The 72,089-nt window shown below is 38.4% G+C and overlaps 1 pseudogene; it reads right to left on the bottom strand.

The window, feature by feature from the left end:
* Positions 1-15,754: 15,754 nt before the first annotated feature.
* LOC123583607 lies at positions 15,755-55,119 on the bottom strand (annotated as a pseudogene).
* Between the last annotated feature and the right edge of the window lie 16,970 nt (positions 55,120-72,089).

Here is a 72,089-nt window from a genome sequence, read left to right as displayed (position 1 = left end):
CCCAAGGCATTTAACAGTGATGACCTGGGATCAAATAAATCATGCAGTCACATGGAATGGACCTTTGTCTTCTATATGCAGAGGCAGCCCAATCTGGGGCCTCAAGTTGTTTAACTGGCTTGACTCAACCCAGTCCTGCAGATTCTGCACACAATCAAGGGTATATTATTCATTTGTGGATCACCCAATCATTAGCTTCAAATGGGCTGTTCTTCAGCTGGAAATTTTATGTTCACAATTTTTGTTCATGTGTGCATTGATAATGTCCAGTTTCTTGGACAATGTACTTTGGGTCTAATGAGTCCCAGGAGAATTACCATATGCAATCATACTAATCTTTTCAATGGGAAAAAAAGCCCTAGGACTGATCCAGGCTGGCATTGGATTGGCTTTTGGATTAGCCATGACTTGGGGAAGTTTCATATATCATAAAGTTACTCTAAGGAATCTAATACACTAGGGCCATTAGATAAAAATATAGGCAACACCCTCAAATACTTAAACATTTCTTTGGATTCCTTAGAATCCAGTGGTAGACAATAGATTGACCCTAGACTACTTATTAGCATATGGAAGTGGGAAACCATATTATATTATAATTATATATATATATATATATTTATATAATATATATAATTATATATAATTTATCATTATATATTTATATATAATATATTATATATTATATACTATATATTATAAACTATATAACATTATAACTATATTATATAGATATTTTTATATATATATATATATATATATATACACACACACCTCATGCTATACCTATATTAATACTTCAAGTAAAGTATAGATAAATATATAAAAAATATTCTGGACAAGGAAACTTGGCTACATACTTTTAACCAAAAGAGATAATTCCCTGGTGAGGTTCTGCAGGCTATAAAACAGCACTATCCAGTATTACATGGTTTCTTTCCTTTCTGGGGTCACTACTAATCCTACTACTTTTATTAACTATTTGGACCTTGCATACTCAAGTGTATGGTACAATTTGTGCATACTGCATAGAGGCCATAAAATTACAGATGGTAGTAGAAAAAGGGTATGAACACCTTGGGGTTAAACTCGGTGACCCACAAACATATCTAAAACTAGCTGAGAAAAAAATTCTGCTCTTCTATCAATCCTATGACTATATCCATGTTCAGCAGGAAGTAGCTACAGACGACTTTCACCTGATGCCCCTCACTAATGAGGAGCAAAATAAAACTAGGGGAGGGATTTTGTTACCAGAAAGACCTCCACTGAACCCTCTTCTTCTTCACAGGAGTGTTTGGCCTTATCTTTTAGCGGTAAACAACAGGAAGAACTCCAACCAGCCTAGGCCAATTTGAGCTTGAACAATTCATGCCTGTACAGATGGACCATGAAGTGACCAACAGTTAACCTCTACCTCATTAAAATGTCAAAACCTCTGTCCAGAGAAGAGCACAAACCTCAGTAATATAACATGTAATGTATGTATAGACATGTTTCCTTAATACATATGTACAACTTTGTGCCCACCACGACATATGATGATAAAACTCCCCTTTCTGAATATTTATCCTAACCCTAAATAAAAGAAACTCACTCAACCCTACTTGAGCTGTCACAGCTTTGGAAGTTGCTTTCTGTGATTTCCTTATTTGCTGCAAATAAAGTTTCCTTTGTGTGACAACTCCACTTGATGTAGTCTCTATCTGTAATTCACCAAAGAGTGAACTCACATTAGTTAAGTTATAGTTTGGCTACTGGTTTTCTTGATAGCAGTGGTTTTGGCAGAAATATCAGCGAGATGGTTCCCTTCAGCCTCCAGAGAGTTGAGTCTGGAATGCCCAGGAAACTTAATAATAATGAGACCTGTCAGCAAATGCATGCTATCTAATGCATTTTGGACACCGAAGACTTTTTAAATTTTATTTTCATCTGAGTAAGGAAACTGCATTGTTTTCACAACATTATGAATTTATGAGCTATCCCAAATGCATACAGACTATTGGTATAAATTTTTGTGGTGTTATTCATGGCTAAGATACAAGTACCTAAGTTTCAATTAAGGGTTTATGACTCAGCTTGCCCTGCCAAATCAGCCACATATATAAAATGATGCTTTGATGACTTAATAAGCAATTGCAATTGCTTGTCCAATGTAATACTTACCATTTTCATCCTTTAAATAAGAATCATCATCATTCCATGAAAAATCACCATAGATTATAGGATTTCATGTAGATTTCTTAGAAAGTCAAAAGGTGATCTGTCAACAGTAAGCCTTTGTGAGGGATCTTGTTCTGGATCTAAATATGTTTTTTTTTTTTTTTTATTCTGAGATCAGATACCCTAATTACTGAACCTGAGTTGAAGCAAACTGCAATTTTTTCTTTGGAGATTTTAAGTTCCTGTAGGGCCTTAAAGGAACAAGGTTGTAACAGGTGGATATTATCTTCCTGTGAAGAGGTTTGAGAAGAGAAGCAGAAAAGCAAACAATCCATGTATTGAACAAAGTGGAGCCCACCGAAAGCTTTATAGTATTCAAATTAGCTTTTAATATTTCTGAAAAATAAGGAATCTCGGCGATACCCTGGGGCATTACTGTCCACAATGTATTTCTGTTCTTCCCAACCAAAAGCAAAAAGATATTGTCTATGATTATCAAATGTAAAACTGAAAAAGGCACTGCATAGATCAATTATAGTAAAAAAAAGTTGCTTTCAGTGGGAATGAATGTCAGTATCTGATGGGTATTAGGAACAAGAGGGTGCCAATTATAATAAATGTTATTTATTGCTCAAACGTCCTGGAAAGATTTCCATTTTCAGCAATTGGGTTTTCTCACAGGTAAAATACAGGTATTACAGGGACTAGTGCAGAGGATAATGAGGCCTTGAGCCTTGTAATTTTCTGTTATGTGTTTGATGCCTTGAAAGTCTTCTTTATAGGGTATTAATTCTGGGGAGAAGTTTTGAAAGATCTATTTGAATCTTTGTGGGAGGTGCACTGTAGATTCTACCAATAACACTTAAAAGTTTCACCCCTAAAGAGAGCAGAAACTTATCCAATAGGGTCAAATAATCAGTGTCTCCAGACTCAGCTATAGTACTATCAGAGATGAAACAAATAAAAGGTGTTCTAGGGTCATTTAATTTAACTGGTTAGCTCTTTTGATTACTACTGTAAAAACTCTAGAAGCATGTCTCCATTTTGGAAGAAGTGATGCTTTTCTAAAAATTTCATCTCAATAAATGAATACGGGTGTGAAAATTAAGGAAAAAAGTGTTGGTAGATCTCAAAGGGCCAAAATAAAAAGGGGGGATAGGTTCAGAGACAGGTACATGTTAAGTTTTATTTAATATCCCCAGTATTTGAACTGTTTTAGTATTCTATAGCAGTGGCTTCTTTATAGCAGTGGGGTAGAGCACCAAAGAATATATCTCCCATGTCAATAAGGAGATATTTATTCCCAATCTGGAGAGTGGTTTCTTTGTGCTGATTAAAAAAGTATTGGAAAGAACCCTTGTATTTCCTCAGAGCCCCATCACTGGGAATTAGGAGGACATTGGAGAGACTGGCCAGAGGGCTTAAGCACCTGAATTCCTTAATTTGCTAATAATTTTTTCTTTTTTAAAAAAATTGTTTAACATTTACTTATTATTGAGAGACAGAGAGAGACAGAGCATGAGCAGGGGAGGGGCTGAGAGATGGGGAGACACAGAATCTGAAGCAGGCTCCAGGCTCCGAGCTGTCAGCACAGAGCCTGACGAGGGGCTCAAACTCACAAACCACGAGATCATGACCTGAGCCGAAGGTCGGACGCTTAACCGACTAGCCACCCAGGCGCTCCCCCTTTTTTTTTATAATCATTGAGAAATTTTGTTTATGCTAATATTACGTACTTGAACATAAAAATTCATACAGAAAAGCTATTTAAATATGATTTTTTAAAAATAATTCGTTGTCAAATTGGTGAAAAAAGAGTGTGTAAAATGTGCTCTTGTTTTTTGGGGTAGATTCCCCTGGTTCATTGCTTATATACAACATCCAGTGCTCATCCCAACAAGTACCCTCCTCAGTGTCCATCACCCATTTTCCCCTCTCCCCCTACGCCCCCATCCACCCTCAGTATGTTCTCTGTATTTAAGAGTCTCTTATGGTTTGCCACTTCCCCTCTCTGTTTGTAACTATTTTTACCCTTCTCTTCCCCCATCCACGTTGCTGCAAATGGCCTGATTTCATTCTTCCTCATTGCCAAGTAGTATTCCATTGTATATATAAACCACATCTTCTTTTTTTTTTTTTTTTTTTTTCAACGTTTATTTATTTTTGGGACAGAGAGAGACAGAGTATGAACGGGGGAGGGGCAGAGAGAGAGGGAGACACAGAATCGGAAACAGGCTCCAGGCTCTGAGCCATCAGCCCAGAGCCCTACGCGGGGCTCGAACTCACGGACCGCGAGATCGTGACCTGGCTGAAGTCGGACGCTTAACCGACTGCGCCACCCAGGCGCCCCAAACCACATCTTCTTTATCCATTCATCAGTTGATGGATATTTAGGCACTTTCCATAATTTGGCTATTGTTGAAAATGCTGCTATAAACATTGGGGTACATGTGCCCCTATGAATCAGTATTCCTGTATCCCTTGGATAAATTCTTAGTAGTGCTATTGCTGAGTTGTAGGGTAATTTTATTTACAATTGTTTGAGGAAACTCCACACTGTTTTCCAGAGTGGCTGCACCAGTTTGCATTCCGAACAACAGTGAAGAGAGTTTTTGTTTGTTTGTTTGTTTGTTTGTTGTGTTTTTGGGTTTTGTTTTTTTTTTTTTTTTTTGGTTTTTGTGCTTTTGTTTTTTTCCTAATGTCCTGGTTCTTGACAATAGTATCAGAAACAGTGAGGTACTTGATTTATTTATGGGACTTTATTTTCCAGAGTTGAAAATAAAGAACTTTAGAAGTCTTTCTTTTAAGTGACTCATCTAGGGTGCAAGAGAACTGGTTTGTCAATTTCATGAAATCTGGACTGAACATAGTTTCCCATTTCATCCTGGTCCCTTTACTTAAAAGAGAAAGATTCTTATCAGTCCATTAACAGAGTTGAATGCTACCTGGTGAATTAAACATTTAAAGGAAGACCAGAATTTTCTGTAAAGACAATTTACAGTACATTATAATAGTCATGAGTAGGTTTATGAGGCTTATGTGTGAGGGTGTGATTCTCTTTTCAATTATTAGGCTTAAGAAAAGCTACAAATCACTCAGTAGAGACTTCCAACAATATTCTGGCATCTTGCTAAACTTTAGGGGTTAGTTTTCTTAAATCCTTTTTAGGATGTTACCATTGGGTTAGTTTCATTAAATGTTTGCCCTGGACCTCAGTAGCAAGCATGTGGAATAATTGATAAAAATCTGAAAAACCAGATTGGCAAATTTGACTACAGTAAATGCTTCAGCAAACCTATGGGAGTTCCAGTTACTTTAACAAACTCTAACTATAGCTCACCATTTGGCCTTAGTCAATGGAAAATAAGAAGTTTGGCAGGGGGTTGTTTTGTTTCATTTTTTTTTTTGTTTTTAGATCTTCAGAAGTCTTAACTTTAAAGGTGCAGATTTTAATAAGTTCACGGGAGGAGGACGTAAAAGAGTTTCCAAGGAAAAGAGAAGTTCAGCAAAAGGATTATTATTAAGGAGTAGGGGGTATAAAGTACATGGGGAATGATACAAAGCCAAGATAAAGAAATGACACCAGAGGTGGGGCTTGAGCACAACATGGTTACTACCAAGAAAATGTGGGGTGTGGGGTTCAGAAACTGTGTTTACTTCTCTCAAAAATTTGTTTGCCTCAGTTATTTTGGAAATAGTATTTTGAAAAAAAGCAAATTTAAAATACTAAAACCATTTGGGGCACCTGGTTGGCTTAGTTGATTGAGCATCCATCTTTGGTTTAAGTCATGATGTTGCAGTTTGTGAGCTCAAGCCCCGTGTTGGGCTCTGTGCTGACAGTCTGGATCCTGCTTCATATTCTGTGTCCCTCTCTCTCTGCCACTCCCTCTCTCAAAAATAAATAAACATTAAAAAATAATCCTAAAAACATTTGTCAGCCTCTAGGTACAAATTAAATTGGTCTCCCATTCAGTTTTAAAAAATTGGGAGAGCTGTAGCTTTTTATTATTTTTTAAAGAAAAAATAGAGAAATAATTTACCTTTATTTATGTTCTCTGATGTTCTTCCTTACTTTATGTGTGTGTGTATATATATATATATATATATATATATATATATATTTCTGATTTACATTATTTTCTTTCTCTATAGAACTTCTTTTTTTAATTTTATTTATTTTATTATTTTTTAATTTGCATCCAAATTAGTTAGCATATAGTGCAACAATGATTTCAGGAGTAGATCCCTTAGTGCCCCATATCCATTTAGCCCATCCCCCCTCCCACAACCCCTCCAATAGCCCTCAGTTTGTTCTCCATATTTATGAGTCTCTTCTGTTTTGTCCCCCTCCCTGTTTTTATGTTATTTTTGCTTCCCTTACCTTATGTTCATCTGTTTTATCTCTTAAAGTCCTCATATGAGTGAAGTTATATGATTTTTGTCTTTCTCTGACTGACCAATTTCACTTAGCATAATACCCTCCAGTTCCATCCACATAGTTGCAAATGGCAAGATTTCATTCTTTTTGATGGCCGAGTAATACTCCATTGTATATATATACTACATCTTCTTTATCCATTCATCCATCGATGGACATTTGGGCTCTTTCCATACTTTAGCTATAGTTGATAGTAAATACAGCTTTAAATCTTAATCTAAGTGATATTCCACTGATAAATTTCTCAAAATAAAAGAATTTGGCCTTAAGATTAATATTTTTTAGGATTTTTTAAATATGAAATTTATTGTCAAATTAGTTTCCATACAACACCCAGTGCTCATCCCAACAGGTGCCCTCCTCAATAACCATCACCAACCCCCCCCCCTTCCTCTCACTTGCCGTCAACCCTCAGTTTGTTCTCAGTTTTTAAGAGTCTCCTATGTTTTGGCTGTAGCTTTTTAATTTAATTTTGAGAAAACAAGTTTGAGGAGATTGAACATTCTCCATAATGGCTACTGAGGTTATAAATTACTTTTGGTAGTCAATCCACTTTGTTAAAAATGTGAAAAAGGAGGATTACTGTTTTAAAACACAAGACTAGCCAGGGTCCTAGAAGGTGATAGCACCCTCCAACCTTTTGATGACTAGGAGCCCATTTCTTAGAGGTTTTTCTCTAGAGAAAAAAAAAATAACAGCACAGTTTCAACAGGAACAACCCACTTCCAAAAGAAATTGGACCAGGGCCAACCCAGGTCCAACAGGCAAAGTTCCAATAAGAACAGGTTAGTTCCAAAAAGGAGTCACACTAAAGGCCAAAGAGTACTCTCAGAAGGTACAAAGCTTAAAACAAATTACAAATAAAACCTAGAGAGCTCAAGGTACAAAGGGACTGGAGATAAAAATCCAGGAGAGACTTATCTTAAACTCCAGAACTGCAAGAAAGCAATGTATTCAGTGGACTATGTGGGTACCTGCACCTGTTTGCTCACGTATCAGCCTAAAAGTTGTTGGGTGGCCCCACATGATCCCACTTCCCTGTCACGAAATCATTTTAACCTTAAAAATAAAACTGTCAATTATTTTACCAGCAATGATGGGTTTACAACAAAAGAGGACAGTTGCAATTTGGGACATGGAAGATAAGACAAAACCACAGGCAAGCCTGGAGACAAAAAGGAAAAGTATGTTCTTTTATAGAAGAAAGGAGAGATTTGAGAGGGCTGTTATAAAAAAAAAAAGTCCATAAGAATAAACTGGGAGTTCAAATAGTAGTGGCTTCTCATTGAGTAGGTTGTGATGGTCTCTCACTGGCTGGGTTGTTGCCGAGCAAAGAGAAAAGTTTTCATCTAGAAAATTATAGGCTTCTTCTTGTCACATCTACAAAGGGCTAATAAGCAGTGATATAGCATGAGATCTCCCCACTGGCCATTCCACTCCATTTTAGTGAGGTTTCTCTTTATTAATTTTCACCGATAGTGAACTTGGTGAAAATCCCCGGTGGAGACTAAGACTGTCCTGGAATAATTGACTAAAATATACCAAATGTACCCATTGAACTATTTTTTTTGTTCAAATACTGGAGCTTGGCTGCTGACCCTAAACTATACCATAAGGACTTTCAGAGAGTACATCGCCTGCTGAATGTAGGGAAGTATATCTTATTCTTCTATTCTGGAAAAATGTGCATTCAGAAGCAGACAACTTCCTGCCTACAAATACTCCCCATTTAGACTGTTTGCCCATACCTGTGAGAGAGAGTGGGAACTGAACTTAGGTCCCCTAAATCCTAATTTTGAAATCCAGCATTCCTTGATAGCTAAAACCCTGTGCCATTTGAGTACCATATCTTGCAGAATTGAGGAAAGAGGATACTTACCAAAGGAGGACTCTGTTACCAAGACTTGTGTGAAGACAAGACCAAACTAGTCTGTGCCATGGTGGGCCCCAGTGCTGATCTTTCATTGATTTTTGCTTGCTTTTAATATTAAAATCACACCCGTGGAGGATATTTAACATGTTAATGATACATGTGATGCATGATGAAGCATGTTCTGTCTTCTATGGCTGCATACCCAACTTTTCCCCTGTCTTCCCACCTCTATGTGCTTAGATGTCACTCTTTTCCTCCCTTATCCTCTTTAAAAACTTTCCCCAGTCTTTGTTTGTGGAGTCAGACTGAAGGTACCTTCCCTCTGTTCTGTCTCCCTTGTGCTTGGGCATAGGACACAATAAAAGTCTTCTCTAGAATTCACCCTCCCTCCTCTCCCTCCCACCCCCTATCAACTCTCAGATTGTTCTCAGTTATTAAGAGTCTTTTATGGTTTGGCTCTTTCCTTCTCTAGATATTTTTTTTTCCTTCACCTCCCACATAGTCTTCTGTTAAGTTTCTCAGGATTCACATAAGAGTGAAAACATATGGTATCTGTCTTTCTATGTATGATTTATTTCACTTAGCATAACACTCTCCAGTTCCATCCACGTTGCTACAAAAGGCCAGATTTCATTCTTTCCCATTGCCATATAGTATTCCATTGTGTATGTAAGCCACAATTTCTTTATCCATTCATCAGTTGATGGACATTTAGGCTCTTTCCATCAATTTGGCTATTGGTGAAAGCACTGCTATAAACATTGGGGTACAAATGTCCCTATGCATCGGCACTCCTGTATCCCTTGGGTAAATTCCTAGCAGTGCTATTGCTGGATCATAGGTAGATCTATTTTTGAGTTTTTTGAGGAACCTCCACACTGTTTTCTAGAGCAGCTGCACCAGTTTGCGTTCCCACCAACAGTGCAAGAGGGCTCCAGTTTCTCCATATCCTCTCCAGCATCTATAGTCTCTTGACTTGTTCATTTTAGCCACTCTGGCATGAAGTGGTATCTGAATGTGGTTTTGATTTGTATTTCCCTTATGAGGAGGGACATTGAGCATTTTTTCATGTGTCTGTTGGCCATCTGGATGTCTTCTTTAGAGAAGTGTCTATTCATGTTTTCTGCCCATTTCTTCATGGGATTATTTGTTTTTTGTGTGTGGAGTTTGTCGAGTTCTTTATAGGTTTTAGATACTAGCCCTTTGTTCGATATGTCATTTGCAAATATCTTATCCCATTCTGTCAGTTGCCTTTTAGTTTTGTTGGTTGTTTCCTTTGCTGTGCAGATTTTTATCTTCATGAAGCCCCAGTAGTTCATTTTTGCTTTTAATTCCCTTGCCTTTGGGAATGTGTCAAGTAAGAAATTGCTATGACTGAGGTCTGAGAGGTCTTTTCCTGCTTTCTCCTCTAGGGTTTTGATGGTTTCCTGTCTCACATTCAGGTCCTTTATCCATTTTGACTTTATCTTTGTGAGTGGTGTAAGAAAGTGGTCTAGTTTCACCCTTCTGCATGTTGCTGTCCAGTTCTCCCAGCACCATTCGTTAAAGAGACTGTCTTTTTTTCCATTGGATATTCTTTCCTGATTTGTCAAAGATTAGTTGGCCATATTTTTGTGGGTCTAATTCTGGGGTTTCTATTCTGTTCCATTGGTCTGTGTCTGTTTTCATGCCAATACCATTCTGTCTTGATGATTACAGCTTTGTAGTAGAGGCCAAAGTCTGGGATTGTGATGCCTCCCACTTTGGTCTTCTTCTTTAAAATTGCTTTGGCTATTCGGGGTCTTTTGTGGTTCCAAACAAATTTTAGAATTGCTTGTTCTAGCTTCAAGAAGAATGCTGGTGCAATTTGATTGGGATTGCATTGAATGTGTAGATTGCTTTGAGTAGTATTGACATTTTAACAGTATTTATTATTCCAATCCATGAGCACAGAATGTTTTTCCATTTCTTTATATCTTCTTCAATTTCCTTCATAAGCTTTCTATAGTTTTCAGCATACAGATCTTTTGGTTAGGTTTATTCCTAGGTATTTTATGCTTCTTGGTGCAATTGTGAATGGGATCAGTTTCTTTATTTGTCTTTCTGTTCCTTCACTATTAGTGTATAAGAATGCAACTGATTTCTGTACATTGATTTTGTATCCTGCGAATTTGCTGAATTCATGTTTCAGTTCTAGCAGATTTTTGGTGGAGTCTATCGGGTTTTCCATGTATAATATCATGTCATCTGCAAAAAGTGAAATCTTAACTTCATCTTTGCCAATTTTGATGCCTTTGATTTCTTTTTGTTGTCTGATTGCTGATGCTAGCACTATCCAACACTATGTTAAATGACAGCGGTGAGAGTGGACATCCCTGTCGTGTTCCTGATCTCAGGAGGAAAGGTCTCAGTTTTTCCCCATTGAGGATGATGGGCTGTGGGCTTTTCATAAATGGCTTTTATGATGTTTAAGTATGTTCCTTCTATCCCAACTATCTTGAGTGTTTTTGTTAAGAAATGATGCTGAATTTTGTCAAATGTTTTTTCTGCATCAACTGACAGGATCATATGGTTCTTTTCTTTTCTTTTATTAATGTGATGTATCACATTGATTGATTTGCGAATGTTGAACCAGCCCTGCAGCCCAGGAATGAATCCTACTTGATCATGGTGAATAATTCTTTTTATATGCTGTTGAATTCGATTTGCTAGTATTGTATTGAGAATTTTTGCATCCATATTCATCAGGGATATTGGACTGTAGTTCTCTTTTTTTGCTGGGTCTCTGTCTGGTGTAGGAATCAAAGTAATTCTGGATTCATAGAATGAGTCAGGACGTTTTCCTTCCCTTTCTATATTGGGACAGCTTGAGAAGGATAAGTTTTATCTCTGCTTTAAATGTCTGGTAGAATTCCCCAGGGAAGCCATCTGGTCATTGACTCTTATTTGTTGGGAGATTTTTGATAACTAATTCAATGTCATCGCTGGTTATGGGTCTGTTAAAGTTTTCCATTTCTTCTTGTTTGACTTTTGGAAATGTGTGAGTGCTTAGGAATTTGTCCATTTCTTCCAGGTTGTCCAGTTTGTTGGCATATAATTTTTCATAGTATTCCCTGATAATTGCTTGTATTTCTGAGGGATTGGTTGTAATAATTCCATTTTCATTCATGATTTTATCTATTTGGTACCACTCCCTTTTCTTTTTGATAAGCCTGGCTAGAGGTTTATCAATTTTGTTTATTTTTTTCAAAAAAACAACTCTTGATTTCATTGATCTGCTCTACAGTTTTTTTTTTTTTTAAGATGCTATATTGTTTATTTCTGCTCTGATCTTTATTATTTCTCTTCTTCTGTTGAGTTTGAGGTGTCTTTGCTGTTCTGCTTCTATTTCATTTAGGTGTGCTGTTAGGTTTTGTATTTGGGATTTTTCTTGTTTCTGGAGATAGGCCTGGATTGCAATGTATTTTCCTCTCAGGACTGCCTTCGCTGCATCCCAAAGCGTTTGGATTGTTGTATTTTCATTTTCATTTGTTTCCATATATTTTTTAAATTTCTTCTCTGATTGTCTGGTTGACGCATTCATTCTTTAGTAGGGTGTTCTTTAACCTCCATGCTTTTGGAGGTTTTCCAGATTTTTCCTGTGGTTGATTTCAAGCTTCATAGCATTGTGGTCTGAAAGTGTGCATGGTATGATCTCAATTCTTTTATATTTTCTAAGGCTGTTTTGTGATCTTGGAGAATGTTCCATGTGCACTCGAAAAGAAATTATATTCTGTTGCTTTGGGATGCAGAGTTGTAAATAAATCTCTCAAGTCTATCTGATCCAATATATCATTCAGGGCCCTTGTTTCTTTATTTATTCTCTGTCTAGATGTTCTATCCATTGTTGTAAGTGGAATAATGAAGTCTCCTGCAATTACCACATTCTTATCAATAAGGTCGCTTATGTTTGTGAGTAATTGTTTTATATATTTGGGGGGTCTCATATTCGGTGCATAGCCATTTATAATTGTTATCTCTTCCTGATGGATAGACCCTGTAATTATTATATAATGCCCTTCTTCATCTATTGTTACAGCCTTTAAATGAAAATCTAGTTTGTCTGATATAAGTATGGTTACTCCAGCTTTCTTTTGACTTCCAGTAGCATGATAGATAATTCTCCATTGCCTCACTTTCAACCTGAAGTTGTCCTCAGGTCTAAAATGTGTCTCTTGTTGACAGCAAATAGATGGGTCTTGTTTTTTATCCATTCTGATACCCTATGTCTTTTGGTTGGAGCATTTAGTCTATTTACATTCAGTGTTATTATTGAAAGATATGGGTTTAGAGTCATTGTGATGTCTGTAGGTTTCACGCATGTAGTGATGTCTCTGGTTCTTTGTGGTCCTTCCAACATTTCACTCACAGAATCCCCCTTAGGATCTCTTGTAGGGCTGGTTTAGTGATTAATTCCTTCATTTTTTTTTGGTTTGGGAAGACCTTTATATCTCCTTCTATTCTGAACGACAGACTTGCTGGATAAAGGAATCTTGGCTGCATATATTTTTCTGTTCATTACATTGAAGATTTCCTGCCATTCCTTTCTGGCCTGACAAGTTTCAATAGATAGGTCTGTCACTAGTCTTATGGGTCTGCCTTTATAAGTTAGTGCATGTTTATCCCTAGCTGCTTTCAGAATTTTCTCTTTACCCTTGTATTTTGCCAGTTTCACTATGATATATCATGCAAAACACTGATTCAAGTTACGTCTGAAGGGAGTTCTCTATGCCTCTTGGATTTCAATGCCTTTTTCCTTCCCCAGATCAGGGAAGTTCTCAGCTATGACTTGTTCAAGTACATCTTCAGCCCCTTTCTCTCTCTCTTCCTCTCTGGAATTCCTATGATACGGATATTGTTCCATTTGATTACATCACTTAGTTCTCTAACTCTCCCCTCATACTCCTGGATTTTTTTTATCTCTCTTTTTCTCAGCTTTGTCTTTTTCCATAATTTTATCTTCTAGTTCACCTATTCTCTCCTCTGCCTCTTCAATCCGTGCTGTGGTTGCCTCCATTTATTTTGCACCTCATTTATAACATTTTTAGCTTCTCATGACTATTTCTTAGTCCCTTGATCTCTGTAGCAATAGATTCTCTGCTATCCTCTATACTTTTTTTCAATCTCAGTGATTAATTTTATGACTATTATTCTAAATTCTTGTTCCATCATATTATGTAAATCGTTTTTGATCAATTTGTTATCTGTTGCTACTTCCTGGAGTTTCTTTTGAGGAGAATTCTTCCATTTAATCATTTTGGGGAGTCCCTGGGGTGGCTCCAAACTGCAGGACACTTCCCCTGTACTGTCCAGAGTAACTTGTGTAGGTGGGCGGGGCCACAGTCAGACCCGATGTCTGCCCCCAGCCCACTTCTGGGGCCACAGTCAGTCTGGTGTGTACTTTATCTTCCCCTCTCCCAGGGGTAGGACTCACTGTGGAGTGGTGTGGTCCTTGCCTGGGCTATTTGCACACTGCCAGGCTTGTGGTGTTGCTTCAGTGGCATCTGACTTATTAGCCAGGGTGGATCCACAAGGTGCACAGGGATGGGAGGGGCAGGCTTAGCTTGCTTTGCTGCTGGTGATCTCCTGTGGGAGGGGCCCTGCAGCACCGGGAGGGAGGCAGACCATAGGAAGGATGGATCCACAGAAGCACAGTTTTGGGTGTTTGCGTGGTGCAAGGAAGTTTGGTGATGGGAACTGGTTCCCTTTAAAATTTTGGTTGGGGGATGGGAGAGGGAGATGGCACTTGCCAGCACATTTGTTCCCCTGCTGAGCTGAGCTCTGTCTCCCCAGGCTCAACAATTCTCCCTTCTGTTGTCCTCTTGCCCTCCCCGTTCTCAGAGAGCAGAGATGTTGCCTTTTAACATTCCAGATGTTAAGTCCCACTGGCTGTCAGAACTCATGCAGTCCAGCCCCTCTGCTTTTACAAATCAGACTTGGGGGCTCTACCTTGCTGGGAAGGCTGCCCCTGCACTTCCCCGGTGCCCTTCCACCAGTCTGTGTAGTATGCACTGCCTCTCCACCCTTTCCACCCTCTTCTGTGGGCTTTTGTCTATGCTTGGCTTTGGAGAGTCTGTTCTGCTAGTCTTCTGGTGGTTTTCTGTGTTATTTAGGCAGATGTGAGTGAAATCTAAGCAATCAGCAGGACATGGTGAGCCCAGCAGCTTCTTACACTGCCATCTTCTCTCCAAAACCCCTCATTCTGTTTTGTAAGCTTCCCATGCCATGTTATGCCTGATTATAGCCTGAAAACTCCAATTTTGTTTCCTTCTTTGACACTCCTTGATTCTTCACCCTCTGTCCCCACTTATGAGGAAGGGAAACTGGTAATCTCTTATGTCATCTTGCCAACCATGTCAAGTATCCAGTTCGAGTCTCTTGTCTCTGTGAAGAATATATGGATAACTCCCAGAAATGAGCCTTAAGAAGCCCAGACACTTGTATCTCCTCTTGCACTTCTTCGTTAAACATCTTATTAATTGTTTCTTGATCCAAAAGCAGTTAGATTAAGAAGTAAATGGGACTTTGGCTGAGTAAAGTTGGGGACATCTGGAACCACTTTCAAGCTTATAGTCTCAGGTCATGGGAGCCCCTTGTCATTTCTCTTTCTTCTCCATGATCTGCATGCTAAGAATGCCTGGGACGATATCCAAGAGTGTAATCTAACCAATGTCTGAACCTAGGCACTCCATCCTGGAAATAAGATACATAATAGTAGCTCATAAATAATACAGAAAATGGGGAGCACCCAATGCTTCCCTGAAGACTCTTCCTTTGGTTGCACATTGAATAATCAGGACCATATTACACTAGATGAGCAAAAGAAGTTAGTTTTCTTTTGTGACATCACTTGGCCCCAATAAACTTTGACCAGGAGAAATGGGCACTAAGTGGATCCCTTAACTTTAATATCATTCTACAGGTGGACTTATTTTACAAGCAGTCTTAAAAGTCATTAGGGATTCCTTACATGCAGGGTTTCATGAAACTATACCAGGATTTTAATTTGTTTAATTACTGCCATGCCTGTGTGGACTCTATCTCTGTCTTGGATTACAAAGATTCTGAATAAGACTTACTTTCAGATCCCCTCTTTCAGCATCCACCAAAACCTACATGTCCAAATTCTTTTCAGACTCCTATATCCCCCTTTAACTCCCCAAGAACCTTCCCCTTATCCTAGTCAAGCCTTTAGAGGACAAACAGGGATGGAACCAAGAGTCTCAAAGCTATCTCAGATGAAGTTGCAATCAGACTGTAAGTTAGCCTCCACCTTTACTACACCCACTCCTCAGAGTCACTATCCCCTTGGAGAAGTAGTTGATAATAATGGAGGAGTTTCTAGGATACATGTCCTCTTCTCCATGGGGAACCTAAGAATTTTTAAGGACAAATTTGGTAGATTATCATAAAACCTATAAATTTAGGGATGATTCATCAGCATGAGGCTGACATTTTTGCTGACCTGACAGGATGCTATTGTTATTTTATCTCATTGCTGTACCTTTAATGAGAAGAATCATATTGTAAGAAAAAGTAGAAATTATACAGATAGTCTAGTGACTGTCAACTCTCATCAAGAGATTTAACAAGTGGGTGGTGATGAGGTGCCAGAACAGGATCCCCACTGGAATTATGAGGATAATATTGACCAGACTACATGAGATATTACATAACCTGCTAATCAGAAGGAATAAAATAATGTATGATGAAACCTGTAAATTATAAGATAGAAGAAATCAATCATGGGAAGGATGAAAACCAAGCAGTTTTCCTGAGCTGGGTAACAAGCATTCTGGAAACATACCAACAAAAACACAGAATCTTCAGAGGTTTTTTTCTGTGGTTTTATTATGAGCATATATAAGTGCAATAGATTACTGAACATTGATTTTGTATCCTGTAATTTCACTTATCATTTATCCATTCTAGGAGTTGTTTTTTGTTTTTGTTTTTGTTTTTCTTGCTGGAGTCTTTCAGGTTTTCTATATAGTGTACCATGTCATTTGCAAATAGTGAAAATTTTACTTCTTTCTTACCAATTTGGATGCCTTTTATTCCTCTTTCTTATCTGATTACTATGTTAGGACTTCCTATGTTGAATAAAAAAGTGGTGACAGTGGACATACTTGTCTTCTTCCAGGAATTAGAGAGAAAGCTATCAGTTTTCCCCACTGAGTATGAGGTTCACTGTGCATTTTTTCTTTCTTTTTTGTTGTTTATTTATTTTGAAGTCAGGGGCAGAGAGAGAAGGAGAGAGAAAGAGAGAGAGAGACAGAGAGAGAGAGAGAGAGAGAGAGAGAGAGAGACTCTCAACTGGGCTCCACACTATCAGTTCAGAGTCCAACCCAGGGCTACATCTCATGAATGATGAGATCATGACCTGAACCAAAATCAAGAGTCAGGTTCTCAACTGACTGAGCCACTCAGTGCATCAGCTTCCTGTGCATTTTTCATAGATGGCCTTCAGTATGTTGAGATATACTCCCTCTAAACCTCCTTTGTTCAGGGCTTTTATCATGAATCGATGTTTTACTTTATCATATGTTTTTTTTCTGCATCTATCCAAATGATCATATGTTTTTTATCCTGTTTCTTATATTTGTGATTGATTGATTTGCAAATATTACTACCCTTCCATCCCAGGACTAAATCCCACTTAATGGGGTTAAGTGATATATATATATTTTTTTAGTTTTTAAAATAATTCCAGTTAATTAGCATACAGAGTAATATTACTTTTATGTATACAATATAGTGATTAAAGAGTTCCATAAAACAGCATCACAAGTGCACCTATATACCCATCATGTATATACCCACCTCCTCTCTACTTTTTCCTGTGTTAACCATCAGTTTGTTCTCTGTAGTTAAGAATCTATTTCTTGATTTGCCTCTCTTTTTCCCTGTTGTGCATTTGTTTTCCTTCTTAAATTCCACATATGAGTGAAATCATGTGGTATTTGTCTTTCTCTGGCTGACTTATTTCACTTAGCATTATACTCTCTAGCTCCATCTATGTTATTACAAATAACAAGATTTCACTCTCTTAATAAATGAGTAATATTCTTGCGTGTGTGTGTGTGTGTGTGTACCACAACTTCTCTATCCATTCATTAGTTGATGGACAATTGGGCTATTTCTATAATTTGGCTATCGAAGATAATGCTGCAATAAACATTGCAGTGCCATATCCCTTTGAATTAGTATTTTTGTATTCTTTGGGTAAATATATAGTAGTGCAATTGCTATATCGTACTGTTTTCCAGAGTAGCTGCACCAGTTTGCATTCCCATCAACAATGCAAGAGGGATCCTCTTCTCTACATAATCACCAACACCTGTTGTTTCTTGTGCTGTTGATTTTAGCCATTATGAAAGGTGTGAGCTGATATCTCATTGTAGTTTAGATTTGTATATTCCTAATGATGAGTGATGTTGAGAATCCTTTTATGTGTTTGTTAGCCATCTATTTGTCTTCATTAGAAAAATGTTTATTCATGTCTTATGTACATTTTTAAATTGGATTATTCATTTTCTGGGTGTTCAATTTGATAAATTTTCTATAAATGTTGGATGCTAACCCTTTATCAGAAATTTAATTTGCAAATATCTTCTCCCATTCAATAGGTTGCCATAGCTGTGCAGAAGCCTTTTATTTTGATGAAATCCCAATAATTTAATTTTATATTTTGTTTCCATATAGTAGTGGACTTCCAAAAGTTCAGATTTTGAACTCTGCTGCTTATAATACTTTGCAATACCTCCATAAGCAAGAGATCCCTCCACGCCACCTTACCCACATTTATACCTCCCCAAGTCAACTCCCCGCACCTCCTATCTTACAAAAGGATTGCTCTTCTACTCATAGACTTGCAGTTTTTGTTCTCTCAGACATCCTATTGATTTGTTGAGTGTTAAGAAAGATTTGATAACTATCTAGCTGTGTTCAAGAGACAAAATAAGCTTAGGGTTCTTCTAATCCTCTGCCATCGTAACTCCTCCTAAATTTGAGAATAAAGAGTAAAGCCATGAAATCCTAGGTACCCAACGTTTAGCCACAATAAAAATAGAGTTCCAGGTTCCAGTGATCAATCTCTCTCTCTCTCTCTCAAGTTTTTTTTTCTCTCTTTACATGTAACCCTACTGTGTGGCCCCAGGAGAGCCATGTAATTCCTAGGACTTGCAAGTAATAAACCTTATTTTTTTTGTAAGTTCTCTGATGGTTGTTGCTGAGATAAATCTTGTAATTATAACAAACACAAGGGAGGAGGAGTTAAGGTGGTGGAACAGCATGGAGACCCTGAGCTTGTCTTGTTCCTGAAATGCAGCTAAATCAGAACCATACCACTTTGAACACCTAGGAAATTTATCTTAGGATTAACACAACAATCTGTGTAACTGGAGCCACAGAACTTTGCTTGTACATGGGGGAGAAAAAAGTCTGTAGATGGTACACAGCAGTTTTCATGAAGAGAAGAAAGAGAGAGAAAGTGAAAGGGGGGAGAGTACAGTGCATTGTGATTGTGCAAGAAAATCACTCTCCCAAAAGTTGCTGGAGAGAAAGAGAAAGAATGAAAACACAGGGCACTGAACAAGAAATATGTTCCCTAAAGCCATTGACTTGGAGAAAGGAGAGGGTTTCAATACCACCAGGATTCTATAAACAGTGGAGAACAGAGTCTGTAGTTTTGGAGTGCAGTGCCTGGTGGTGCTCTGGTGAGGAAATTGAGCTAATTCCCAGGAGCAAGCCACACAGTCTGAGGGATCTGTGTACAACATGGGAAGAATCAGATCCCCTGTTTGAAGTGCATTTGGTGCAGGCCATAGGGCCTCCCCATGGGCAAAATTCCCAGCAGACCACAGAGAGTAGCCATGTTTGCTGATATTGGGAAAAAGACTTCAGAGTGCAACAAAACCTTGCACTAGCTGTGTGTTGTGATTTGCCATAATCTCTGAATCTCTGCCACTGAATGATCACATGACATTTTCTGGTGCACTTAGCCATTGCTCAGCAAGAACCTCCATAGAGTGTTGGCATGGGTCTAAACTGCAAGGGTCTCTGAAATGTGGGGCTTTGAAACACAACCCCATCTGAGGTAAAACTCTGGAGGAAGGTGCTGACTAGCAGGCAGACAGCGTTGACACAGACAAGGTAGAGGCAGGGAGTGGATGGAGGCCTTAGACAAAGGAGGAGTGCTTGGTCACCAGTCAGTGAGAACCTGTAGTTCCTGCACAATAGACTGGGGAGCTGGGTGAAGCCATTTCCACCTCTGCCCTCCACATGCATGCATATTAATCCACCCCAGTAAGCTAAGCAGCACCGCCTGGTGGAGAATGGAGCCACTATGTCAAGTCCTGCCCAACTGCGCCTTCTAAGCACATTCCCCCAGAAGACCAGCACAAGTCACTTCACCTGCTTATCATACAGACTATAGAGTGCTTCATACTTTCAGTAATAGGGGAAATAATGTAAATTCCTCTGGGTTACATTTTGCTTGTGAGGTCATTTATTTGTTCATTTTCTTTGCTTGTTTTTGATTAAGTTGTTTTCTTTCTTAATTCTTTCTTTTCTTTCCCTTTCTTGGATACAGAAAGAGAAAATTTTATTACTTTAGTTTTTAATTTTTTTAATGTTTTATTCTGCTTCATTTTTGTTATTTTATCCTATAGGGTTTTTTAAATTTTTCTTACCTTTTTTTTCTTTTCTTTCCCTTTTTCTCTGTTCTATCAAGATTCTTTGAACAAGCAGACTGAAACACACCTAGGATATAGCTTTCTTTATTTGATTTTGTGTTTTGTTTTTAATTCTTTAATTTTTGTTTTTTATTTTGTTAATTTTTTTCTTCCTTCAAAATGACAAAAGGAAGGAATTCACACCAAAAGAAAGAACAGGAAGAAATGACAGCCAGGGACTTAATTAACACAAATGTAAGTGTGATGTCAAATAGAATTTAGAACCTTGGTAAAAAGAGTACTAGCTCGGGTTTAAAAAAAGCATGGAAGACAGGAGAATCCCTTTCTGTGGAGAAAAAAGAAATAAATTCTAATCGGATCAAAATTAAAAATGCTTACAACCAAGATGCAATCTGGAATGTATGTCACGATGGCAAGGATGAGTGAAGCAGAGCAGCGAATAAGCAATATAGAAGATAAAATTATGGAGAAAAATGTGCCAGAAAAAAAAAAGAGGGAAATAAAGTCAAAACGAGTCAAAACCAGTCAAAATCAGTGTACAAGACTTGGAGAACTCAGTGACTTATTAAAAAGGAATACCATACAAATCATAGGAGTCCGAGAAGTTGAAAAGAAACAAAAAGGGGCAGAAGGTTTATGTGAGTGAAGTGGAATGGAAAACTTTCCTATTCTGAGGGAGGACACAAACATCAAAATCCAAGAAGCAAAGAGAACTCCCATTAGATTCAACAAATCTAACAATCATGAAGTCATATCATAGTCAAATCACAGAATACACAGACTAGGGAAAAAATTTATGAAAGCAGCAAGGGAAAAAGTCTGTATTCTATAAGCAAAGAGATTATCCACAGAAACTTGGCAGGATATATTCAACATGCTGAATCAGAAAAATATGCAGTCAATAATTCTTTATCCAGCAAGAATGTCATTCCAAATAGAAGGATACAAAAAGAATTTCCCAAACAAAGCTAAAGGAGGTCGTGATCACTAAACCAGCCCTACAAGAAATTTTAAGGGTGGGTCTTTGAGTGGAGAAAAGACAAAATAAAACGAGAAATACCAAAAGCAAAAAAGACTAGAAAGGACTGGAAAGCATCAACAGAAACACCAACTCTACAGGCAACACAATGGCACTAAATTCCTATCTTTCAGTTCTCACTCTAAATGTAAATGGACTAAATGTTCCAATCGAAAGACACAGGGTATCAGAATGGATTAGAAAACAAGGTCCATCCATATGCTGCTTACAAGAGACACATTTTAGACCTAAAGACACCTGCAGATTGAAAGTAAGTGGATGGAGAACAATCTATCATGCTAATGATCATCAAAGGAAAGCTGGAGTAGCCATACTTATATCAGACAAACTAGATTTTAAAATAAAGACTGTAATAAGAAATGAAGAAGGGCATTATATCATAATTAAGGGTTCTACCTACCAAGAAGAACTAACTACTGTAAATACTTATCTGCCCAACGTGGAAGCACCCAAATATATAAATCAATTAATCACAAACATAAAGAAACTCATTGATAATAATATCATAATAGTAGGAGACTTCAACACCCCACTTACAGCAATGGACAGATCATCTAAACAGAAAATCAACAAGGAAACAATAGCTTTGAATGACACACTGGACCAGATGTACTTAACAGATATATTCAGAAACTTTCATCCTAAAATAGCAGAATAAACGTTCTTTTTGAGTACACATGGTACATTCTCCAGGAAAAAAACACTTACTGGTTCACAAATCAGTCCTCAACAAGTACAGAAAGATCAAGATCATATCTTGCATTTTTTCAGACCACAATGGTATGAAACTCAAAATGAACCACAAGAAAAAATGGAAAAGACCGTGAATAATTGGAGATTAAAGAACATCCTACTGTAGAATGAATAGATTAATCAAGAAATTAAGGAGGAAGTTTAAAAGTACATGGAAGCCATGAAAATTAAAACACAAAAGCACCAAATCTCTGGGATGCTGTAAAGATGGTCGTAAGAGGGAAGTATATAGGAAGGCAGGTCTTCCTAAAGAAGGAAAAAAAAAGCTTCAAATGCACAACCTAACCTTACACTTAAAACATCTGGAAAAAGAACAGGAAATAAAGCCCAAAAACAATAGAAGAAGGAGAATAATAAAAATTAGAGCAGAAATCAGTGTTATAAAAAAATTAAAAAAACAAAAACAATAGCCTACTAGTACAGACCGATGAAACAAGAAGCTCTTCCTTTGATAGAATTAATTGATACGCCCCTAGCTAGACTGGTCAAAAAGAAAAAGGAAAGGATTCAAATAAATAAAATCACTCGTGAAAGAGGAGAGATCATAACCAACACCACAGAAATACAATTATAAGAGAATATTATATGCAAATATAACCCAACAAATTGGGCAATCTGGAGGAAATGGGTAAATTCCTAGAAACATATAAACTACAAAAACTATAACAGGAAGAAATTAGAAAATTTTAACAGACCCAAACCCGGTAAAAAAAAAAAAATGAATCAGTAATCAAAATTCTCCCCAAAAAAACAGAAGTCCAGGGCCAGAAGGCTTACCAGGGAAATTTTATCAAAAATTTAGAGTAGAGTTAACACTGCTTCTTTTGAAGCTGTTCCAAAAAACATAAATGCAAGGAAAACTTACAAATTCATTCTACAAGGTCAGCATTATTTTAATTCCCAAAACCAGACAAAGACAACACTAAAAAAAAGAACGACAGAAAAATTTCCCTGATGAACATGGATGCAAAAATCCTCAACAAGATACTAGCAAACCAGATTGGACAATACTTTAAAAGAATTATTCACCTAGACCAGTGGAATTTATTCCGGGGATGCAGGGCTGGTTCTATATTTGCAAATCAATCAATGCAATACATCGCATTAATAAAAGAAAGGATAAGAACCACATGGTCCTCTCAAGATGCAGAAAAAGCATTTGACAAAATACAGCATCATTTCTTGATAACAATCCTTGAGAAAGTAGGGATTCAAGGAACATATTTCAATCACAAAGTCCATATACAGAATACCCACAGCTAATATCATTCTCAATGGGGAAAACTGAGAGCTTCCTGCTATGATCAGGAACACGACACTCTTACCACTCTCACCACTGTTATTCAACATAGTGTTGGAAGTCTTAGCCTCAGCAATTAGACAACAAAAATAAATAAAAGGCATCCAAATTTGCAAGGGAAAGGTCAAACATTCACTTTTCACAGTTGACATGAAAGTCTACCTGGAAAACCCAAAAGCCTCCACCAAAAAACTGCTAGAACTGATATATGAATTCTGCAGTTGGAGGATATAAAATCAATGTACAAACATCTGTTGCATTTCTATATACCAATAATGAAACAGCGGAAAGAGAAATCAAAGAATCTATCCCATTTATAATTGCACCAAAAATCATAAAATACCAAGGAATAAAGCCAACCAAAGAGTGAAATATCTATACACTGAAAACTATAGAAGGCTATGAAAGAACTGGAAGACGGCACAAAGAAATGGAAAAACATTCCATGCTCATCGATTGAAAGAACAAATATTGTTAAAATGTCAATACTACCCAAAGCAATCTACACATTCAATGTAATCCCAATCAAAATAGCACCAACATTTTTCACAGTTATAACAAACAATTCTGAAATTTGTATGGAACCACAAAACACTGAGAATAGCCAAACTAATGTTGAAAAAGAAAGCTATGGCTGGTGGCATCACAATTCTGGACTTCAAGCTGTATAACAAAGCTGTAATCATCAAGACAGTATGGTACTGGCATAAAAGTGTACACTTAGATCAGTGGAACAGAATATAGAATACATAAATTGACCCACAAACATATGGCATATCAATCTTTGACAAACCAGGAAAGAATATCCAAAGATATTTATCCAAAACAATATCCAAAGGAAGGGGGTTGGACACAGTCTCTTCAGCAAATGGTGTTGGGACAACTGGACAGCGACATGCAGAATAATTAACATGGACCACTTTCTAACACCATACACAAAAACAAACTCGAAATGGATGAAAGATCTGAATGTACTATAGGAAGCCATCAAAATCCTAGAGGAGAAAACAGGCAACAATATGTTTGATCTCGGCCACAGCAACTTCTTACTTGACATGTCTCCAGAGGCAAGGGAAACAAAAGCAAAAATGAACTATTGGGACTTCAACATGATAAAAATCTTCTGCATAGAGGAGACAATAAGCAAAACCAAAATGTAACCAATGAAATGGGAGAAGATATTTGCAAATGACATATCAGATAAAAGGTTAGTATACAAAATCTATAAATAACACCCAAGTCACCTAAAGAACAGATAAATAAACACCCAAAAGAATAATCCAGTGAGGAAATGGGTAGAAAGAATGAATAGACACCTTTCCAAAGAAGACATCCAGATGGATAACAGACACATGAAAAGATGTTAAACATCACTCATCATCAGGAAAACAAAATCAAAACCACAACGAGATACGACCTCACACTTGTCAGAAAGGCTAAAATTAACACTCAGGCAACAACAGATGTTGGTGAGGATGCAGAGAAAGAGGATCTCTTTTTCACTGCTGGTGGGAATGCAAACTGGTGCAGCCATTCTGGAAAACAATATGTAGGGTCCTCAAAAAATTAAAAATAGTGCTACCCTATGACCCAGAAATTTCACTAGTATTTATCCAAAATATACAAAAAATGCTAATTTTTATGAAACAAAACAGATGAACACAGAGTGAGGGAAGCAAAAATAAGCTAAAAGCAGGATGGAGACAAACCATAAGGGACTTTTAAATGCAGAGAACAAACTGAAGGTTTCTGGTGAGGTGTTGGGTTGGGGGAAAGGCTAAAGGGGTGAGGGACATTAAGGAGGACTATTGTTGGGACGAGCACTGAGTGTTATATGTAAGTGATGAATCATTAAATTCTATTTCTTAAATCACTATTACATTATATGTTAACTAACTTGGATTTAAATACAAGAAAAAAAGGCAAAAAAAAAAAAAAAAAAGAACCACTAGTTCTGGTCCAACAACAATGTTGGTTCCATTTGGGGAAATGTTACTGGGAGCTCATAATAGGTAATATGGGCCTAAGAGAGTGTTCTCAGGCATTCCTAGCAGATAGCATCATTATTGATTGGCTGATAATAACACAAAAGAGCACTGCATGGAACATATCAGCCAAAAATATAATAGAAAAATATTTACTCGTTGTCTAGAATCAGTAATTTTAATAATACTGAATATTGGATGTGAGGATGTTACTGGACTGGATCACAGCATTACAGTTGTAATAATCGATTATGAAGTGCCCTTTATTCTTCTCCATTTTTAAAACATGCAACATTGGATTAAAGTCAAGAAGCAATGCATATAATACCTCTTTGTTAACTATGTTTTATAGAGGTCTTAATTCTTGAATGCCCTATTTAATTTACATTCAGGGTCTAGTACATTTTATTAATAAGTTTGTAAATGCCAAAGATATAGCTTAATTTTAATGCATTATTCATTGTATTATAGCATGAGTGCCGACTATGGCATATTTTAGGAAAATGGGTGCTATGACTATGGGAACTTTAACTTCAGTTAAAGTAAGTTATACCTTATATCACAGTTGGTCAGGGGACAATTTTCAATAACAGCAAGGCAAAAAAAAACTGCACAAAGTTTATGTTCAGAATAATACCTTTTGTGGAGGGCCATGGTCCATGAGGCAGATACTCCCATAGTGACCCAATATATGACTCACAACTCAAGAGCATCTCTGAAAATCATTCTCCACCTACTCAGTGGAGTAGGCTTAAATGTGTGGGAAAAGAGCAAAAACTTGGTTTGCTCACTTCCTATCAGTGCTGTCTGCTCAGTGAATCAGAATCATTCTATGGAACTGGAAGGGAATTCATACGTGGCTTCCTCTAAAGGATCCTTTGGAAACCTACCTAGTTTATTAAGAAAACAGGTGTTCCTAAGAGTATTGTTAGAGACAATAGGCAAATAACACATCTCAGACCATAAATAAGGGAGGATTCAGCTTTCAAGTTCCAAATTAATGTTGGGACTTGAAGACCAGCTGGCAAAGGCAGACAGCAGTGGTATCAAGTGCAAGCAAGGCAGCACCTTCCCAGATTGATGTAAGTCTTGGTATTATTCCGGTATGTTGAGGCAAGAAGATCAAGAGAAAACTGCTATTGAAAAGATAGTTTGTTACTCACAGTTTCCATGAGGATGGTGTACACACCACACACGGCCACCTGGGGAACACCTACGTAATTAGAAGGTAGAAGGAATGGGATGAAAGAACGGATAGGACTCTAAGAAAGAATAAGGCTCTATATTGGTAACTTTACATATGAAAATGAGTTGTATATCTTCTCTAGAAGTTGGCTAGTCAGGGGAGGAATGGTCTCCTCAGGGTCAGTAAAACTCCAAATGTCAAAACACCAGAATGAAATACATGCTTAATAGCAATATGTTGCATTACTCTTTATAAACTGGAAAATGCTAGAGTGGGAAAGAGTAAATGCCAACAAGGTCCAGGAAAGTAAGTGAATGAATTGGCTAGTGAAGACTAGAGAAAATACGTCCTAGTTGGAAAGGGGCAGACCTACTCAGTCCTTGCCAGTTGTTGCTCTATGAGAATTTAGGGTCAGGAGGGCCATTTTGGAATTTTCACAAGAAGCTAAAAGATACAATTTTATGTAAAATCTCACATTTTAAAAAGTTGGAAGCTGATATAATTTGTCTTTAATTTTTGTACAGAAAAAATAATACATGACTTTATATTGAATTTGACTTTGATATCCAGTTTTATACCTCTGTTAAAAATAAATATATCATGACCATTAACACTGTAATCATCATTTTGACCATCACCATCATAATTGCTTTCATATTTATTATTAAGTTCCTATGATGTATCAAAATTTATGTCAGTTACATTACATATATTATCTCATTTAATACTCACAATTAGTCCCTGATGTATCATATCATTTCCATTTTATGTGAGAAAACTTATGCTTGTAGCTCTCATGGGACATAGCAAAGTTGAGATTGAAATCTATGTCTGCTGGTGGTTTTATATAGCTCTTATCGTAGGGTTGTGGTTTCACCCAGGAGAAGCCAACCAAGAAGATCTCAGCTGTAGCCTCCTTTCCTCCACTGAGTGCTCACTTGTAGAGTGGTAGCATTTGATGGTTAATTTTATCCATCAACTTGAATGGACCATGGTACCTAGTTGCTGGTCAAACACCAGTGTAGATATTATTGTGAAGGCATTTTTTAGATGTCATTATTATTAAGTCAGTAGACTTTGAGCAAATTAGGTTATCCTTTATAACATGGGTAGGCTTTATATAGTCAGTTGAAGCATTTTAAAAAAAAAGACTAAAATCCACCAGAGAAAAGGAATTTTGTCTCCATATTGCCCTCAGACTTGAGCTGCAGCATTAACTCTTCCTGGGGTCTCTAGCCTACCAATCTGCCCTACAAATTTCTGACTTACTAACGTTCATACTTGCATGAGCCAATTCCTAAAAGTAAAAAGTAAATCTCCCTCTCTCTCTTTCTGTCTCTACACACACACACACACACACACACACACACACACACCCTACTGGTTCATTTTTTTTTAAGAACCCGAAGTACACATATTTTGGTACCAAGTGTAATTCTAGAAGAACAGAATCATAAGGATGCATTTTCTGAATTAGTCCTGACAGCCTCCAAAAGGTAGATATAAAGTATGACTCATGAAAAGTCATTCTAAAAAAAGTACATGACTTTTTCCCAATTTATATTCACAGAAATATGAGGGATATACGTAGGAATGGATAGAAAGCATGTGAGGTAATGGTACAGTGGAAGGAACACAAAGCTGGATGAGGCTGAGTTTATTAGCATGGGTTCACTAAGCAGATATCATAGATTTAATATTGTAACTCTAGGCGTTATAAAGGACTATGGAAGTTTGTTTGATTGGTTGGGTGAAACATAAACTAAGAGTGGGGCACAATAAATTTAGATGCCATAACTGTTTCAATACACTGTATGGGAAGGAATCCAAAGGCTAAGGGTGATTGGAACGTTAGAGAGGATTTATCATGTCAGATCCGCTCAACTACCCTGGGAGATTCAGACAGCACACTTTTCACCACAATTATTGGAAATAAATTTGTGCAGGAAGAGTAGTCATCTTTGAGAAGCTCTTTGGAGAGCTTTCTAACTCTTCTCTGTAGGTCAGAAATTAGAATGAGAACTGCTACCACAAAACTGGGAAACCTAAATGCAATTGGGACAATCAGATTTTTTTGGTGGCAGAGGCCAACTGGAGGCACTTAGTATCCAAGAGCAAGTTGGCATTGTTACCATAATGGACAGCACAGTCCAAGCAGCACTTAGAAGTCTGATTTGTAGACACTTATGCTTTTGGCTAGTTAATCAGGCAGTTCTTAAAAGTAAAGGAGATGGGCTGTCTACTAAATTCTTACATGGTCTGTAGAAGTGGAACAGTTCTAGATCATGTGAGCAAAAGTCTAACTTAAATCATAAAAAACATAGAATCTTGGTTTCTCAATCATTTCCCATAGTTGATCCAGTTTACAGATCCAGAACCCCTTGAATGAAGGGGAGGCCAGATCTTGAAGAACCTCACTGTGCTACCCAAAATGATGCTGTTAATTTTTCTCCCAGCCTTTCAACTATGGAACTATGACCTTTCATTGGGGTGATTGTTCACCAAAAAATAGGAAATAATAAGACCTTTGGGGGATTACTGGACACTGTCTCTGAATTGAAACTAATTCCAAAAGACCCATAATGTCACAGTGGCCCACCAGTGTAGGGGCTAATGGAGGTTGATTGATGGAGTTAGAGCTTAAGTCCATCTCACAGTGGGTGTACAGGTCTGTAAGTTCATCCTATGGTTATTAAACCAGTCTGGAATGTGTAATTGTATTAGACATACTCAGCAACTGGCAGATTCTCCTCGTTGATTCTTATGCTGTGGAGTGAGGGGTATTAGGGGAAAGGAAGTCCTAGTGGAAGTCACTGAAAGTAAGCATGTTTTTCTTTTTCTTTCTTTTCTTCTTTTTTTTAATGATGCTTCAAAATCTTGGGGCCTTGATGACACTGAAAAGGACTGCCCCTCATAGAATTATTTAATTCATAGGAATAGCAAATAACTCCCTGGGAGAAAACCAGTCAGTCCAGAGCCCATCTTCAACCAGTTCTTTTATTGTGCTCTCATAGGGCTCCCACTCACAGGCCCCTATTTATCTGTCTTTACCAACCTATGGCCAGGTACTCAGCAACTGGGGACAGCTTCTATACCTCAGAGCTCACTGACATTGTTCAAACTAGCCAATCCTAAAGCTCCTTACTCTACTTCATTCCTTCCTTTCTGGGGAAGCTATAATAAACTCTTTTGTCCATCTTTTTTCCCAATTAATTCCACTTCATGAGAGATTTCAGTGCTTCCCCATGTGGCCCTGTGTTTCATAGCATGTGCCTGTCTAGTAGGAACTGTGAGTAATGAACTACCATTTCAATGGCAATTATCTCACCACACCTGAATAATAATAAAACCTACACTTTAAAACCAGACTGTCTTTACTAAACCAAAAGCAATACGTATTCCTGTAGGGATTGTGGATAAAAATGCCATGAACAAGGAGTTGAAGGGCGCAGGATTGTTGACTGCCACCATAGTTCCATTAAACTGTAAACTTTAAAACTGCCAACTATTTTACCAGCAAAAAATGGGTTTATTCAGTAATAGCAGAGAATTTCAATTCTTGGGACAAGGTATAGCAAAACTATAGTCAGGTCTGGAGAACCAAAGAGAAGAATGCTCTTTTACAGAGTAAAGGAGGAAGCTGGGAGGGATGCTATAAACAAAAAGTCCACTGGAGTAAACTGGGAGTTCCAAGTGTAGTGGCTTTTTAAATTTTTTAAATGTTTATTTATTTCTGAGACACACACAGAGAACAAGTAGGGGAGGCACAGAGGGAAAGGGAGACACCAGAATCTGAAGCAGGCTCCAGGCTCTAAGCTGTCAGCACGGAACCCCACTTGGGGCTCGAACTCATGAACCACAAGATGAACCAAAAGTTCATCTGGACCTGAACCAAAGTCAGAGGATTAACCGACTGAACTACCCAGGCACCCCTGTAGTGGCCTTTTATTGGCTGAGTTGTGACAGTCTCTCATTGGCTGGGCTGCTGCTGGGGAAGGAGGAAACCTTTCTTATTCCTGCTGGGATTGTAAAGTAGTATCCACTAGCGAGGTAAATCTCTTCCTGTGGGGTCTCCAATTGAGGACTAGTGGCTGGGTATGAGGGCCCCCCTGCTGGCCTCCCAAATTCATTCTAAATGATATTTTCTTTTATTAATTTTCACACATCTTACTAACTTGGCCTGTTCAGGAAACAGGTATATCTTAGAGAATAATGGAAGATTATCACAAGCTTATCTAGATGGCAACTTCTATTGTAACTGCTGTATCAGATATAGTTTCATTGCTTAAGCTGATAAACATATACTTCAGTACCTGGTATGTAGCTATTGATCTTGTAAATGCTCTTTTCTTCTATCTGCTATTAAAGACTATCAGAAGCAGTTGCTTTCAGCTGTCAAAGTAGCAATACACATTCACTATCCTACTTCAGGGGTGTATCAATTTAACTTGTGTCATAATTTAGTTCATTGGGATCTTGCTCGCCTTTGTCTTCTATAAGATATCACACTGGTTGTACCTTGATGACATCATGCTGATTGAACTAGTGAGCAAGAAGTAGCAAGTACTCCAGAGTTATTGGTAAAACATGTGCAAGTCACTGTGTGGGAAATAAATCCAACTGAAATTCAGTGGCCTTCTACCTATAAGTCCAGTGGTATGGGGCATGTCAAGCTATCCCTTCCAGGATGAAGGGTGAATTGTTGCGTTGGCCCCTGCTACAACCAAAGCTGAAACACAACATCCAGTGGGCATCCTTGAATTTTAGAGACAACATATTTGTCATTTGCATGTGTTAATCTAGCCCATCTAACAACTTACCCCCAAAACTTCTAGGTTTGAATGGAGCTCATAATAAGAGAAGGCTCCTCAACAGATCCAAGCAGCCATACAAGCTTCTCTGGAAACTTGGACTATATGACACCACAGATCCAATGATATTTGATGTGTCAGTGACAGATAAAAATGACTTTGGCAGGTCCCTACAGATGAATCACAGCACCCAGGGTTTTCAAAAAAAGCTCTGCCATCCTCTGTTGATAACTACCCTCCTTCTGGGAAACAACTTTTAGTTGCTAGTGGGCCTTAGTAGAGAATGAAAGCCTAACTGTTGGATACTAAATTACCATGTTATGTGTTCATCATGAAATGGATATTGTTTTATTCACCAACCTATAAAGTTGGGTATGCACAGATGCATTCCATCATCAAACAGAAGTGGTAGAGACACTACTGATTGAGAGTCTGCCTAAGATCAGGCTTAAGCAGGCCCAGGAGCACAAGTAATTTGCATGTGGAAGTGACCCAAATGCCCATAATTCTCATTCCTGTTACACTACCTTCTCTCTTCTGGCCAGTACCTGTGGTCTCACAGACGGTTCTCTACAATCAGCTGACAGAGAGAGATAATTCAGGCTCTGTTCACAGATAATTTGCATGTTATGCAGACGCCATGTGAAAATAAACAGCTGCAGCAATTACAAAGACTAAGATGAAGATAAAACATCCCAGTGAGCAGAATTTTGATAAGTATATATTATGGTTCACTCTGCGTGGAAGAAAAAATTACCAGACTTGAGATTATATACTGATTCCTAGGATGTGGCCATTGGTTTGGCTGGTTGGTCAGAGACTGGAAGGAACATTATTGGAAAATTGGTGATAAGGAAGTCTCAGAAAGAGGTATGTGGGTTGACCTTTTTTTTATTTTTCATGTTTTATATATTTATTCAGAAAGTCTTTCAACTATGGAATTATGCATTTTTAGCACTATGAAATCTGATGTTCTGAAATCCCTTTTCCATGTAATTCTGTTTATTACAATGTTATAATCCTAGAGAAATTCTCTTCTGTGAAGTTTTTTTTTTTTTTAAGTTGCATAGAAAAATTTTTTTTTAATATATGAAATTTATTGTCAAATTGGTTTCCATACAACACCCAGTGCTCATCCCAAAAGGTGCCCTCCTCAATGCCCACCACCCACCCTTCCCTCCCTCCCACCCCCCATCAACCCCCAGTTTGTTCTCAGTTTTTAACAGTCTCTTATGCTTTGGCTCTCTCCCACTCTAACCACTTTTTTTTTTTTTTTCTTTTTTCCTCCCCTTCCCCCATGGGTTCCTGTCAAGTTTCTCAGGATCCACATAAGAGTGAAACCATATGGTATCTGTCTTTCTCTGTATGGCTTATTTCACTTAGCATCACACTCTCCAGTTCCATCCACGTTGCTACAAAAGGCCATATTTCATTTTTTTTTCATTGCCACGTAGTATTCCATTGTGTATATAAACCACAATTTCTTTATCCATTCATCAGTTGATGGACATTTAGGCTCTTTCCATAATTTGGCTATTGTTGAGAGTGCTGCTATGAACATTGGGGTACAAGTGCCCCTATGCATCAGTACTCCTGTATCCCTTGGATAAATTCCTAGCAGTGCTATTGCTGGGTCATAGGGTAGGTCTATTTTTAATTTTCTGAGGAACCTCCACACTGCTTTCCAGAGCGGCTGCACCAATTTGCATTCCCACCAACAGTGCAAGAGGGTTCCCGTTTCTCCACATCCTCTCCAGCATCTAGAGTCTCCTGATTTGTTCATTTTGGCCACTCTGACTGGCGTGAGGTGATACCTGAGTGTGGTTATGATTTGTATTTCCCTGATAAGGAGCGACGCTGAACATCTTTTCATGTGCTTGTTGGCCATCAGGATGTCTTCTTTAGAGAAGTGTCTATTCATGTTTTCTGCCCATTTCTTCACTGGGTTGTTTGTTTTTCGGGTGTGGAGTTTGGTGAGCTCTTTATAGATTTTGGATACTAGCCCTTTGTCCGATATGTCATTTGCAAATATCTTTTCCCATTCCGTTGGTTGCCTTTTAGTTTTGTTGGTTGTTTCCTTTGCTGTGCAGAAGCTTTTTATCTTCATAAGGTCCCAGTAATTCACTTTTGCTTTTAATTCCCTTGCCTTTGGTGATGTGTCGAGTAAGAGATTGCTGCGGCTGAGGTCAGAGAGGTCTTTTCCTGCTTTCTCCTCTAAGGTTTTGATGGTTTCCTGTCTCACATTCAGGTCCTTTATCCATTTTGAGTTTATTTTTGTGAATGGTGTGAGAAAGTGGTCTAGTTTCAACCTTCTGCATGTTGCTGTCCAGTTCTCCCAGCACCATTTGTTAAAGAGACTGTCTTTTTTCCATTGGATGTTCTTTCCTGCTTTGTCAAAGATGAGTTGGCCATATGTTTGTGGGTCTAGTTCTGGGGTTTCTATTCTATTCCATTGGTCTATGTGTCTGTTTTTGTGCCAATACCATGCTGTCTTGATGATTACAGCTTTGTAGTAGAGGCTAAAGTCTGGGATTGTGATGCCTCCTGCTTTGGTCTTCTTCTTCAAAATTCCTTTGGCTATTCGGGGCCTTTTGTGGTTCCATATGAATTTTAGGATTGCTTGTTCTAGTTTCGAGAAGAATGCTGGTGCAATTTTGATTGGGATTGCATTGAATGTGTAGATAGCTTTGGGTAGTATTGACATTTTGACAATATTTATTTTTCCAATCCATGAGCAGGGAATGTCTTTCCATTTCTTTAAATCTTCTTCAATTTCCTTCATAAGCTTTCTATAGTTTTCAGCATACAGATCCTTTACATCTTTGGTTAGATTTATTCCTAGGTATTTTATGCTTCTTGGTGCAATTGTGAATGGGATCAGTTTCTTTATTTGTCTTTCTGTTGCTTCATTGTTAGTGTATAAGAATGCAACTGATTTCTGTACATTGATTTTGTATCCTGCAACTTTGCTGAATTCATGTATCAATTCTAGCAGACTTTTGGTGGAGTCTATCGGATTTTCCATGTATAATATCATGTCATCTGCAAAAAGCGAAAGCTTGACTTCATCTTTGCCAATTTTGATGCCTTTGATTTCCTTTTGTTGTCTGATTGCTGATGCTAGAACTTCCAGCACTATGTTAAACAACAGCGGCGAGAGTGGGCATCCCTGTCGTGTTCCTGATCTCAGGGCAAAAGCTCTCAGTTTTTCCCCATTGAGGATGATGTTAGCTGTGGGCTTTTCATAAATGGCTTTTATGATCTTTAAGTATGTTCCTTCTATCCCAACTTTCTCAAGGGTTTTTATTAAGAAAGGGTGCTGGATTTTGTCAAAGGCCTTTTCTGCATCGATTGACAGGATCATATGGTTCTTCTCTTTTTTTTTGTTAATGTGATGTATCACGTTGATTGATTTGCGAATGTTGAACCAGCCCTGCATCCCAGGAATGAATCCCACTTGGTCATGGTGAATAATTCTTTTTATATGCTGTTGAATTCGATTTGCTAGTATCTTATTGAGAATTTTTGCATCCATATTCATCAGGGATATTGGCCTGTAGTTCTCTTTTTTTACTGGGTCTCTGTCTGGTTTAGGAATCAAAGTAATACTGGCTTCATAGAATGAGTCTGGAAGTTTTCCTTCCCTTTCTATTTCTTGGAATAGCTTGAGAAGGATAGGTATTATCTCTGCTTTAAACGTCTGGTAGAACTCCCCTGGGAAGCCATCTGGTCCTGGACTCTTATTTGTTGGGAGATTTTTGATAACCGATTCAATTTCTTTGCTGGTTATGGGTCTGTTCAAGCTTTCTATTTCCTCCTGATTGAGTTTTGGAAGAGTGTGGGTGTTCAGGAATTTGTCCATTTCTTCCAGGTTGTCCAATTTGTTGGCATATAATTTTTCATAGTATTCCCTGATAATCGTTTGTATCTCTGAGGGATTGGTTGTAATAATTCCATTTTCATTCATGATTTTATCTATTTGGGTCATCTCCCTTTTCTTTTTGAGAAGCCTGGCTAGAGGTTTGTCAATTTTGTTTATTTTTTCAAAAAACCAACTCTTGGTTTCATTGATCTGCTCTACGGTTTTTTTAGACTCTATATTGTTTATTTCTGCTCTGATCTTTATTATTTCTCTTCTTCTTCTGGGTTTAGGCTGCCTTTGCTGTTCTGCTTCTATTTCCTTTAGGTGTGCTGTTAGATTTTGTATTTGGGATTTTTCTTGTTTCTTGAGATAGGCCTGGATTGCAATGTATTTTCCTCTCAGGACTGCCTTCGCTGCATCCCAAAGCGTTTGGATTGTTGTATTTTCATTTTCGTTTGTTTCCATATATTTTTTAATTTCTCCTCTAATTGCCTGGTTGACCCACTCATTCGTTAGTAGGGTGTTCTGTAACCTCCATGCTTTTGGAGGTTTTCCAGACTTTTTTCTGTGGTTGATTTCAAGCTTCATAGCATTGTGGTCTGAAAGTATGCATGGTATAATTTCATTTCTTGTAAACTTATGAAGGGCTGTTTTGTGACCCAGTATATGATCTATCTTGGAGAATGTTCCATGTGCACTCGAGAAGAAAGTATATTCTGTTGCTTTGGGATGCAGAGTTCTAAATATATCTGTCAAGTCCATCTGATCCAATGTCTCTTTCAGGGCCCTTCTTTCTTTATTGATCATGTCTCTAGATGATCTATCCATTTCTGTAAGTGGGGTGTTAAAGTCCCCTGCAATTACCACATTCTTATCAATAATGTTGCTTATGTTTATGAGTAATTGTTTTATATATTTGGGGGCTCCAGTATTCGGCGTATAGACATTTATAATTGTTAGCTCTTCCTGATGGATAGACCCTGTAACTATTTATAATGTCCTTCTTCATCTCTTGTTACAGCCTTTAATTTAAAGTCTAGTTTGTCTGATATAAGTATGGCTACTCCAGCTTTCTTTTGGCTTCCAGTAGCATGATAAATAGTTCTCCATCCCCTCACTCTCAATCTAAAGGTGTCCTCAGGTCTAAAATGAGTCTCTTGTAGACAGCAAATAGATGGGTCTTGTTTTTTTATACATTCTGATACCCTATGTCTTTTGGTTGGCGCATTTAATCCATTTACATTCAGTGTTATTATAGAAAGATACGGGTTTAGAGTCATTGTGATGTCTGTATGATTTATGCTTGTAGTGATGTCTCTGGTACTTTGTCTCACAGGGTTCCCCTTAGGATCTCTTGTAGGGCTGGTTTAGTGGTGACAAATTCCTTCAGTTTTTGTTTGTTTGGGAAGACCTTTATCTCTCCTTCTATTCTAAATGACAGACTTGCTGGATAAAGGATTCTCGGCTGCATATTTTTTCTGTCTAGCACACTGAAAATCTCATGCCAATTCTTTCTGGCCTGCCAAGTTTCAAAAGAGAGATCAGTCACGAGTCTTATAGGTCTCCCTTTATATGTGAGGGCACGTTTACCCCCTGCTGCTTTCAGAATTTTCTCTTTATCCTTGTATTTTGCCAGTTTCACTATGATATGTCGTGCAGAAGATCGATTCAAGTTACGTCTGAAGGGAGTTCTCTGTGCCTCTTGCATTTCAATGCCTTTTTCCTTCCCCAGTTCAGGGAAGTTCTCAGCTATTACTTCTTCAAGTACCCCTTCAGCACCTTTCCCTCTCTCTTCCTCCTCTGGGACACCAATTATGCGTATATTATTTCTTTTTAGTGTATCACTTAGTTCTCTAATTTTCCCCTCATACTCCTGGATTTTTTTATCTCTCTTTTTCTCAGCTTCCTCTTTTTCCATAACTTTATCTTCTAGTTCACCTATTCTCTCCTTGCCTCTTCAAGCCGAGCTGTGGTGGTTTCCATTTTGTTTTGCATTTCATTTAAAGCGTTTTTCAGCTCCTCGTGACTGTTCCTTAGTCCCTTGATCTCTGTAGCAAGAGATTCTCTGCTGTCCTCTATACTGTTTTCAAGCCCGGCGATTAATTTTATGACTATTATTCTAAATTCACTTTGTGTTATATTATTTAAATCCTTTTTGATCAGCTCATTAGCTGTTGTTATTTCCTGGAGATTCTTCTGAGGGGAATTCTTCCGCTTGGTCATTTTGGATAGTCCCTGGCGTGGTGAGGACCTGCAGGGCACTTCCCCTGTGCTGTGGTGTATAATTGGATTTGGTGGGCGGAGTCGCAGTCAGACCTGATGTCTGCCCCCAGCCCACCACTGGGGCCACAGTCCGACTGGTGTGTGCCTTCTCTTCCCCTCTCCTAGGGGCAGGATTCACTGTGGGGTGGCGTGGCCCTTCTGGGCTACTTGCACACTGCCAGGCTTGTGATGCTGGGGATCTGGCGTATTAGCTGGGGTGGGTAGGCAAGGTGCACAGGGGCAGGAGGGGCAGGCTTAGCTCACTTCTCCTTAGGTGATCCACTTCAGGAGGAGCCCTGTGGCAGCGGGAGGGAGTCAGATCCGCTGCGGTAGGTTTGGCTCCGCAGAAGCACAGAGTTGGGTGTTTGCGCGGTGTGAGCAAGTTCCCTGGCAGTAACTGGTTCTCTTTGGGATTTTGGCTGGGGGATGGGCGGGGGAGATGGCGCTGGCGAGCGCCTTTGTTCCCCACCAAACTGAGCTCTGTCGTCCGGGGGCTCAGCAGTTCTCCCTCCCTTTGTCCTCCAGCCTTCCCGCTTTCCGAGCAGAGCTGTTAACTTATGACCTCCCAGACGCTAAGTCGCGCTTGCTGTCGGTACACAGTCCGTCAGGCCCCTCCGCTTTTGCCATCCAGACTCGGGGGCTCTGCTTGGCCGGCGAGCCGCCCCTCTGCCCCGGCTCCCTCCCGCCAGTCCGTGGAGCGCGCACCGCCTTGCCGCCCTTCCTACCCTCTTCCGTGGGCCTCTCGTCTGCGCTTGGCTCCGGCGACTCCGTTCTGCTAATCCTCTGGCGATTTTCTGGGTTATTTAGGCAGGTGTAGGTGGAATCTAAGTGATCAGCAGGACGCGCGGTGAGCCCAGCGTCCTCCTACGCCGCCATCTTCCCCTTGATTCCTCTTCTGTGAAGTTTTTAATACATTCAGATACTTTTCATGATGTCTGATGTGATCAGTAATAACAGTTGCAATGAAATATTTAACTATGTTCATAATTCTCATAATCTAAAAACAACAGGAATTTATTTTATGTACAGGCAGCTATGAATTTATCAAGTAGTAACAGTCAATCAGAAGGGAACTGATCACCTTTTCTTTGATCAATTAGTATGTCCAGCTGAGAACCTGGGTAGGACTTCACAAGATGGGTAGCATCATAAGCCTTCCATTTACTTTGATCTGTTCCCAAATATCCACTAAAGGCTTTTTTACCCCAAGGGCAAAAAGATAACTGGGTTGCAAACTGGAGCAAATGTTGGCAGAGATTTGTACTTTCTAGGATTCTTCAAAGCACAAAGTTCCCCATGGAGTGTCCAAAAATAGACATCCTTTGGATGTCCACTGGAAAATGGCATTTATGATTTGGAGAAGCTCCTCAGTTACATAAAAGTACATTCTGCAGTTAGTTTTCCAAGGATCTTCAGTGGCACCCACAAAAAAACCCAGCACTGGTGTCAAAGTCCCAGCTCTCATTTTCTCCTTTAATATTGCAACCACAAGGGCTGGTATCTTGAACAATGACAACAACCATGTTCTGAGGTATCTTGATGATAACCAGACTTTGACATAAAAAATTGTTTGGTGCAAATTAAACCAGACAGCCAATATAGTGCAGGGCATTTTCCACTTTCTGCCTTTGGGTGGTAGATAACAAAGTTCATTTTGCATTCAGCTCAACACTGTCATATTCAAAAAATGTCTGCAATTCTTTTGATGCTATTCTCCTGACCAATTGCTACTTGCTTTTTTGTCTGCACCAAGGGATAGATGATCCTTGGTGATTGATGGCAGTGGGGGGAGAAGAAGCAGCTGGAACCAGTTAGATCTTTTTGAATGGGCAAAATGTGAAAATATTTGAGTCCCATGTAAATGCTCAACAAAGGGTTCCCTTATCAGAGGATGATTCTAACAATATAGTGGATATGATGACCCATTCTATGGATAGCAGTCAATGTTTTCCCCTGCCACCCATCATCAGTCAATGGGCTTATGGATGCAGTGGCCATGTTGGCAGGGATGGAAGATATCATGGGCCCAACAACATAGATTTATGCTCAAAAAGGCCAATATGCTTATGGCTACTGCTAAGTGACCATTTACCAGCCATAGAGGCCAACACGGATTCTCTTATATGGCATCATTTCCCAGGGTGTTCAGCCAGCAAGCTGGTGGCAACTTGATTCCATTAGACTCCATCACAGCAGAGGTAGTGTTTCATTCTTTTCTTTTTTTTAATTTTTTAATGTTTTTTTTAATTTATTTTGAGAGAAATATTGTGTGTGAGTGGGGGAGGGGTAGAGATGAGGGAGAGAGAGAATCCCAAGCAGGTTTGTGCTGTCAGCACAGAACCTGATGCAGGGTTGCATCTCATGAACTAAGATTATGACCTGATCCAAGATCAAGAGTCAGATGCTTAACCACCTCAGCCACCCAGGTGCCCCAAGGTAGTGTTTCATTCTTATTGAAATATACACATACTCTAGGTATTTTCATTCCCTGTATGTGATGCTTTTGCCAAAATTACCTTCTGAAAACTTAATGAATGCCTTGCTCACCATTATGCTATTCCAACAACATTGCTTCTGATCAAGGAACTCATCATGTCACAGGAAATGAAGTGTATCAATGATTCCATGTTCATGAAAATCATAATCATACCATGTTTTCCACCATCCTGAATCAGTTGCCATGACAGAACAGTGGAATGGCCTCTTTAAGACTTAGTTACAGTGCCAGGTAGATGACAGTACTTTGTGAGACTAAGGCAATGTTATAAATAAAGGGCATATATACTCTGAATCAACATTCAGTATGTTGCTGTTTTTCCCACAGCCAAGTTTCATGGGTCCAAGAAGCAAGGTGTAGCAGTGGGAGTGGCACCAGTCACTCTTACCTCTAGCAATCCACAGTGCAGAAGCTTTTTATCTTGATGAGGTGCCAATAGTTCATTTTTGCTTTTAATTCCCTTGCCTTTGGAAACCTGCCGAGCAAGAAATTGCTGTGTGCTCTTTAACTTCTTGGTGAGGTCAAAGATGTTGTTGCCTGTTTTCTCCTCTATAGTTTTTGTGGTTTCCTATCTCACATTTAGGTCTTTCATCCATTTTGAGTTAATTTTGATGTATAGTGTAAGAAAGTGCTCCAGTTTCATTCTTCTGCATGTAGCTGTCCAGTTCTCCCAGCACCATTTGCTAAAGAGACTGTCTGTTTTCCATTGGATACTCTTTCCTTCTTTGTCAAAGATTAGTTGACCATACACTTGTGGGTCTAGTTCTGGGTTCCCCATTTTATTCTATTGATCTATGTGTCTGTTTTTGTGCCAATACCATACTATCTTAAGGATTACAGCTATGTAGTAGAGGATAAGTCTGGGATTGTGATCCCTCCTGCTTTGGTTTTCTTTTTCAACATCACTTTGGCTACTCAGGGTCTTTTGTGATTCCATACAAATTTTAGAATAGTTTCATATGGCTCTGTGAAAAATGCTGGTGTTAGTTTGATAGGTATTGCATTGAATATGTAGATTGCTTTGGGTAGTATGGGCATTTTAACAATATTTGCTCTTCCTATCTAAGAGCATGGAATGTTTTTCCATTTCTTTGTGACTTATTCCAGTTCTTTCAAAAGCCTTCTATATTTTTCAGTGTATACATTTTTCACCTCTTTGGTTAGATTTATTCCTAGGTATTTTATTGTTTTTGGTGCAATTGTAAATGGGATCGGTTCCTTGATTTCTCATTCTGTCGCTTCATTATTGGTTTATAGGAATGCAACCGATTTCTGTTCATTGATTTTATACCCTGCAACTTTGCTGAATTCATGAATCAGTTCTAGCAGTTGTTTGGTGTAATCTTTTGGGTTTTCCCTATAGAGTTCCATGTCATCTGCAGAGTGAAATTTGACCTCTTCCTGACCGATTTGGATGCCTCATAGTTCTTTGTGTTGCCTGATTACTGAGACTTCCAATACTATGTTGAATAACAGTGGCAAGAGTGGACATCCCTGTCTTGTTCCTGACCTTAGGGGGAAAGCTCTCAGTTTTTCCCCATTGAGGATGATATTATCAGTGGGTCTTTCATATATAGCTTTCATGGTCTTGAAGCATGATCCCTCTATCCTTACTTTCTTGAGGGTTTTTATCAAGAACGGTTGCTGTATTTTGTCAAATGTTTTCTCTGCATCTATGGAGAGGATTCTGTGCTTCTCGTCCTTTCTTTTATTGATGTGATGTACCACATTGATTGTTTTGTGGATGTTGAACCAGCCCTGCATCCCAGGTATAAATCCCATTTGGTCGTGGTGAATATATATATATATTTTTGATGTATTGTTGGAACCAGTCGGCTGATATCTTGCTGAGGATTTTTGCATCCATGTTCATCAGGGAAATTGGACTATAGTTCTTCTTTTTAGTGGGATCTTTGTCTGGTTTTGGAATCAAGGTAATGCTGGCCTCATAGGATGAGTTTGGAAGTTTTCCTTCCATTTCTATTTTTTTTGAACAGCTTCAAGAGAATAGGTGTTAACTCTTCCTTAAATGTTTGGAAGAATTCCCCTGGAAAGCCATATGACCCTAGACTCTTGTTTTTTTGAGAGACTTTTGATTACTAATTTGATTTCTTTACCAGTTATGGGTCTGTTCAAATTTTCTATTTCTTCCTTTTTCAGTGCTGGCAGTATATATGTTTCTAGGAATTTGTCCATTTCTTCCAGATTGACCATTTTATTGGAGTATAACTGCTCATAATATTCTCTTATTATTGTTTGTATTTCTGCTGTGTTGGTTGTGATCTCTCTTCTTTCATTCTTGATTTTATTTATTTGGATACTTTCCTTTTTATTTTTGATCAAACTGGCTAGCGGCTTATCGATTTTGTTAACTCTTTCAAAGAACCAGCTCCCGGTTTCTTTGATCTGTTCTACTGTTATTTTTGTTTGGTTGGGTTTGGTTTGGTTTGGTTTGGTTTTTTGGTTTCGATAGCATTGATTTCTGCTCTAATCTTTATTATCTCCTGTCTTCTGCTGGTTTTGGGTTTTATTTGCTGTTCTTTTCCAGCTCTTTAAACTGTAAGGTTAGGTTGTATCTGAGACCTTTATTCTTTCTTTAGGAAGGCCTGGATTGCCATATACTTCCCTTTTGTGACCCCCTTTGTTGTGTGCCAGAGGTTTTGGGCTGTCGTGTTATCATTTTCATTGGCTTACATGTACTTTTTAATTTCCTCTTTAACTTCTTGGTGAGCCCATTAATTCTTTAGCAGGATGCTCTTTAGTCTCCAATATTTGTTATCTTTATAAATTTTTTTCTTGTGGTTGATTTGGAGTTTCATAGCATTCTGGTCTGAAACTATGCTGAGTATGATCTTAATCTTTTTGTATTGTTGTGGGCTGATTTGTGTCCCAGTATGTGATCTATTCTGGAGAACATTCCATGTGCTTGGGAGAAGAATGTATATTCCGCTGCTTTAGGATGATATGTCTGAATATATCTGTTATGTCCATCCAGCCCAGTGTGTCATTCAAAGCCATTGTTACCTTGTTGATTTCCTGTTAGATGATCAGTACATTGTTGTAAGTGGGGTATTCAAGTTCCCTACCATTGTGGTATTATTACCAATGAGTTTCTTTATGTTTGTGATTGATTTATATATTTGGGTTCTGTCATGTTTGGGGCATAAATGTTTATAATTGCTAGTTCTTCTTGGTGGATAGACCCTTTAACAATGATATAATGCCCTTATTCATCTCTTGTTGCAGCCTTTATTTTAAAGTCTAGATTGTCTGATATAAGTATGGCTACTTTGGCTTTCTTTTGTCGACCATTAGTATGATGGATGGTTTTCCATTTCCATATTTTCAATCTGAAGGTGTCCTTAGGTCTAAAATGGATCTCTTGTAAACAGCATATAGATGGATGTTGTTTTCTTCTCCATTTTGTTACCCTATGTATTTTGATTGGAGCATTAATCCATTGATGTTTAGAGTAAGTATTGAAAGATATGAATTTATTGCTATTGTGTTGCCTGTAGAGTGGAGTTTCTGGTAATGTTCTCTGGTCCTTTGTAGTCTTTGCTGCTTTTGGTCTTTTTTTTTTTTTTTTTTTTTTTTTTGTCTTTTCTCCCCTCAGAGAGTCCCCCTTAAAATCTCTTGCAGGACTGGTTTAGTGGTCACAAAGTCGTTTAATTTTTGTTTGGGAATTTTTTTTTGGGGGGGATTTAACTTTATCTTTTATTTTTTTTTAAAATTTACATCCAAATTACTTAGCATATAGTGCAACAATTGTTTCAGTAGATTCCTTAATATCCCTTACCCATTTAGCCCATCTCCCCTACCACAACCACTCCAGCAACCCTCAGTTTGTTCTCCATATTTATGAGTCTTTTTGTTTTGTCCCCCTCTCTGTTTTTATATTATTTTTGTTTCCCTTCCCTTATGTTCATCTGTTTTGTCTCTTAAAGTCCTCATATGAGTGAAGTCATATGATTTTTGTCTTTCTCTGACTGACTAATTTCACTTAGCATAATACCCTCCAGTTCCATCCACGTAGTTGCAAATGGCAAGATTTCATTCTTTTTGATTGCTGAGTAATACTCCATTGTATATGTATACCACATTTTCTTTATCCATTCATCCATTGATGGACATTTGGGCTCTTTCCATACTTTGGATATTGTTGATAGTACTGCTAAAAACATAGGGGTGCATGTGTCCCTTTGAAACACACACCTTCATTCCTTGGATAAATGCCTAGTAGTGCAATTGCTGGGTCGTAGGGTAGTTCTATTTTTAGTTTTTTGAAGAACCTCCATACTGTTTTCCAGAGTGGCTGCACCAGCTTGCATTGCCACCAACAATGCAAAAGAGTTCCCTTTCCCTGCATCCTCACCAACATCTGTTGTTGCCTGAGGTGTTAATGTTAGCCATGCTGACAGGTGTAAGTTGGTATCTCATTGTGGTTTTGATTTGTATTTCCCTGATGATGAGTGATGTGGAGCATTTTTTCATGTGTTGGTTGGCTCTCTGGATGTCTTCTTTGGACAAGTGTCTATTCATGTCTTTTGCCCATTTCTTCACTGGATTATTTGTTTTTTTGGGTGTTGAGTTTAATAAGTTCTTTATAGATTTTGGATACTAACCCTTTATCTGATATGTCATTTGCAAATATCTTCTCCCATTCTGTCGGTCGCCTTTTAGTTTTGCTGATGGATTCCTTTGCTGTGCAGAAGCTTTTTATTTTGATGAGGTCCCAATAGTTCATTTTTGCTTTTGTTTCCCTTGCCTCTGGAGGCGTGTTGAGTAAGACGTTGCTGCGGGAAAGATCAGAGAGGTTTTTGCCTGCTTTCTCCTCGAGGATTTTGATGGCTTCCTGTCTTACATTGAGGTCTTTCATCCATTTTGAGTTTATTTTTGTGTATGGTGTAAGAAAGTGGTCCAGGTTAATTCTTCCGCATGTCGCTGTCGAGTTTTCCCAGTACCATTTGCTAAAGAGACTGTCTTTATTTCACTGAATATTCTTTGTTGCTTTGTCAAAGATTAGTTGGCCATACATTTGTGGGTCCATTTCTGGGTTCTCTGTTATATCCCATTGATCTGAGTGTCTGTTCTTGTGCCAGTACCATACTGTCCTGATGATTACAGCGTTGTAGTATAGCTTGAAGTCTGGGATTGTGATGCCTCCTACTTAGGTTTTTTGTTTTTTGTTTTTTGTTTTTTTTCAAGATCGCTTTGGCTATTCAGGATCTTTTCTGGTTCCATACAAATTTCAGGATTATTTTTTCTAGCTCTGTGAAGAATGCTGGTGTTACTTTGATAGGGATCCCATTGAATATGTAGATTGCTTTGGGTAGTATTGACATTTTAATGATATTTGTTCTACCTATCCAGGAGCATGGAATCTTTTTCCATTTCTTTGTGTCTTCTTCAATTTCTTTCATCAGCCTTCTATAGTTTTCAGTGTATAGATTTTTCACCTCTTTGGTTAGATTTATTCCTAGGTATTTTATGGTTTTTGGTGCAACTGTAAATGGGATTGATTCCTCGATTTCTCTTTCTGTCGCTTCATTGTTGGTGTATAGGAATGCAACCGATTTCTATGCATTGATTTTATATCCTGATGAATTCATGAATCAGTTCTAGCAGTTTTTTCATGGAATATTTTGGGTTTTCCATATAGAGTATCATGTCATCTGCAAAGAATGAAAGTTTGACCTCCTCCTGGCCAATTTGGATGCCTTTTATTTCTTTGTGTTGTCTGATTGCAGAGGCTAAGACTTCCAATACTATGTTGAATAACAGTGGCGAGAGTGGACATCCCTGTCTTGTTCCTGACCTTAGGGGGAAAGCTCTCAGTTTTTCCCCATTGAGGATGATATTAGCGGTGGGTCGCTCATATATGGCTTTTATCATCTTGAGTTATGCTCCTTCTATCCCTACTTTTTTGAAGGTTTTTATCAAGAAAGCATGCTGTATTTTGTCAAATACTTTCTCTATATCTATTGAGAGGATCATATGATTCTTGTCCTTTCTTTTACTGATGTGATGAATCACGTTAATTGTTTTGTGGATATTGAACCAGTCCCGCATCCCAGGTATAAATCCCACTTCATCGTGGTGAATAATATTTTTAATGTATTGTTGGATCCAGTTAGCTAATATTGTGTTGAGGATTTTTGCATCCATGTTCATCAGGGAAATTGGTCTATAGTTCTCCTTTTTAGTGGGGTCTCTGTCTGGTTTTGGAATCAGGGTAATGCTTGCTTCATAGACAGAGTTTGGAAGTTTTCCTTCCATTTCTATTTTTTGAAACAGTTTCAAGAGAATAGGTGTTAACCCTTCTAACCTTAAATGTTTGGTAGAATTCCTCTGGAAAGCCATCTGGCCCTGGACTCTTGTTTTTTGGCAGATTTTTTATTACTAATTTGACTTCCTAACTGTTTATGGGTATGTTCAAATTTTCTATTTCTTCCTGTTTCAGTTTACTAGTGTGTATGTTTCTAGGAATTTGTCCATTTCTTTAAGATTGCCCATTTTATTGGCATATAATTGCTCAGGATATTATCTTATGATTGTTTTTATTTCTGTTGCATTGGTTGTGATCTCTCCTCTTTCATTATTGATTTTACTTATTTGGGTCCTTTCCTTTTTCTTCTTGATCAAACTGGCTAGTGGTTTATCAATTTTGTTAATTCTTTAAAAGAACCAGCTTCTGGTTTCATTGATCTGTTCTACTGTGTTTTTTGGTTTTGATAGCATTAATTTCTGCCCTAATCTTTATTATTTCCTGTCTTCTGCTGGTTTGGGGTTTTATTTGCTGTTCTTTCTCCAGCTACTTAAGGTGTAAGATTAGGTTGTGTATCTGAGATCTTTCTTCCTTCTTTAGGAAAGCCTGGATTGCTATATATTTTCTTCTTATGACCATGTTTGCTGTGTCCCAGAGGTTTTGGGTTGTGGTGTCATCATTTTTCATTAACTTCCATATACTTTTTAATTTCTTGTTTAACTGCTTGGTTAGCCCATTCTTTCTTTAGTAGGATGTTCTTCATTCTGCAAGTATTTGTTACCTTTCCAAATTTTTTCTTGTGGTGGTTGATTTCGAGTTTCATAGCATTGTGGTCTGAAAATATGCACGGTATGATCTCAATCTTTTTGTACTTACTTAGGGCTGATTTGTGTCCCAGTATATGGTCTATTCTGGAGAACGTTCCATGTGCACTGGAGAAGAATGTATATTCTACTGCTTTAGGATGAAATGTTCTGAATATATCTGTTAAGTCCATCTGGTCCAATGCGTCATTCAAAGCCATTGTTTCCTTGTTGATTTTTTGATTAGATGATCTGTCCATTGCTGTGAGTGGGGTGTTGAAGTCTTCTGCTATTATGGTATTACTATTGAGTTTCTTTAAGTTTTTGATTAATGGATTTATATATTTGGGTGCTCTCACATTTGGCGCAAAAATGTTTACAATTGTTAGGTCTTCTTGGTCTATAGACCCCTTGATTATGATATAACGCCCTTCTGCCTCTCTTGATACAGTCTTTATTTTAAAGTCTAGATTGTCTGATATAAGTATGGCTACTCTGGCCTTCTTTTGTTGATGATTAGCATTACAGATGGTTCTCCATCCCCTTATTTTCAATCTGTAGGTGTCTTTAGGTCTAAAGTGGGTCTCTTGTAAACAGCATATAGATGGATCGTGTTTTCTTATCCATTCTCTTACCTATGTCTTAATTGGAGCTTTGAGTCCATTTACATTTAGAGTACTGAAAGATATGAATTTATTGCCATTATGTTTCTTGTAGAGTTGGAGTTTCTGGTGGTGCTCTCTGGTCCTTTCTAATCTTTTGTTGCTGTATATTTTCATCTTTTCTCCCCTCAGAGAGTCCCACTTAAAATTTCTGGTTTTAAATTGCTGGTTTTAACTAGCAGGGCTGGTTTAGTGGTCACAAACTCCGTTAATTTTTCTTTGTCTGGGAAACTTTTTCTCTCTCCTTCTATTTTGAATGACAGCCTTCCTGGATAAAGAATTCTTGGCTGCATATTTTTCTGATTCAGCACGCTAAATATTATCTACCACTCCTTTCTGGCCTGCCAAGTTTCTGTGGATAGGTCTGCTGCAAACCTGATATGTCTTCCCTTGTAGGTTAGGGACTTATTTTCCCTCGTTGCTTTCATGATTCTCTCCTTGTCTGAGTATTTTGTGAATTTGACTATGATATTTCTTGTTGATAGTCGGTTTTTGTTGAATCTAATGGGAGTCCTCTGTGCTTCCTGGATTTTGATGTCTGTGTCTTTCCCCAGGTTAGGAAAGTTTTCCACTATGATTTGCTCACATAACTCTTCTACCCCTATTTCTCTTTCTTCCTCCTCTGGGACCACTATGATTCTCATGTTCCTTTTTAATGAGTCCCTGATTTCTCTAATTCTTAAATCGTGCTCTTTTGTCTTAATCTCCTTCTTTTTTTCTGTTTCATTATTCTCTATAAGTTTGTCTTCTATATCGCTGATTCTCTATCTTCTATATCGCTATTCTGCTTCATCAATCCTTGCCGCCGCTGCATCCATCCGTGATTGTGGCTCAGTTATAGCATTTTTAATTTCATTCTATTTTTACTTCTTTTATCTCTGCAGAAAGGGATTTTAATCTATTTTCGACTCCAGGTAGTATTCTTATTATCATGATTCTAAATTCTGGTTCAGACATCTTGCTTGTGTCTGTGTTGTTTAAATCCCTGGCTGTAGTCTTTGTGCTCTTTCTTTTGGGGTGACTTCCTTCGTTTTGTCATTTTGAAGGGAGAAAAGGAATTAATGAGGTAGAGACGTTGAAATGCAAAAAAAATTAAAATTAAAAAATATTAAAATTGAAACTTAAAAACACACACACACAAAAATCCAATAGATGATGCTAGATCCTAGGTGTGTTTTTCTCTGGGTGTTGAAAGTGGTTTGACAGATTATAGAAAAAAAAAGGGGGGGAGGGGAAAAAAAAAGAAAATCATCTGAGAATTTGAAAAAATAAATACACTAAAGTAGACTAAAATGAGGAGATGTGGGTAAAATAGAATTTGAAAAAATATACACAAAAATAGAGAATATAGTAGAAAAAAATGAAAGAAAAATATTTTAATAAAAATTAAATGAAATATCATTTTTTTCTTTTTCTGCATTTAAGAAAAAGGAAAAGAAACAAAAAGAAAAACGATACGAAAAGAAAAGAAAAGAAAAGAAAAGAAAAGAAAAGGAAATCGTTTTTAAATTTGAAAAAGTGAATACACTGTAGTAGTAGACTAAAATAAAATGATGGGAGTAAGATAGAATTTGAAAAACTTTACATAAAAGCAAAACATATGGTAATAAAAATTAAATAAAATATTTTTAAAGAAATTTAAAGTAAAAATGAAGTTTTTCTCTTTCTGCATTCAAGAAAAAAAATGAGAAAGAAAAAAGAAAAAGAAAGAAAAAAGGAAATTGTTTGAAAATTTGAAAAGTTGAGTACACTGAAGTAGACTAAAATAAAATGTTGGAAGTAGAATTTGAAAAACTTTACACAAAAATAAAAAATATAGTAATAGAAATTAAAAACATATATTTAATAAAAACTGAAAATAAAAATGAGGTTTTTCTCTCTCTGTATTCAAGAAAAAGAAAAGAATTTTAGAAGAGAAAAAGAAAAAAAAGAAAAAAAATTGAATAGATGAACCTGCTAACAGAAGTAGGACTGAAATTGCTTCGTTTTCCCATAGAGGTCAGTCCATGTAGCTCTTTATAGTTCATAAATTAAGCTGGCAGTGAGGCTTGTGTTCTTGAAGAGCAAAGTTGGCCCAGTTGGGCAGGGCTGAGTGTAACTGCTCTGCTCTCTACAAGATGGCCCTGCTAGCCTACTGGGCTGGATTGTTGCAGTGCTCGTCTGAGGGCATGCACATGCATGGGAGTGGTGAAAATGGCGCTACCCATCCACCCAATCTGTTCTCCTGGATCAGCAATCGCACACCGGTCCTCTGTCTTCAGCTCTCGTCCATTCCCCACTTTTTCACTGTGACCAGGCCCCAGACAGTACCTCTCTCCCAAGTTTTGTGTCAGATACGGCTGCTTTCCCTGGCCCTTACTTTGGAAGGACTGCGGTTTTAACCGGTTCTGCCCCTCTGTGGGAGGGTCTCACCAAGCAATGGCTGAATGAGCAATGGCCGAATGTCTGCTGCACCCAGGAAGGCCCACTGGACCCTGCTGTTGCCGGTGCTCCGAGACTGTGGCCAGGTGGCAGCCCACCCCCAAAAAAGTTCCTGAGACAGTGTAGCATCAGCGTTTCAGGGATTATGGAAAATCGCAACACACATCTGGCACCAGGCTTCATCCTCAATGACCTTGCCCCAGCACCAGCAAATGTGGCTGCCTTCCAGGGTCTGCTGGGACCCGGTGGCTTCAACAGTCTCTACCAAATGTCCTTCCAGCAGTGGAACCAATTTTCCCTGTGTGGCCCGAGAACCTCTTGGACTCCACTCTGTTCCTTTCCCACCAAAGCACCGTCAGGTATCCAGCTGCGGAGTTGCAGCCTTTGTTCTCCCCTTGTTTACAGTCTTAATGGAATTTAAACCATCTCCTTTCTCCTTTCTCCCTTTTTAGTTTAGTCCCTGTGGCTGTTTCCAATTTTCCATTTTCTCTCCAGCTGTTTTTGGCAAGGGGTGCTTTTCCCATATGCTCCCCCCGCCCCAGTCTCCATCCTCTCTCCACTCACAAAAGGGATCCCTACCTTCTGCAGCTTCTTGCTCCCCAAGTTCAGCTCTCCATGCCTCGTATCTGCTGAATTCTGTGGTTCAGGTTGTGCAGACTGTTGTGTTAATCTTCCAATCAGTTTTCTAGGTGTGTAGGATGGTTTAGTGTTGGTCTGGCTGTATTTCCTGGATGCGAGACACACAAAAAACTTCCATGCTGTTCTGCCATCTTGGCTCCTCCCCTGATCTTGTTCCTTTTTAATGAACAACATGATTATTTGTTGTTCATTAACAAATAATGTTAATCTAGACAATTAAGAATTAGAGAAATTCTTAAATTGTGCTCTTTTTCCTTAGTCTCCTCTTTTTTTTTTTTTTTTTTTTTTGCTTCTTTATTCTCCATAAGTTTGTCCTCTATATCACTGATTCACTGTTCTGCCTCATCCATCCTTTCTGCTGTGGCACCTATTCGAGATTGCAGCTAGGTTATAGCATTTTTAATTTCATCTTGACTAGCTTTTACTTCTTTTATCTCTGCAGAAAGGGATTCTAATCTATTTTCAACACCAGCTAGTATTCTTATTATTGTGATCCTAATTTCTGGTTCAGACCTCTTGTTGTATCTGTGTTAATTAAGTCCCTGGCTATCGTTTCTTCCTCCTCTTTCTTTTGGGGTGAATTCCTTAATTTCATTATTTTGAAGGAAGAAAAGGAATTAATGAGGTAAAAAAATTAAAATTAAAAAATTAAAAACACACACACACAAATCAAATAAATGATTTTAGATCCTAGGTGTGTTTTGGTCTGGTTGTTGAAAGGAGCTTGATAGATAGAGAAAAAAAGCGGGGGGGAAGTGTGAAATTTGAAAAAATGGAAACTGGATACAGTGGAATAGAATTAAAGGAAATGATGGGAGTAAATACATTTTGAAAAATTTACAAAAAAATAAAAAATATTGCAAAAATTAATGAGAAATATTTTTAATGAAAATTGAAAATAAAAATATTTTTTTTCTCTTTCTGTATTCAAGAAAAAGAAAAAAAACGAAAAAGAAAAAAAAATAAATTGAATAGATGGACAAGCAAACAGGCTGAAATACAATTGAAATTAGATCGTTTTCCCCTAGAAGTCAAAGAATGAAGCACTTTGTAGTCCATAATCTAAGTAGGTGGAGAGTCATGAAGTGTTCCTCAAGACAAAGGCTGGCTCAGTTGGGAGGGGCTTAGTATAATGGCTCCATTGTCCACTAGATGGCGCTGCTTAGTTTATTGCAGTGGATTTTTATGGCGCTTTTAGGTGTGTATGTGCATGTGCGGGAGGGGTGAAAATGGCATCCCCAGCTACCCAGCCTCTAGTATCAGAACTCTTTTCTCTCCTATCAGCAATCACGCATCCATCTTTCTCTCTGTCTTCCATTTACTCCCTGCTTTTACAGTCCATGACCAAACCATCAGGTTACCAGACTGCACCTCCTCTTGAGTTTTATCCCAGATGTGGCTGTGTTTCCAAACCCCTCACTTCTTAGGGATGGCCGCTTTGATCTGCTCAGATCTTCTGGGGCATGTTCTCACTGAGCAGTGGCCAGGTGCTGACTGCAACCAGGAATGTTCGCAGGACCGTGCTGTTACCAATGCCCTGTGGCTGGGTACCAGCCTTCTCAGAAAAAGTTCATGCAATCATGTAACAGCAGCGTTTCAGGGATTATAGAAAATCACAACACACATCTGGCACCAGGCTTCACCCTTAAGGACTTTGTTCCAGCACCAGCAAATATAGTTATTCTCTGGGGTCTGCTGGGACCTTTGCCTGTGGGGTGGCTGCACAGCCTTTACCAAATGTCTTCCCAGCAGTGAAACCACCTCTCCCTGTGTGGCTTGAGGACTGCCTGGACCTCACTCTGCTCCTGGGGATTTGTCCTTCCTACCAGAGCACGACCAGGTATTAAGCTGTGAAGTTTCAGACTTTGCATACCCCCTGTTTATAGAGTCTTAACGGAATTTAAACCCTCTCCTTTGTCCCTTTTTAGTTCAGTACCTACAGCTATTTCCACTTTTCCACTTTCTTTTGTGTTGCTTTTTTTTTTTTTGGGTGGGGGGGAGTTTTTTTTCCTGTAGCCTCCTCATCTCTGTCCTCTCTCCACAAGCAAAAACACCTCCTTGCCCTCCATGGCTTCTCTCTCCCTCAGTTCACCTCTCTGTGCCACATATCTGCTGAGTTCTGTGGTTCAGGTTGTGCAGATTGTTGTGTTAATCCTCAAATCAGTTTTCTAGGTATGCAGGATGGTTCAGTGTTGATCTGGTTGTATTTCATGGACTCAAGATGCAAAAACAAGAAAACAAGAAAACAAAAAAATACAAAAAAAAACCTTCCATGCTGTTCCGCCATCTTGGCTCCTCCCATACTATGTTTTTAAAATAAAATAAGCTAGAGAAAAGAAAGTTATTAAAAATTATAAAATACATTTATAGTATTATTTAAAAATCCATGTATAAGCGGACTCATGTAGTTCAAACGTGTGTTGTTCAAAGGTCAACTATGCATTATTTGGCTTGCCATAAGGTAAAATGATGTTTAGTATTGCCAGGGAATCAGCAGAGGACTTAGAGTTTTGCAAGCATTTGACAGAGAAAACATTTGTTTTGTTTTCTAAGTTTTCTAAGGCAAGTACTTAGCTGTTTTGGAACAATAGATCCTATAGAATCCTCAGGGTCGTTCAACTAGAGGCGTTTTGGCAACTTGGTCTTGAGGTCAACAGTCACCATAGAAGAAATTCCTGATGTCCATCAAGGTTGGGGTGCATTGTTTCCCTTTTCCTCCTCTTGGGTTGTGTCATTTCCTTCTGGGGTGAGGTCATCTCCAATGGTGAATTCATGTGCTGGAACAATGATGTCAGAGTAGCTGGTATGCTTGAGGATGGGACAGCTCAGGAAAAAGTAGCATTCCCAGATGTAGACCCATGAAGAATAGGAGTGGTTGGCAGGTATTAAATTCTGATAGAGGCATGGCTTTGGATGGAACAAGAAGTATGGGCTCTACTGCTAGTTCAGCCAATCTCAGTGAGCTCTGTCAGATCATCAGGGGTGCATCTTGCAAAAAACTAATGTCTCTGATGGAGCTTTGTGGATACTCATCCATAATGCATATAGATTCTGGGCTCTTTGGTAAGCTAATTATAGGTAAATTTGTAAACGGCAGCTTTACAACAGAGATTTTCCCATTAGATTTACAGAAAGAACATTAGAGCATAAACCTGCCAGCTATATGGGTCTCATTTGGTTACATTGGAAGGGCCATTCTGCTTGGGATATCATTTCAGGCATGGTATGAAGAGGGAGTGAGTTACTTAGGCATTATTTTCATTGGCACCATTTAATATAGAGAGACACAAGTTCTGGATCAGAATCCACGCCTAATGTCATGATAGTTCAAACTCCTCTAACAGGGTCTGCCAGCACGTGGTGCTCAGCCATCCTGCAATGCACTAATGCACCTGGGTAATTTTCTTCTAGCATATCTCCTGAGACAGTGCTAGACCTACGGGGTTTTTCTAGTAACCCTATTACCCAGACTGCACACAATAAGAACAATAGTTACAATAAAGAACAGCATTTGCATTTGATTAGTGTGTGGGGATGGCTTCCTTCAGGGCAAGCAATATCAGTACTGCCCAAAGGCTGAATATAGTTGAATATAGTTTAGAGAAAATGGTCATTTACTTCTTTATCTAAGATGAATTAGGGGCCAGGCCTATGTCTCCTGCTAGCAGACACTAGACACTAAAGCTCTTTACAAATGTTGTGCATTTTGGGGTCTGTGGAAATTCTGCCTAGTTGCCTCATTTCTGTGGTGACTAGCAGTTTAGAGAAGTATTAAATACTCTGAATTACCAGTCTGTCCCTTTTCTTTCTTCCTGCTTTACAAATTATTTTAAAATGTTTTGAATCTCAAGATGTCAAAAGTTTCAAGTTTCAGTTTTCAATTCTAGATTTAAACTTAAGAATTATTATTGACAAGATCTGTGGTGGGCATACTTGGTCAGATTTAGGTGCGCACTTCTTTCTTTGGGATGTCCTAATCAATTTCACTAGGGTTATGGTCAGCTGCCAGTAATACAGTGGTATCAGGATCATTGGGGCTGGACCCGAGACCCCCAAAGCATAAAACCAGTGCTTTGCAATGTTGGTATACCACAGCACTGAGCTGTATACAGTCTTCTTCTACAATTATTTTATATTTAATGAGAAACTTGCAAAATTCTTCCAGAACTTTAGGTAGTTTCAACACTAGGTACACAGGCTTTTTATATGGGCCATTAGATCTTATGTCACCATACACCAGGTTTAAAACTGACAATACCCCATAGGTTCCAGGGATGACTTGCAGACAGCAGAAAAGTATACAGCAATACAGCAGCAAAGTATACAAAAGGATTAAAGACCTAGGCTGCACTTGCCTTTGTGAGGAGCCATGACGTCCTGCGCCAGGGTGTTCCAATCATACTGGCTAAGACTCAGGGTCCTGGTGCCACCTGAAAACACCATGGTTAGAGGAGAGTCTGTCTCTCCTGCTTCCAAGGGCACTCCCTAGAACACTCATCTGGTAGCATACCCTTGAGTTTGAGGTTGCTACTCTCATGTACTGAACCTTAACTAACACTGCAGAACTTGTAAAAATCTTAGCCAGTTCACCTGACAGTCAGCAGCTGTATCTGTGCTTAGAGTTAGGAAATATACCTGAAACCTAGCACCCAGTGGGGGAATTACCTTATTTGGGGCAATTAACAAGCAGAAGACATATCTATAGTACCTAAAACTAGGACTTATGAGCAATGCTCCATGCCTGGCTCAGGAGGACTCTGGTTGTTTCAGAACTTGCATCTAAGGATGGGAAGATACAACAGCACTCTGCATAGGTAGTAAGTTGCAGTGTGAAGTGACACAAAGGCCAGCAAACAGTGGACCTCCCCCAAATAGGACTTCCCACGTGGAAGAGTCAGTCAGCGATTTGTGTCTGAAGGCCCACTCTACCATCCTATGTGGTGATACCAATTGCTATGATTTTATCAAATGAACATTTGTTAAGTGGAGCACAGGGTGCTACATGGAGGGTGATTCTGTTATCTGTTAAATAACGGATTACAAGAGAAATTAAAATAGAAACTTTATTGCTCAGAGGACTTGGAGGAGGTACAGAACATACCTGGAGGAACGACCTTGGAAGGTCAAGGTAGGCTGAGGCCTAGAACCTGGGGAACATACCTTCACTAGAGTCTGTGGGTAAAGTTCATTGGAGTTCCCAGACAAGGGCCAAATTGGTAAATCCAAATCAAAAGAGTGGGGTTTTGGCAACCTTGATGGGGTCTTATCTATGGGTCATACAAGGGGAAAGCTCTGGAAGGCAGGGTACACTAGTGATCATATGGGCTTTTGGAGTACCTAGGTAGCTCAGTTGTTGAGTATCTGACTCTTGATTTCAGTTTATGTCATGATCCCATTTTTCATGGGATCAAGTCCCGTACCAGGCTCTGTGCTGACAGTGTGGAGCCTGCTTGACTCTCCCTTTTTGCCCCTTCCTGCTTGTGCTCTCTTTCTCTCTCTCTCTCTCTCAAAATAAATAAATTTCCAAAACAAAATCTTAAAAGAAGAGCTTTTGATAAAGTCATACCAGGAACTTACATTTACTTGTGATTCTAAGAGCTGTTATCTAAAGCATGCATTAGGGTGATAGTGTCATTTCAAGTCCCTACACCCCTCTTGGCCAAATAAAATGAAATCTGAGGCAGTCAGTACCTTATAGTAGATCCACTTTATCTGTGTTATTACTTTCCATGGTTTCAGTTACCTCCAGTCACCTGCTGTCTGGAAGCAGATGATCCTCCTTCTGATATATGGTCAGAATGTTCATAATAGCCTAATGCTACATCACAATGCCTAGGTCATTTTCTTCACTTCATTTCATCACATGGGCATTTTATCATCTCATATCATCATCAGAAGTAGTGTGAATAGACTACAGTAAGATATTTTGAGACCATATTTATGTAACTTTTATTTAGTCTATTGTCATAATTTATCTATTTTATTATTAATTATTGTTGTTAACCTCTTACTGTGCCTAATTTATAAACTAAACTTTATCATAGGTAGTTAAGTGTAGGAAACATACCATCTATAGGGTTCTGTACTATCTGAGGTTTCATCTGCTGGGGTTGTTGGAACATATCCCCCCACAGGTGGGGGGGACTACTGTACCATGGACTATCTTAACTAAACTTTCCACAAGATAAAGCAACAGTAACAACTAATATAAAAATAAAATACTCATTCTGTACAATATAAAATTTGCCTAAATGTAGTGATAAATTCAATTTCAAAAGTGCATTAATATTTTAACAGTTATATTTCAAAGAATGTCTTGCTTTCTTATATACATTTCCTGTGTCTTTTCTCAGTCTCTCAACCATTTTGAGGGAAGAGATGAAAAACTGGTAGACAGCTATAGTCAGAATTTCTTAATTCAGACATTTTACACTTGCAGTACAACTCAAGGAAAAGGGGGACAAAAGGAAAAGCAGTTAACTTTGCTGAAATTGATGATCCAGGTTCAAATAGACTGACAGATAAGATGTTTGTTTCAAGAGATGATGTTACATAAGACCATAGAGAAACAAGGTGAGCAGAGCAACACTACACTACATGATTCTGAATTTGTTGCTTTGCCTTTGCTATAAGATCCAGTAGATATATTATGTAACAACATTTATAAGGAATCAGAATCTTGACGATTTCCTTATGGTCTTATTCTACTCTTTAGCTCATTGCTTGGAAAAACATACTGGAAACACACAAACTATATTATAGGCCTTGTAGACTGTAGACAAAAAAGACATGGAATTGTATTAGGTTAGAAGCATTGCAGAAATACTTGGCACAGATGTACTGTATCTTTGTCCTGGGTTTGTAAATGCCTCAGAAGCATCACATGTATTGTGGGAAGTAAGTGCACACTTTCAATTTCATTAGATCTCCACTTGTTCATATATGCTTATCCTTAAAACCCTTAAATTTGACTTTTGGTATACTTAATAAAAATACATTTTCTTTCTTTGTGATTAAAAACGATTACAGTTTCTTTTTAAAAAATTTTTTCAATGTTTATTTTTGCAAGAGAGAGAGACAGAGCACGAGCAGGTGAGGGGCAGAGAGAGAGGGAGACACAGAATCCAAAGCAGGCTCCAGGTTCTGAGCCATCAGCACAGAGCCTGATGCAGGGCTCAAACCCATGAACCATGAGATCATGACCTAAGCTGAAGTTGGACACTTAACCAACTGAGCCACCCAGGAGCCCCTACAGTTTCTTTTTTTAAAAAACAAAGTCTTGGGGCGCCTGGGTGGCGCAGTCGGTTAAGCGTCCGACTTCGGCCAGGTCACGATCTCGCGGTCCGTGGGTTCGAGCCCCGCGTCGGGCTCTGGGCTGATGGCTCAGAGCCTGGAGCCTGTTTCCGATTCTGTGTCTCCCTCTCTCTCTGCCCCTCCCCCGTTCATGCTCTGTCTCTCTCTGTCCCAAAAATAAATAAACGTTGAAAAAAAAAATTAAAAAAAAAAAAATAAAATAAAAAACAAAGTCTTGAACATAAAAATATATAAAAACAACCAACTTCACCAGCTGTCCATCAGTAATCCTTGCTGGTGGGCTCACCATTTACAAGGAAGACATAAGTCAATGCAACCTGTCACAGAGATTGTCCTACCAGCAAGGACTTGTAAAGCGAAGGATCATTACTAGGTTTCTTTTATCAGATTGTTAATCAACTGAAGAGCTTCATCTACCAACTAGTAATTACGCATTAAATCAATGAACACAGTTACTGGCTTTAGTGAAGTGTGACCAACTGCCACTATAGCTTGTGGTGATGTCTATATCAGATGCTGACTTTGAGCCTTAAGATGCAGGTGTAGTTAAGAACAGAATAAAACCCTGCTCCTCTTGGCTACTCACTGTGAACAGTGTGCATATGACATTTGACTTGAGTGTTAAGGATTTATCTTGCTGATGTTAAAAACAACTCTAACAACATTTTTACCTCATCCACCAGGTGATGAGTCTCTGAATCCAGGTCTTCAGGAGCAGGCTCCACCTCCTTCACCAGATGAGATGTTATAAGTACCTCCCACAAAAGCTTTTGTCAAATTTTTATTTTGGGATGAATGATCAAGTACAGGGTTCAAGACTGTCTTCTTCCAGAAGCATTCTTGCACTGCTTTGTAACACTTACTTTCTTGTACACTGTCCCAATTTTAATCTTCTGTGTCTTTTTTCCTTCTCCAAACTGTCTTAAATTTTCTTCATTCTTTTCAATGTGTGCATTTAATTATTCTTGCATTTTCTTTTTTTTAATTTATTTATTTAAATTCAAGTTAGCTAATATACAGTGTAGTATAGTTTTCATAAGTAGAACCCAGTGATTCATCATTTACCTATAACACCTGGTGTTCATCACATTAAGTGCTCTGCTTAATGCCTATCACCCATTTAGCTCATTCCCCACCCACCACCCCTCCAACAACCCTCAGTTTGTTTTCTGTATTTAAAAGTCTCTTATTGTTTGTCTGCATCTCTGTTTTTATCTTATTTTTTCTTCCCTTCCCCTAGGTTCATCATTTTTTTTCTTAAATTCCATATATGACTAAAACCATTTGTCTTTCTCTGACTTATTTTGCTTAACATAATACACTCTAGTTCTATCCACATGATTGCAAATGACAAGATTTCATTCTTCTTGATCACTGAGTAATATTCCATTGTAAACCACATCTTTGTCCATTCATCAGTCTATGGACATTTGGGTTCTTTTCATAATATGGCTATTGTAGATAGCACTGCTATAAACATTGGAGAACATGTCCCCCTTCAAGTTAGGAGTTTTGTGTCCTGTGGATAAATACCTAGCAGTGCAATTGTTGTGTTGTAAGGTAGTTCTTTGTTTTGTTTTGTTTTGTTTTGTTTTTTGAAGAACCTCCATACTACTTTTCAGAGGGGCTGCATCAGTTTGCATTCCCACAAATAGTGCCAAAATATTCCCCTTTCTCCACATCCTTGCCAACATCTGTTGTTTCCTGAGTTGTTCATGTTAGCCATTCTGGCTGGTGTGAAGTAATATCTCGTTGTGGTTTTGATTTGTATTTCTCTGATGATGAGTAATGCTGAGCATCTTTTCATGTGTCTGTTAGCCATCTGGACTTCTTCTTTGGAAAAGTGTCTATTCATGTTTTCTGCCCATTTCTTTACTGGATGACTTATTTTTTGGTGTTGCATTTGATAAGCATTTATAGATTTTGGATACTAACCCTTTATCTGATATGTCACTTGCAAATATCCTCTACCATTCCATTGGTTGCCTTTTTAGTTTTGTTTGCTATTTCCTTCAGTGTGCAGAAACTTTTTAGATTAATGACATTGCAATAGTTCATTTTTGCTTTTGTTTCCTTAGCCTCCAGTGATGTGTGTAGTAAGAAGTTGTTGTGGCTGAGGTCAAAGAGGTCGCTGCCTGTATTCTTCAGTATTTTGATGTTTCTCTGTCTCACATTTTGGCTTTTCATCCATATTTAGTTTATTTTTGTGTATGGTATAAGAAAGTGGTCCAGTTTTATTATTCTGCATGTCACTGTCCAGTTCTCCCAGCACCATTTCCTCAAAAGACTGTCTTTTTTTCATTGGATACTCTTTTCCTGCTTTATCAAAGGCTGGTTGGTCATACACTTGTGGGTCCATTTCTGGGTTCTCTATTATTCTATTCTATTCTATTCTATTCTATTCTATTCTATTCTCTATGTGTCTGTTTTTGTATCAGTACCATACTCTCTTGATGACTACAACTTTATGATATAGCTAAAAGCCCAAAATTGTGATGCCTCTGTTTTGCTCCCCCCCCCCCCCAATATTACTTTGGCCATTTGGGGTCTTTTGTTTCCATAAACTTTTTCGAATTGCTAGTTCTAACTCTAGGAAAAATGTTGATGTTATGTTAGTAGGGATTACATTGAATGTGTAGATTGCTTTGGGAATTATAGACACTTTAACCTTGTTTTCTCTGCCAATCCATGAGCATAGACATGGACTCTTTTTCCATTTCTTTGTGTCTTCTTCAAGTTTTTTCATAAGTGTTCTAGAATTTTCAGCACACAGATAGTTTACCTCTTTGCTTAGGTTTATTCTTAGTTATCTGGTGGCTTTTGGTGCAATTATAAATGGGATTGATTCCTTGATTTATCTTTCTGCTGCTTCATTATTGGTGTATAGAAATGCAACAGATATATTTACTTTGATTTTATTTCCTGTGAATTTGCTTAATTCATGTATCAGTTCTAGCAATTTTTGGTGTAGTATTTGGGTTTTCCACATACAGTATTATGTCATCTCTGAAGAGTTAAAGTTTAACTTCTTCCTTGCCAATTTGTATGCCATTTATTTCCTTCTGTTGTGTGATTGCTGAGGCTAGTACTTCTAGTATTATGTTGAACAAGAGTGGTGACAGTGTATATGGCTGTCATGTTCCTGACCTTAGGAGGAAAGCTCTCAGGTTTTCTCCCATTGAAGATAATATTAGCTGTGGGCCTTTCACATATGATTTTTATGATATTGAGGTATGTTTCTTTTATTCCTATTTTCTTGAGTGTTTCTATCATGAAAAATGCTGTATTTTTCAAATGTTTTTTCCACATTTACTGATGGGATCATATGATTCTTATCCTTTCTTTATTAATGTGGTGTATCACATTGATTGATTTGCCAATTTTGCACCATCCCAGAGGCCCAGGAATAAATCCCACTTGATTGTGGTTAATAATTATCTTAAAGTACTGTTGAATTCAATTTACTAGTATCTAGTTGGGAATTTTTGAATCCAGGGTCATCAACGATATTGGCCTCTAGTTCTCCTTTTCAGTCGAGTCTTTGTCTGGTTGTAGAATCAATGAAATTCTTGCCTCACAGATGAGGTTGGAAGTTTTCTTTCGATTTCTATTTTTTGGAACAGCTTCAAAAGAAAATGTATTATCTCTTCTTCAAATTTTTGGTAGAATTCCCCTGGGAAGTCATCTGGGCCTGGACTTTGGTTTGATGGGAGATTTTTGATTAGTGATTCAATTTCTTTACTGGTTATGAGTCTGTTCAAATTTTCTATTTCTTCTTGTTTCAGTTTTGGTAGTTTATATCTCTAGGTATTTATCCATTTATTCCAGATTGTCCATTTTTTGGCATATAATTTCTCATAATATCCTCTTATAATTATTGTATTTATGTGGTGCTGGTTGTGATCTCTCCTCTTTTATTAATGATTGTATTTTGGGGGAGTTCTTTCCTTTTTTTGAGAAGTCTAGCTAGGAGTTTGTCAATTTTGTTAATTATTTCAAAGAAACAGCTCTTAGTTTTGTTGAATTTTTTTTAATTTGATATCATTTATTTCTACTCAAATATTTGTTATTTACCTTCTTCTGTTGGTTTTGGGCTTTATTCCCTGTTCTTTCTCCAGCTTCTTTAGGTATAAAGTTAGGTTGTGTGCTTGGTACTTTTCTTTTTTCTTGAGTTAGGCCTGAATTGCTATATATGTGTGTGTGTGTGTGTGTATTCCTCTTTTGACCACCTTTGTTGTATTCCAAAAATTGTGGACTGCAGTGTTTTCATTTTAATTTGCTTCCATGTAATTTTTAGTTTCTTCTTTAATTTCCTGGTTAAGCCATTCAATCTTTAGTAGGACATTCTTTAATCTTCATGTATTGGTGGTCTTTCCCGATTTTTTTCTTGTGGTTGACTTCAAGTTTCATAGCATTGTGGTCTGAAAATATGTATGGTATGATTTCAATCTTTTTGTGCTTGTTGAGGGCTGATTTGTCACTCAGTATGTGATCTATTCTGGAGAATGTTCCATGTGAACTTAAAAAGAATGTTTATTCTGCTGTTAGGTTGAAATGTTCTGAATATATCTATTAAGTCCATCTGGTCCAGTGTGTCATTGAAAGCCATTGTTTCCTAGTTGATCTGCTGTTTATATGATCTGTCCATTGCTGTAAGTTGGGGTGTTAAAGTGCTCTACTATTATCACATAATTATCAATGAGTGTCTCTATGTTTATTATTTTTTTAATGTTTATTTATTTTGAGAGAGAGAACATACCCATGCATGCATGCTTTGTGTATGCATGGGAGTGGTGGAAGGGCAGAGAGAGAGGGCGAGAGAAAACCCAAGGCCCAATGTGGGGCTCAGACTCACAAGTCACAAGATCATGACCTTAGTTGAAATCAAGAGTCAGACACTTAGCCAACTGAACCACCCAAGAACCTCTGTTATTAATTGATTTATATATTTGGATTCTTCTAAGTTGGGTCCATAAATATTTACAATTCTTAGCACTTCTTTTTGGGTAGACCTCTTTATTATGATATAGTGCCTTTCTTCATCTCTTGTTACAGTCTTTGATTTAAAATCTAGTTTGTCTGACATAATTATGGCTACACAAACTTTCTTTTGACCTCCATTAGCATGATAAATGTCTCTCTACTCCACCACTTTCAATCTGAAGGTGACTTTGGGGCAAAAAGAGTCTCTTGTAACCTTCATATTGACGAGGCTTTTTTTTTTTTTTCATCCATTTTGACACCCTGTGTCTTTTGATTGGAACACTTAGTCCATTTACATTCATAGTAATTACTGATAGATATCTACGGTATTACATGTAAAGTCGCTCTTCCTGTAGATTGTCTCTGTTCCTTTCTAGTCTTTTTTGGTTTTGGCCTCTCTTCCCTGATCAAAGTGTCTCATTTTATAGTTCTTGCACACCTGGCTTAGTTTTCATGAACTCTAGGTTTTGCTTCTCTTAGAAACTCTTTATTTCCCTTCTATTCTGAATGACTGCCTTGCTTTATAAAGTATTCTTGGCTGCATATGTGTCCCATTCAGCATATTAAATATACCATGCCACTCCCTTCTTGCTTACCAAGTTTCTGTGGACAGGTCTGCTGCTAACTTTATCTATCTACCCATGTAGGTTATGAACATTTTGTGCCTAGCTACTTTCATAATTCTCTCTTTGTCTTTGTATTTTTCAAGTTTCACTATGATATGTCTTGGTGTTGACTTGTTTTGTTGATTTTGAAGGGAGTTCTCTGGGCCTCTTGGACTTGAATGCCTGTTTGCTTCCCAAGATTAGGGAAGTTCTCAGCTATAATTTGTTCGTATAAACCTTTTCATTTTTCCCCACTCTTATTCTTTGGGGACTCTATGATACAGATATTATTGTGTTTTAAAATATCTCTGATTTCCCTAATTCTAAATTTTTGATCTAATATTTTTCTTTCTTTCTTCTTTACCGCTTCATAATTTTCCATAATTTTATATTCTATGTCACCTATTTGATCCTCTGCTTCTTCAATTGTAATTACATCCAGTCAGCTTTAACATTTTTTATTTTGCCCCAAGTAGTTTTTAGGTTTCTTATCTCTGAAGCAAGGGTTTCTCTGGAGTCTTCTATGCTTTTTAAAAATCCATCTAGTATTCTTATCACTGCTGTGGTAAATTCTTATTCAGATATATTATTTCTATCTGTTTTGAGCAAATCCCTGGCTATGGTTTCTTCCTGATCTTTCTTTGGGGGAAAATTCCTCCATCTCATCATTTTGTCTAAGTTTATGTATTTTGTGTGTTATGAAAGCTTGTTATGTTTCCTGCTCCTGAAAGTAATGCTATATTAATAAGGGATTATACATTGTTCAGGGTCCAGTGCTTCAGGAAGTGTTTCTGGTGTAAGCTGTGTACACTCTGTTGTTGTATTTTGGATTCTCTTTCCCACTGGTTAGTCGCCTGCAGAGCTCCTCTTTGTTTTCAGTAGGGAGTGTTTGGACTTTTATCTAAGTGCGTTTTGATATATTTGTTCAAACAAGCATGTTTTTTTTTTTAAAGCCTTATCCAAAAAAAAAAAAAAGATAAAAATTAGGGAACAAAAAAAAAAACAACAAACACACAAACATAAAATTATAAGCCTGATATTAAAGAAAAATAAGGCAAAAAGAAGAAAAAGAAAGAAGAATCCTGTTCCCAAAAACAAGAAAAAAAGAAACAAAAGAACAAATAAATGAACAACTACAACAACAACTATAAGCCTGATTTTAAAAACAAAAACAAAAACAAAAACAAAAAAACAAAAGACTGATCTTATTACTGAAGGTGATACTTTGGAGCACTCTGTAATCAGTAGACTTGGTGCATGCAGGGTTCCTGTTTTGGTCCTCTAGGGAGAGGTCCACTGCGAGACTTGCCCTCATAAAGATGACCCTGTAGTGTGCAGGGTGGGCCGGGGGAGAATGGGTGGATAGGGTTTGGTGTAAACAGTTCCAACCTCCACTGGGGACACTGTTCCTCGCTGAAGTCTGACAATGTTGGTGGGCAAGGCAGATGGCGTCACCCTACTCTCTTGTTCCCAGGTAGGCAAGCTGTTTCCCACCCCTGTTCAGATAGCCCTGAAAGACAAGGGAACAACCTACCCTCCTGTGTCACAGGCTTCCATTAGATCCCTGACCTTAACCCTTCTGTGCCTTAGTCATAGACGTGCATGGTGCCATAGCTCCCTGGTGTTTTATCTCTGGCACATGACTGGGATTCAATGCTCCAAATCTTAAAAGGCTGGTCAGAACACAGACCCACTACACCGACTCTGGAGGAGAGCCTCATAGCGTTGCAACTGGCACTATTCTGTCCCAGAAAAGCAGTCTCACAACTGAGCAAGTGTCTAGAGTTTATGGTGAAGAACAGTGAAAAGCTGTGACCATTTTATCTGTCTTCTGCAAACACTCTTTCCCCTGAAGTTTAACTGCCACTCAAATGCAGCAGCTGAGTCTTCTGTCCTTGCAGAGGCAATATCCCTCTTCCAAATGCATTCAGGGAAGGGAAACTTCCTTGCCAAGTGAAACCCAGAGGATTCCCCACACCACGCTTTCCACTGTCCACTCCAAGGCTTCCCCTCCTTCTACCAAGGAGCACCATTTGCCCACTCCAGAAAATGGTGTAGATTTCCAAAAACTCAGAACTTCAGGTCCACTGTTTGCAAAAACTTGCAATATTCAGTTCCTAAGGACTCCCTGTCAATGGTTTGGGGGGAATGTTTTCCTTGTGCAAACCCAACACACTGCTCTCTCTCCCCCTCTGTTTTACCTCTCTGCAAAAAGGGTGGCCACCCCTCTGCAGCACCCTTTGCAGCTTTTCTCTCCCCCAAATTCTCCTCTGCACCATGTACCTCCCATGTTTTCTCCCGCAAATTATGCAGATTGTTCTCTTAATCCTCAGATCGATTTCCTAGGTGTTCAAAATAATTTGACGTTGATCTAGGTATGTTAGAGGGACTAGACAAGCCCAGCGTCCCCTTACTACATCACTATCTTAATTCCTCTGGACTCATTTTCTTTTTTGTTATTGTTGTTTTAAATTTTAAATGTTTCATTTTAATTCCAGTGTAGGTAACATACAGTGTTATATTAGTTTCAGGTGTTCAATATAGTGATTCAACAATTCCATACAATTGGATTATATTTTGATGTTGAATTGTGTAGTTTCTTTATATGTTTTTGATACTAACACTTTATCAGATGTGTCATTTGCAAAATCTCCCACTCTGTAGCTTGCCTTTCAGTTTTGTTGATTGTTTCCTTTGTTGTGCAGAAGTTTTTTTTTTTCTTTTACGTACTCCTAATATTGTATTTTTGCTTTTTAAAAATGTTTTTTAATGTTTATTTATTTTTGAGAGAGAGACAGAGTGCGAGCTAGGGAGGAGCAGAGAGAGAAGGAGACACAGAATTTGAAGCAGACTCCAGGCTCTGAGCTATTAACATACAGTCTGACAAAGGACTTGAACCCATGAACCGTGAGATCATGACTGAGCCAAAGTTGGATGCTTAACCAACTGAGCCAACCAGACGCCCATATTTTTGCATTTATTTGCCTGCCCTCAGGAGACCATCTTGAAAATTTTGGTACAACTGATATAAGAGAGATAATGGCCTGTGCTTTCTTCCAGGACTTCCACGGCTTCAAGTCTCACATTTAGATCTTTAATCCATTCTGAATTTATTTTTGTGTATGGTGTAAGTAAGTGGTCCAGTTTCATTTTTCTGCATGTTGCTGTCCAGTTCTCTCAAAACCATTTTTTGAAAACACTCTCTTTTGCCCATTGTATGTTCTTTCCTCCTTTGCCAAAGATTAATTGACCATTTATTTTTTAAACTTTTTATTTAAATTCCAATTAGTTAACATACAGTTTAATATTAGTTTCAGGTATACAATTCAGTGATTCAACACTTTATAAAATACCCAGTATTGTACATCACAAGTGTACTCCTAATCCTCATCACCTATATAACCTATCCTCCACCCACCTCCCCTTTGGAAACCATCAGTTTGTTCTCTATAGTTAAGAGTTTGCTTTTGGTTTCTATTTTTCCCCATTGTTTTGTTTCTTAAATGTTATATATGAGTGACATCATATTGTCATCTGTGTTTTTCTGACTGACTTGTTTCACTTAACTTTATACTCCTTAGGCCACCCCTGTCTTTGCAAATGGCAAGATTTCATTCTTTTTTATGCATGAGTAATATTCCCTGTGTGTGTGTGTGTGTGTGTGTGTGTGTGTGCATCACATCATCACTTTGGCTGCTTCCATAGTTTGGCTATTGTAAATAATGCTTCAATAAACATGGGAGTGAATGCATCCCTTTGCATTCATGTTTTTGTTTTCTTTGTGTAAATACCCAGCAGTGTTATTAGTAAATCATAGGGTAGTTCTATTAACTTTATGAGGAACCTCCACACTATTTTCCAGAGTGGCTGCAATACTTTGCATTCCTACCAAAAGGACACAAATGTTCCCTTTCTTCCACATTCCTCACCAACACCTGTCATTTACTATATATATATTTTTTAAATTTTAGTCATTCTGACAGATGTGAGGTGCTTATTGTAGTTTTGATGTGTATTTCCCTGACTGGCCATTTGTGGGTTTATTTCTGGGTTTTCTATTCTTTCTTTTTAACGTTTATTTATTTTTGAAGGAGAGAGAGAGACAGAGGGAAACACAGAATCCAAAGCAGGCTCCAGGCTCTGAGCTGTCAGCACAAAGCCTGACACAGGGCTCGAACTTACAAACAGATCATGAGCTGAGCCAGAGGCAGATGCTTAACTGACTGAGCCACTCAGGTGTGCCCGAGTTTTCTATTCTGTTTCATTGATTTGTGTGTCTATTTTTTATGCCAGTACCATGCTGTCTTTGTCACTACAGCTTTCTAATATAACTTAAAGTCTGGGATTGTGACACCTCCAGTTTGTTCTTCTTTTTCAAGATTGCTTTGGCTATACAGTCTTTTGTTGTTACATACAAATTTTAGGGTTGCTCTACATCTGTGATTAAATGCTGTGATAAATATTTTGATAGGTATTGTATTACATCTGTACATTGATTTGAATATCATAGACATTTTAACAATATTATTTTCTTCCAATCCATACACATGAAATATCTTTCCATTAGTTTGTGTCATCTTCAATTTCTTTCATCAATATTTTATAGTTTTCAGAGTACAGGTGAATTTGCTTCTAACTCCACAACACTTAGATCAGTTAAACTTCCATCTGAATATATTTTATGTTTTGAATTAAAATCATTCCCAGAAAAAGAAAAAATGGATTATTACCTATGGCATATTTTCATTTAGAAAATCTGAAATACATATATATGTATATATGTATATATGTGTGTATATATATATATATATATACACACACACATACACATATATACATATATATGATATAAACATATTTTGTTCATGGATATACATTTCCATGTATATATGCACATGTGCACATATATTTAGCATCTGTGGTTGCAGGTTTGAAATACCTTAATGGAGACAACTTGCTTATCTCGGACTCAAGGTAGATGTTTATCTTCTATCATATCCTGGCCATATTGTGTGCTTTAAGCTATGTGCTTATAAAGCACCATTTATATTTGACATTTAACTTTTAACTTTTAAGCTTTTCAGCCCCACCCCATTCTCTTCCACTTCTGCCTCACAACTGGGTGAGATGATAAGAAAGCCTGCATCCTCCTCCCTTTGGAACATGTGATAAATTCAATCCATGCATGTCCAACCACTGTACAAACTTCAAGCCAGTCTCTTTCCCCTATTATCTCAAGGCATTTTTGGACTTGCCTGGGAGCTGTGCTACTCTCTTAGAAAGGCTTCATTTTGTTTTTTTTTTTTGTTTGTTTTTTTTTTTTTTTTCAACGTTTTTATTTATTTTTGGGACAGAGAGAGACAGAGCATGAACGGGGGAGGGGCAGAGAGAGAGGGAGACACAGAATCGGAAACAGGCTCCAGGCTCTGAGCCATCAGCCCAGAGCCTGACGCGGGGCTCGAACTCCCGGACCGCGAGATCGTGACCTGGCTGAAGTCGGACGCTTAACCGACTGCGCCACCCAGGCGCCCCAGAAAGGCTTCATTTTGTGAGTAATAAACATTTCCATATGTTTTTGGCCTGTGTGTGTCATTATCAATCTGGATATCCAAACAAAATTTGGAGGGAAGGTTTATCTTATGTCTTCAAGTTGGCTATAACATGATATCTCTGTCATATAGTGTCTTTAAAGTTCCTCTGACTCAATTTTGAGGTCCTGCACAGAGGCCGGTCAGTTCTCCTTTTTGAATACTTGATTAGGTCCACACCCCAAGTGGCTTTACAAACAGGACCACTAGGCCATTCACACTGACTTTTGGGTAGCTTTGTAAGAGGACTGCTCTAGGATTACTATTGGTTCCAGACCACTGCAGAAGTGGCTTGGGACAGAATTTCCACCTGGTGATGTAACTACAGTTTAGCCTTGCTGCTATGTCTGCTGGTGGTTGCCATACATACCTCTTCTTTCCCAAATTTCCTGGGTGTCCAAATATTCAAGATGATTACTGCTAATTGGTTAAACACAAGGGACAGTATATGGCCCAGGTGGGGGGCCAATTTAGGGCAATCAGAATGATAATCCACTTGAGTCATATTTTCCAGGGGTGGGCATTCAGCTGTGTTTCCAGTCACACCCTGTGTTTGGCAGAGGCCTGTTCTAGGTGTCTGTTATTTTTGGGGTGTCAGTACTTATTATTTGGGGAAGAACTCTAGTTTATCCTTGTGTTCTAGAGAAAGCCCTGTGGTAGAAGGTGTTAGTAGAACGTGCTCATGATGTAAAAGTGGCACCCAAATCACATTGTCAATGTTGTTCAGGCAGGGGTAGCAAACTAGCTGTCTTCTTTCCTACTGTGTACTCTGCAGCTGTCACCAGCTGTCTTGCTACCCTTCAGGTGCTACCTGAATAAGGTGCTATGTCACACACTTTGGGGCCAGTAGCCCAATGTTTAATCCAAAGGGGAGGAGGAAAGAAATATTCAACCCCTGAACCCTTCTATCAGAACAGTTGTCAAAGTAATTCTATCACTTGAATATTGCAAGACCTCTTCCCATGTTCTCTGAACTTAATAAATGCAGTTGAATATCAACATAAGAAGGGACTGATGGTTTGTACTAAAGGGCTAAATGTGCTGTCCCAAGGAGAGGTTTCTTTAGTTCTCTAAGCACAAACCCCAATCCTGGGAGGTATATTTGGAGGCTTGGAACAAGAGGCACTTGCCACTGGCCTATCCTCCTCCCTTTCCCTAACCAAGAAAGTCAGTTCTAGTGATTTATCAGAGACAAACTGATGGTTACCAGAGGGTAAGGGGGTGGGGAATGGGTTAAATAGGTGGTGGGGATTAAGGAGTTCACTTGTTATGGTCAGCACCAGGTGTTGTATGGAACTGTTAAATCACTATACTGTGTATACCCAAAGCTAATATTACACAGTATGTTAACTAACTGGAGTTTATTTTTTTTTAATTTTTATTTTAGAGAGATACAAAGTGAGCACACAAGAGGGGGAGAGGGGCAGAGAATCCTAAGTAAGTTTCAAGCTCAGTGGAGAGTCCAATTTGAGGCTTAATCCCACGACCCTGGGATCATGACCTGAGCTCAGATCAAGAGTCAGATGCTTAACTGCCTGAGCCACCCAGGTGCCCCTTAACTAGCTTCAATTTAAATAAAAACTTACACAAAAAACACATGGTTTTAAGTGAATAGAAGCCAAAAGCAGAAAAATAAATAAAATTAAAGAGCAAATTTAATGATAAAATTCTATAATTTAACCCAATTGAAAACCAAAATTTATCTGAAGTTTATTCCTATTTTATTCTTTTTGATACTATTGTTAAAGGGTCTCACTGATGTCTTCTATTATTTCTCAAGCCCAGTGAGTATCCTTATAATTATTGCTTTAAATTCTCCATTAGACATGTTACTTATATCTGTTTCACTTACACCTCTGGGCCCATGGCCCAGTCTTATTCTTTCATTTGGGATAAATTCCTCCATCTTCACATTTTATCTAAGCCTCTACCTTGTTGTTTGTGTTTGAAAATCCAGTTATGTCTCCTGTTCCTTAAAGTAATGGCCTTATGAAGAAGAGGTCATGCAGTGTCCAGGGTCTGGTGCTTCACTAAGTGTCTCTGGTATGTACTGCATGCTCTCTGCAGTTGTGTTTTGGTTGATCTAGCCTTCAGGTTAGTCATCTGCAGAGGCTTTCCTTGCCTGGAGTGGACAATGTTTGGTCCGTAGCCTGAATGTGGTGAAGTTTAACTAGGTATTCTCTTGTCTGTTTGTGCAACGATACCTGACACCACTTCCACCAGAACTGAGGCCCCTGCAGAACTGTCTGGTTAGGAGACCTGTTGTAGGCAGGGGTTTTTGCTGGTCTTCTGGGGGAGAGACCTGCTGCCCTAGGACTGATATAAGCTTGACTGAGAAGGTTACTACTGCAGAGTGCAGGGCAGTGGGTCTTGGTATAAGCAAGTGAGGCAGCCACTGTCAGTGCTGGGCTACTTCCTAAGGGTTGCTCTGTTTTTATGCTAAGGAGTAGGGGAGGGCATTGGTGCCAGCCAGCTCATTTATTCACAGAGAGGCATCTCTGTGATCACTGCTTCTCAGTGGCATGCTCCCAGAAGAGCAAATAACATCCCTACCATGCGCCCCAGCATTCTTTAGATTGCTGTTTCAACACTGTCTGCCCCTGTGTGTTTTTGCCTGCCTTCTCTCCATAGGTAGGGCAAGTGCCCTTTTGGTTCTATCCCAGTCAATCCTGCTGCCCTTTAAAACTCCAGACTTTAAACCCCACTAGTTGCAAGAACTCACAAAATTTAGCCCCTCTCATTTTCCAAGCCAATGGCTCTGGGGAAACATTCTTCTTGTGCACTCCCCTGAGTGCACCTCTTTCTCTTGCCTTTCTCTGTGACCATGGCTCCTTCCCCTATGCAGTACTGGGATTCATTTCTCCTCTAAACCACATATCCACACTTCCTACCATCTTCAATGTGGCCTCTTCTCTCCTTTAGT

This window comes from Leopardus geoffroyi, chromosome B3 (assembly GCF_018350155.1).
Source record: "Leopardus geoffroyi isolate Oge1 chromosome B3, O.geoffroyi_Oge1_pat1.0, whole genome shotgun sequence".
Classification (NCBI taxonomy): Eukaryota; Metazoa; Chordata; class Mammalia; order Carnivora; family Felidae; genus Leopardus; species Leopardus geoffroyi.
The sequence above is the reverse complement of the archived record's forward strand: the minus strand, read 5'-3'. Positions and strand labels throughout refer to the sequence as shown.